This window comes from Chrysemys picta, chromosome 1, assembly GCF_011386835.1.
Source record: "Chrysemys picta bellii isolate R12L10 chromosome 1, ASM1138683v2, whole genome shotgun sequence".
NCBI lineage: Eukaryota > Metazoa > Chordata > Testudines > Emydidae > Chrysemys > Chrysemys picta.
In genome coordinates, this window is record NC_088791.1 from 5,201,569 (window position 1) to 5,272,701 (window position 71,133).

The 71,133-nt window shown below is 50.5% G+C and overlaps 2 protein-coding genes across 2 annotated transcripts; both read left to right on the plus strand.

Moving 5' to 3' along the window:
* Positions 1 to 3,828: 3,828 nt before the first annotated feature.
* Positions 3,829 to 18,310, plus strand: LOC103307029 (C-type lectin domain family 7 member A-like). The gene is made up of 6 exons (XM_008176989.2): positions 3,829 to 4,449; positions 6,367 to 6,462; positions 13,310 to 13,408; positions 14,019 to 14,170; positions 15,640 to 15,782; positions 17,964 to 18,310. The coding sequence occupies exons 1-6, from the start codon at positions 4,227 to 4,229 to the stop codon at positions 18,082 to 18,084; spliced, it is 834 nt and encodes a 277-aa protein (XP_008175211.2). The 5' UTR covers positions 3,829 to 4,226; the 3' UTR covers positions 18,085 to 18,310.
* A 20,439-nt stretch (positions 18,311 to 38,749) lies between these two features.
* On the plus strand, positions 38,750 to 46,208 carry LOC101935798 (interferon-induced protein with tetratricopeptide repeats 5-like). Its single transcript, XM_065551667.1, has 2 exons — positions 38,750 to 38,954; positions 43,671 to 46,208. The coding sequence occupies exons 1-2, from the start codon at positions 38,950 to 38,952 to the stop codon at positions 44,980 to 44,982; spliced, it is 1,317 nt and encodes a 438-aa protein (XP_065407739.1). The 5' UTR covers positions 38,750 to 38,949; the 3' UTR covers positions 44,983 to 46,208.
* Positions 46,209 to 71,133: the final 24,925 nt, after the last annotated feature.

The following is a 71,133-nucleotide window of genomic DNA, read 5'->3' on the forward strand; positions in this document are numbered from 1 at the left end:
AGGGGACTTTGACAGGCCCCTCAGCACCACATACACAAAATGCTTGCGGATGCCCTGGACAAACTTCCAAGCCCCCAGCAGCCTGAGGGCTTGTCTACACTTGAAATGCTACAGTAGTGCGCTGCCCCACTGTAGCGCTTCAGTGTAGCTACTACCTACACTAGCGGAGGGGCTCTCCCATTGCTGTAGTTAATCCACCTTCCCAACAGGCGGTAGCTAGGTCAACAGAAGAATTCTTTTGTCAACCTAGTGCTGTCTACACTGGGGATTAGGTTGGCTTAACTACGCCATTCAGAGGTGGGGATTTTTCACATCCCTGAGTAACAGAGTTAAGCTGACTGAATTTTCTAGTGTAGACTGGGCCTGAGTCCCCATGGGAGTTGCTGCTGTGATGTAAAATCCCCTTGATCTTCACATACTTACTGCCAACGGGGAAGATTGGCTTCTTGGGGGCCGCTTGGCTGGCCCCTCCCTCCTGGGGCATCTCCTGTCTGGCTTCTCCCTTCTTGGGGACCTCCTGCTTAGCTTCTCCCTTCTTGGGGGTCTCTGGGCTGACCTCTCCCTTCTTGGGGGCCTCCTGCCTGGCTTCTTCCTTCTTGAGGGCCTCTGGGCTGGCCTTTCCCTTGGGGGTCTCCTGTCTGGGTTCTCCACTCTTTGGGGGTTCTTGGCTGGCCTCCCCTTTCTTGGGAGCCTCTGGCCCAGCTTCCCCCTCTGGGGCAGCCCCTGGGCTGGCTCCCCCCTCAGCCACTGGGGCAGGTTTGATTTTTGCCTGTTTCGACAGCATTTTCTCCCCGTTCGGCCTCTTAAGTGGCAAGAGTTGAAACCAGAAAAACCCAGCACAGGGGCTTCTCAGAAAGAGATGGGGACAGTGTGGGGAGGGTGGGAACCAGGGGAGTTCAGGCTGTGACCATCTCAGGGGCCACACAAGGTCTCCTCACCTCCCCCCCAAATATCCACCAGGCACCCTTCACCCTGAAACACCCTGTGGGGGCCCTCCACTCTCAGATGCCCCTTGTGACCTAGTTCTCCCCTCACCAGGCCATGCTGCCCCCACTCCCCCCACGGGCTGTGTTGCTCTGAGGATCGGGGCCTGGCGAGGCCGGGCAGGGGCAGTGGGGGGCAGCTGCCCTCGGTTCCCATGGAGACCGAGCTGCCTGGAGCTCTGTCAGGCTGTGCCCAGCCAGGAGCCCACGGGCAGCTGCCAGCCCAGCCTCCCCTTAGCGCCCACAGCCGGCTGGGACAGTCCTGCCCCTGCAGAACTCAGCACTGCCCCTGCGGCTCCGTTACCGAGGCTGCCAGCTGGGGTGGCCCCCCTTCACCTGGCCTGCCACAGCCCATTGCTGAGGGGAGGCAGTGCCAGCCCCAGCTGGGGAACGTTTGCTCCCGGGGGCCCAGAATGGCCCCCACTGGATGCTCCTGGAGCAACGAAGCAGAGACTCGGCCTGAATCTCCGCTCACTCACCCTGGGGAAATCAGGCGCTAGGCCATGGCAGCCGGGGGAGGGAGGGGAGCGGCAGCTCCAGACGCACAGCTGGCTGGCGAGAGTCACCCCAGGGCTCGACCCCCCCACCCCGCGCCTGGCTGGCTGGGGAAGGACCCCACGGCTCCATCCACACACCCTAGTCCTCGGTGGGGATCCCCCGGCCCTTGGGCGCTGAATACACGGAGCCCAGCCACACAGCTGAGCTCAAGGCACCTGGCTCCACCAGCCGTACACCCCTGGTACTGCCTGGGCGAGTGCTACCATAACCCATGGCAGCGAGCGCACCTCTGCCTGCCCCCTGATAGCCATGACGGGCCGCCAGGGTGTGAGCCTGCTGCTGGGGGCTGCCAGGGGATGGCACCAGGTGTGTCTCTACTACAGGCCAAGGAGGCGGGAACCACATATTGACACCTCTCGTGATCCTATTGCACCTCTAGAGCCCTTGTGGGAGGGGGGATTAATCTGTCTGATGAACACAGGATGAAAACTTGGTAATTTTCCCTGATTCAAAATGGCAGTGGCAGTGGAGCTGCCCTAATCAAAGATGGCCGCCATCTGCCATTGTTTTCAATGAGGTTGAAGCCGTGCCCACAGGCAAAATGGCCGCCGCTGTGTGGGTCAGGGGGCTGGACTGGGAGTCAGCAGAGGACTAGACTGTGAGGAGCTTCAGAGAGAGACCCTGGGAAAGGTGGATGGGAAGAGTGAGGGGGCAAGAGGGAGGTTGAGGAGGGCAGGAGGTGTGGGGTATGAGGGTGGCTGAGGGGGTAGGAAGGAGGTTGAGGGGGGAAGGAGGTGTGGCGTAGGAGGGAGGCAAGAGGTGTGGAGTAGGAGGGTGGCTGAGGGGGGCAGGGGTTGTGGGGGTAGAAGGGAGGCTGAGGGGGGCAGGGGATGTGGGGGTAGAAGGGAGGCTGAGGGGGGAAGGAGGTGTGGGGTAGGAGGGTGGCTGAGGGAGGCAGGGGATGTGGGGGTAGGAGGGAGGCTGAAGGGGGCAGGGGATGTGGGGGTAGGAAGGAGGCTGAGGGGGGAAGGAGGTGTGGGGGCAGGAAGGAGACTGAGGGGGAAAGGAGGTGTGGGGTAGGAGGGAGGCAGGTGGTGTGGGGTAGGAAGGTAGCTGAGGGAGGCAGGGGATGTGGGGGTAGGAAGGAAGCTGAGGGGGAAAGGAGGTGTGGGGTAGTGGGAGGCTGAGGGAGGCAGGAGGTGTGGGGATAGGAGGGTGAGAGGGCAGGAGGTGTGGGGTAGGGGGGAGGCTGAGGGAGGCAGCGGATGTGGGGATAGGAGGGAGGCTGAAGGGGGCAGGGGATGTGGGGGTAGGGGGGAGGCTGAGGGATGCAGCAGATGTGGGGGTAGGAGGGAGGCTGAGGGGAGATACGAGGGTTGGGGGGTGGGAGGGAGGCTGAGGGGATGCAAAGGACAGAGATGGGGTGGAAGATGAAGGGATCAGTTACCCCAGTGTGGGGTGGTTGTGGGGTAGGGGAGTCCCCTCCAAGCAGCCAGGGTAAGGCCGTCTTGCAGTGTCGCCATTTCTCATGGATGGATCGCAAGTCACGGGATTTGGGCGCCTGCAGCAGGAACTGCCGCGATGGTGCAAGAGGCTGGATCTCACAAATGTCACGGCTGGGTACACGGGCAGAGCTGTGCAGGAGCCTTGGGGCTGAGGACGCAGACCAGCCCTGCCTTCTTGTATGGTCCTGGAGCAGAGAGAGGGTCCCGGGGCAGCAAGAGGCTGGGGAGCGGGAAGTTGAGAACGTGGTAGTGCTGGGACCCTGTCAGAGGAGAAGCCCTGGGACAGTGGGTGGTACATTAGATTAATAGATTGCAAGGCCAGAAGGGACCATTGTGATCATCTAGTCTGACCCCTGTATAGCACAGGCCCCAGAACTGCCCTACAATAATTCCTAGAGCAGATATTTGAAACAAACATCCAATCAGTGATGGAGAATCCACCACGATTCTTGATAAATTATTCCAGTGGTTAATTATTATGGTAGGTAAATAGCATAATGGCTAAAAGGGGTCAGGATGGAGACTCTTGCCTATATGCTCGGGGTCTTACTGATCGCCATATTTGGGGTCGGGAAGGAATTTTCCTCCAGGGCAGATTGGCTGAGCCTCTGGAGGTTTTTCGCCTTCCTCCGCAGCATGGGGCAGGGATCTCTAGCAGGAGGGTCTCTGCCGATTGAGGTCACTAATAACAGGATTGGGGACTTCAGCAGCAGAGTCCAGGGAAGGGGCGGGGACGGTTTTATGGCCTGCAGCATGCAGGGGGTCAGACCAGATGATCATAATGGTCCCTTCTGACCTTAAAGTCTATGAATCTATGAATCTACTCTCACTGTTAGAAGTTTACCCCTTATTTCCAGTCTGAATTTGTCTAGCTTCAACTTCCAACCATCGGATCATGTTATGCCTTTGTTTGCTCGATTGACGAGCCCATTATTAAATACTTGTTCCCTGTGGAGGTACTTTATAGACTGTGATCAAGTTACCCCTTAACTTTCTCCTGGTTAAGCTAAATAGATTGAGATCCTTGAGTGTTGGTACTGGGTGAAGACAGTAATAGGAAATGGATGGCAGTTCTCCTATCTTAGGGGTGAGGGAAGCTAAGCGGGGTCTCTATCCAATCAGCCAAAGAGAAGTGTGCATTTCTGAGTGCATTAAAGGTTGACTTTTCAACCTGAAATTCTCACATACATTGGCAAAGGAAAAGAAACAGTCTAAAAAACTTTTTTTTTTTTAAGAAAACATGATTTCTTGGGCCAATTTTATGATTCTTGAGGGTCTGATGCATGATTTTTGCTCTCTTGAGGTGAGACCCTCTCCTGCCGGTGGGTTCTCTTACCTGCAGACCCCCATGTCTGTGCAGCAGAGGAAAGTGAAGGGCACTCCATCTGACATAAATGTCATCTACGAGGCCAAGGATGAAGGGAAAGCCAACGCGGAGGCCGGGCCAGCTGCTGTCATTGCAGGTGCAGGGGTCTCCTCCCACAGCAAGGGGAAGGGTGACCCAAACACTCAGCCTCCCTTCCCCCCCCCCTTGCCCCTGAGACGGGTGCCCTGACCTCCACCCTGGTCTGCGCCCAGCCTTGCCAGACCCTTCCTACCAAATTCCTCCCTCTTCTCATGTAACAACAGTGAAGAATCACAGAAAGTATCAGAGGGGTAGCCGTGTTAGTCTGAATCTGTAAAAAGCAACAGAGGGTCCTGTGGCACCTTTGAGACTAACAGAAGTACTGGGAGCATAAGCTTTCGTGGGTAAGAACCTCACTTCTTCAGATGCAAGAAGTGAGGTTCTTACCCACGAAAGCTTATGCTCCCAGTACTTCTGTTAGTCTCAAAGGTGCCACAGGACCCTCTGTTGCTAATCACAGAAAGAGGCTCTATTGCAATAAGGGGAAAAAGGTGATCCCTAAAACTCCTCTGCCTCTCTCTGCTTCACTGCAGAGTGGCTCCCCACAGCCATCCCAGCCCCACTCCTGCCTGGCCCACCCTGATTTCTAGGACCTGTGCTCCTGTCCACACTGCATCCCACCTGCCTCCTTAATCCACTGACCAGGGCCAGAATTGGCAGGGAGGCTGCCTGGAGATGTGACCAAGCAGGATTTCTGCTGGTGAGGAGCTGGGTCGTGGGGGTGCCCCTGTCTGGGGAGATCAGGAAAGGTTTCTGGCAGGAAGTCACCCCCATTTTGCTGGGTTCCATGGCTGCAGGCTGCCTTACCTGGACACAGCACACAAGTATTCCCTGCGCCATCCAAGAGGCAGGTAGCCAGGTGCTGGAAGACCATGAAAAGAGGGCACCTTGGCTGCCAACCTGTTTAACTTAGTTGTGTAGGACAAGGTGGTTATTATTAACGTAGCGCCTAGAGGCCCACCCAAGCTCAGGGCCCCATTGCTGCTGCTGTATGAACGCAGTGAGGGAGAGTCTCTGATCTGATGCGCTTAAATAGACATGTGGGAGAAAGGCAGTATCGTTATCCCTATTTTACAGACAGGGAGCTAAGGCACAGAGAAGAAAGGCCAGGTTCACAAAGGGGCTTAGGGCCTAACTACGTTTTTAGCCACCTAAGTGCAACATTTAGGTGCTCCTGATGTTAAAACCACTGCTCAGCTGCTGCCTAACCCACTAGGTGCTTAAGTTTCCTAGGCACCTACGTTTCTGCTGGTAGTTGCCTTTGCTCATGCCTAGGTCCTGGCACCCCACAGCTAATGAGCTGCTCAGAGCCCTAGCTCAAGCCAAAGCCCTGGGAGCCCTGAAACAAGATTCTCAAACTACATGTTCCTCCATCGGTCTCACCAGCGGGGCCTGATCCTCTCAGTGCATGCCTATGGCTTCGAGCCTGCACAAAAGGTAGCCAGGTGTGTGTGTCCCAGAATACCCAGTAGCCCACTGGATAGGTCACTCGGCTGGAATGTGAGACACTTGAACCCAGATCTGCCACATCCCAGGTGAGAGCTTTAAACACCAGCCTATTGGGGGAAGGGGGGGGTTGCAGCTCTCACTTTCTCTTTCCATTTGTGTCAATAATTAACTATTTATTGGAGCAGGGACCGGAACCTGACTCTCCCCCATCCCATGTGAGTGCCCAAACCGCCAGAGTCAGACTTTCACTTTCTCTCTCTGGCCCAATGAATATTTAGTGATTTGTACACCGTGGAATAGCTCCAACATGCAAGACTGAGAGAGCCTCACCCCAGAATAGCCAACAGCCTGGGATTTGAGGCACTCACCTGGCTTCAAGTCCCTGCTCCAAATCACCCACATCCCAGGTGAGAGCCCCTACCACTAGACTATTGGCTTAGGCACCTAACTCCAGAAGAGGGTTCCCGGCTGAGAATCCCAAGCAGAAGGAGGTGCATGTTCATGTTCTCCATTTCCTTCCTGTTAGCATCTCCCAGTGCATCTCCATGGCGGCTCTCTGCCCTCATCCTTGGGCCCGTCTGCCTGATCTTGCTGATTCTGGTGATCGTGATGGCTCTACAGGGTGAGTGTTTCATAGATTATAAAACCAGAGGGGACCATTCTGATCATCTGATCTGATGTCCTGTGGAACACAGCAGTAACTGAATTAATTATTTTTGAACTACAGCAGATCTTTTAGAAAAAATCCAATCTTGATTTCAAAATTGTCAGTGATTAAAAATCCACCATTGCCCTTGGTAAGTTGTGCCAATGGTGGTTTACCCTCCCTGTCAGAAAATTGAGGTTCTAGTCAGAATTTGTCTAGCTTCCATTTCTTGACATTGGATCTTGTTATACCTTTGCTACATTGAAGAGCCCTCCAGTATTAAATTTCTGTGCCCCATGTAGATATAGACTGTGATCTTGTCCATTAACCTTGTCTTTCTTAAGTTAAATAGACTGAGCTCCTTAAATCTATCACAGTATAATGCAAGTTTTCCAATCCTTTAATAATTCTTCTGGCTTATTTCCTGAGCCCTCCCCAGTTTTCAAAATCCTTTCTGAATTGTGGACACCAGAACGGGGCACAGTATTCCAGTAGCACTCACACCAGTGCCAAATACAGAGATAATAGAACCTCCCCACTCCTACTCAGGATTCCCTTGTTTATACAGTAACTTCTCACTTAACGTTGTAGTTATGTTCCTGAAAAATGCGACTTTAAGCGAAACGATGCTAAGCGAATCCAATTTCCCCATAAGATTTAATGTAAATGAGGGGATTAGGTTCCAGGGAATTTTTTCACACACACACACACACACACACACACACACACACAGAACAGGAGTACTTGTGGCACCTTAGAGACTAACAAATTTATTAGCCCAGTGGGCTGTAGTCCACGAAAGCTTATGCTCTAATAAATTTGTTAGTCTCTAAGGTGCCACAAGTACTCCTGTTCTTTTTGCAGATACAGACTAACACGGCTGCTACTCTGAAACACACTCTCTCTTTCTCTCTCTCTCTCTCTCTCTCTGTTTAATACTGTTACACTGATGATTGTGAAGCTGGGTTGAGGTGGTGAAGTCAGAGGGTGGGATATTTTGCAGGGAATGCCTTACTGCTAAATGATGAACTAGCATTTGGCTGAGCCCTCAAGGGTTAACTGATTGTTAATGTAGCCTCACTCTACAAGGCAGCAGGCATGGAGGGAGGGGAGAGAGCATAGCAGACAGAGGCAGAGACACACACAGTGTGTCTGAGAGCCAGAGATGCACATTTCCCCTTTAAGTAGCTGACCCCAATCTTAAGTACACTGCCTTGTTAATTAGATCAGCTTGCTGAGACCAGCTGCTGCCTGGAAGCTCTCTCCATTCTGAACCCTTTCGTGTGTACCCCCTGCTCTATGGAAATGGGGTAAGCGGGGTGCAGGAGCACGGGGGAGGGGGACACCATGACATTAGCCCCCCACTTCCCCCTCTCCCCCGTACAGCAAGCAGGAGTCTCCAGGAGCAGCTCCAAGGCAGAGAGAAGGAGCAGCACATGGCAGTGTGGGAGGGACAGCTCAATGCCGGCAATTGCTAGCCTGCTGGGCAGCTGCAGCACAGGGAATTTAGGGGAGCAGGGAGCTGATAGGGGGAGCTGATTACAAGCCCCCACCAGCTAGCTCCAACGGGCTGCTCTTCCTGCAAGCAGTGGACAAAGCAGGCAGCTGCCAAACAACATTAGAAGGGAGCATTATAAAACTTTAAACAAGCATGTTCCCTAATTGATCAGCAACGTAACAATGAAATAACATTAACCGGGACGACGTTAAGTGAGGAGTTACTGTACATCTGAGAATCACATTAGCCCCTTTTGGTCACAGTGTCCCACTGGATGCTCATGTTCAGTTGACTATCCACCATGACCCTGAAATCTTTATCAGGGTCACTGCTTCCCAGGATAAAGTCCACCATCCTGGAAATATGGGCTTCTGTGTTCTTAGGTGTATACATTTACATTTGGCAATATTAAAACGCGTATTGTTTGCTTGTGTCCAGCTTACCACATGATCCAAATTGCTCTGTATCAGTGACCTGTCCTCTTATTCATTTACCACTCCCCGATGTCTTTTTGCCTTCTGAAAATTTTATCAGTGGTGATTTTCCATTCTCTTCCAGGTCACTGAGGAAAATGTTAAATAGCGTAGAGCCAAGAACCAGTCCCTGTGGGAACTCACTAGAAACACACCTGCTTGATGATGATTCTCTGTTTACAGTTACATTCTGAGACCTATAATTTAGCCAGTTTTTAATCCATATAATGTGTCCTATGTTAAATTTATATTCTAATTTTTAATTAAAATGTCATGTGATATCAAGTCAAATGCCTTACAAAAGACTGAATATATTATATCAACACTGTTACCTTTATCAGTCAAACTTGTAATCTCATCACAAAAAGATACCAATTAATTTGACAGGATCTGTTTTCTCTAAACCTATGTTGATTGGCATTAATTATATTACCCTCCTTTAATACTTTATTAATGGGGTCCCGTATCAGCTGCTCCATTATGCTGCTTGGAATTGATGTCAGACTGACAGGCCTATAACTACCCAGGCCATCCTGTTTACTCTTTTTAAATATTGGCACAACATTAGCTTTCTTACAGTCTTTGGAAACTTCTCCTATGTTCCAAGAATTATTGAAAATCAACATAAATGGTCCAGCCTGCTCCTCAGCCAGTTGATTTAAAAATGTCTGTCTTTAGTAGCTATTATTTAACATCCTCATGATTTACCACTGGAATGAAAGGAGCGTCATCATCACGATCTGATATGAGTACATCTATATTTTCCCAAATATACAACAGAAATATTTATTAAACACTTCTGCTTTTTCTGCATTATTAATTCTATCATTTCAGTCTAGTAATAGACCATTCCCATTGTTACGATACTTTTTGTTACAAATACATTTGTAACAGTTCTTATTGTCCTTAATTATGCTGACCATTGATGTCTCCTGATGCCCCTTTGCTTCCCTTATCAATTTTCTACAGTTCCTAATTTGTGATTTATATTCATTATTGTTGACTTCCCTTTTCTTCTGCTTATTACGTATTGGAGGTTTTTATAGCTGCCTTCATAACCCCGCTAAAAAGGCTGGTGTTTTAACCAGCATGGCCTTCTTCCCTGATTGCAGCATTGTGATTTTTGGGCATGTAGTAAAGTGTTTTTAAACAGTTCCCTATTATAATTCACATTTTTTTATTAAGTTCTTCCTCCCAGCTGATTTGGCTGATAATTATTTTCATTTTTGTGAAATTGGCCCTTTTAAAGCACTAAGTATCAATATTACTGGGTTTGGACATTATTCTGTTTGCACGTTATAAATTTGATCAAGTCATGATCACTTGTGTGTAATCAACCACTAATTTTTAGTTCTGTGATCAGTTCATCTTTATCTGTCAAGACAAATACAGAATGCTCCTGTATTGGCTGCAACACTTTTTGAATTAGAAAATTGTCATCTCTATGATTTAGAAATTGCAATGACGTTTTAGCAGCATGAGACCTCCAGCATATGTCACTCAAATTGAAGTCCCCAGTGATCACACAGCTCCCCCCCCACACACACATATTATAGTTAGGTATGTGAGGATCCAGTCATCCTCTTCTCCCTAATATGATTTGCTGGTCTGTAGCAGACACCAACGAACACCCATCTTATGCTTTATCCGATAGGACATTGATCCATAACTATTCACTCCTCCATCAGCCATTCTTTTATTATGACCAGGATTGACATCAGGGCTATATAATTACCTGGATCATCCCATTTACCCATTTTAAATATTGGCACAACTTTCATTTTCTTCCAGTTCTCTGGAACTTACCCAGTATTCCAAGACTTATTGAGAATCAATGTTAATGGTCCAGAGCCTGCTCTTCTAAACCCATTTGATCCAAGCAATCCATACCTGCTAATTTTAAAATGTCTGACACGAGTAGCGACTATTTAACATCCTCCTGGATTAGTGTTGGAATGCAAAGTATTTACTCATCATCATCATCAGACTATATTATCTGAATTTTCCCAAATAGAGAACAGAAATATTTGACCACTGTCTTTTTTGCATTTCACCTGTTAAGCTGTAATGTAAAGTGATCATTCAGACCCATCTTTCTTACCGAACCTTCCAGCTGCTGCTTTCCATGGGCTGGGGATTTAACGGTTACCTGTAAGACATGGCTCAAGGCCATCACCTGTACACTTCATGGTCCTCCCCTGCAGGACATTTACAGGTGACAATGAACGATGGACTGAGTTGGTAACAGAGGTGGAGCTGGCAGTTTGTGGGGTCCTCACAGGAGTAACATCTATCACCTCATCTGTGACCCCTCATGCCAATGAGCCCCTCATGCCAATGAGCCCCTCGGGCTCTGGCTAGCTCCATGGCCTCTGATGTCCCCTGTCCATGAACCTAGAAGCCAGGAGTCAGTCCTAGCTCTGTGTTCTAGTTGGTGAGGGGGGTAGGGCTGCTAAGGAATTGACACTTTGGCCCAGCCCTCTAATTGTCCTGTAGAGTGAAACTCAAGGAAGTCAGGGACCAGAACATCCTCATTGGCATTGGGGAGCAGATTAGGCCTGAGTCCTGCCATTTTAATGCCCAGTACAAAATGTGCCTCTTGGAGTGAGACCTCTACCTAAGGTTCTGCCCTGGAAAACATCCACCTAGACTGATCTAACTTGCAGAGGTGACTATAAATAGGGTGCGGAGTGACATCCATCTTCGAACATGTATAATCATGACTCCCTCAATCAGTATAGAGGCTACAGTGATAGGCCCAATGAAGTGCAGGTGGAGAGACACTCAGGACCTCGCATGGGGAATCAGAGCTGGGACATTAGCTGGTGTATTGTGAGGTCCATGGTAGATCAGGGCCCTCTGGATAGACAAAGGCCAAAGGTGCCACCATGGTTGTACAGGCTGACTCTGAACTCCTCCTTCACCATCAGGAGTCAAAGGTTATTGCCATGGCCATGTGAATGGTAACTGTAGGTGCTGTGGTACCATGGGGGTGGATACTAGAGAGAGATTCTTCCTTAGTGTGTGCCCAGAGGCACTCTGGTCCTGTGGTGACACTGGCTGTATAAATACCTGTTTAGGTGCAGATAAGCATAAAAAGGATTTGCCCCGTGACCTCTGGGTTGTGGGATGTTGCTGATCTCGCTCTACAAACGTACAGCCTTGAGTACATTTGCTAGAATATCCTCGACGTAAATGTTGACGGTACTGTTACTGGGAGGGGGAATGGATCCGGTGACCAAATAGGTGTGACAAGTTGGATCACACTTGGGAGCTGCCACCTGATGTGTCAAGACCACTTCTGCCCCTGTTTTCCTGTCCTGTCAGCTTAGGACTTCAGTGCCCTGCCTGGTTTGAGACAGACCCGATAGGCTGCTGCAAACCCAGACCCAGGTCTGAATCACGTCCCCTAACAGCTGCAGGCTTACCTGAAAGCAGCTTACAGAAGTGTTCTTGCCTTTAACACTCAGATGCCCAACTCCCAATGGGGTCCAAACCCCAAATAAATCCATTTTACCCTGTATAAAGCTTATGCAGGGTGAACTCATAAATTGTTCTCCCTCTATAACACTGATAGAGAGATATGCACAGCTGTTTGCCCACCCAGCTATTAACACATACTCCGAGTTAATTAATAAGTAAAAAGTGATTTTATTAAATACAGAAAGTAGGATTTAAGTGGTTCCAAGTAGTAACAGACAGAACAAAGTGAATTACTAAGTAAAATAAAATAGAACCTGCAAATCTATGACTAATACAGTAAGAAACTGAATACAGATAAGATCCTCACCAGTTCCAGAATACTTCCTTTTACAGACTAATCTCCTTTTAGTCTGGGTCCTGCAATCACTCACACCCTTTGCAGTCACTGTCCTAGGTTCCAGTTTCTGTCAGGTATCTTTGGGGGTGGAGAGGCTCTCTCTTTAGCCAGCTGAAGACCAACATGGAGGGGTCTCCCACGGGCTTAAATAAACTTTCTCTTGTGAGTGGAGACCCCCTCCTCTCTCCTATGCAAAGTCCAGCTACAAAATGGAGTTTTGGAGTCACCTGGGCAAGTCACATGTCCATGCGTGACTGAGTTCCTTACCAGCCAAGCCACATTCCTGGGAAAGCCCAGATGTGGATTGGTGTCTCCAAGTTCATTGTTGGCTTAAGTGTTTTCTGATTGGGCACTTACTGAGAATAGTCTTTTCTCAGGAAGCTGACCAACTGCTTCACTACAGCCTACTTAGAATCAAACAAGTATGCAGCAAATATTTATAACTTTGAATACGAAAATGATACATGCCTACAAATAGGATTAATAGATTCAGTAGATCATAACCTTTACAGGGATATGTTACGTTGCATATGTAGCATAAAACACATTCTAGTTATGTTATATATATACAGCCATACGCATATTTCTATAAAGCCTTATGGGTGGCACCGTCACAATAGGTCTCTGTCATCTGTCATGTAATGAGTTAAGGTTTGTCAGCCCCATCTGAAATGTACGACATGCAAGTGCCAAGCATTGTGGTTATTTGTTGATAAAACGCAGGGAGCGCCCATCTCTGATATTTCCTGCAGAAAAGCCAGTTTCAAAACAATGGTGCCGATTTCCCTCTCGCTCACCCTGAGGTGAATAAGGAACGACTCCTCTGATATCAGTGGGATTTGACTAGTGTAAAATTGGTGCAAGCAAGAGGAGACCCATGTCCACATTCCCTGTCAGTCAGTAGGTGGCACTGTACCCACACATGCTCACAGTCCATCTCATGCTGTAAAACACCCCAGGATGATCCAGGCTGGAGCAAGCCACTGGCTCTGGGCACCCCGTTATCTTATGATTTTTCTTGTGTCTTTAAAGTTTACCAGCAGTCCCAGAAATCCGAGCAAGAGCTGGAGGTCATTGAAATGGAAAACATCATCCTCTCGGACACTCTGCAGCAGCTGACAACTGGCAAGGGTAAGGAATCGCAGCTAGCGCCTCTGAGGAAAAGACTCCACCCATCCCTCCCCCCTTACACCCTCAGCTAATCTCTCCTTTACCTATATTCTACCTATCTCTGATCCTTCCCCGCCTCCCTAGAGCCTTCTCTAAGCTCTCACTCTCTCCCTATATCCTTCTCTATCTTTCCTTCCATCCTTAGATCCTTATCTAGTCTCTCTGTTCCAGATCTTTATCGGATCTGTCTTCCTTTTACTGTGTTCATCACCATGGGAACTCAGTGCCTATTAATTCTTGTCTCCATCTTCCTATAACTCCTGTTCTCAGAGATGGGCTATAACTGTCCCTCACTCCCTGACCCGCCCTCCCCACTGAGATGACAACTCATGGTACCAGTTTACTGTGCATCCTACCTATTGCTTGAAGAAAGGAGCTGATGGTCAAAGGCAGTAGGGGAAGCCGGAGTTCTCAGAGTAAGCAGACGTGTGCAGGGATGAGTCAGCGGTTTAGAATTCTAAGTGAGGGGAATTTCCCATCATCCTTCACACCCAGCAGCACGGAGCTGTGGTAACAAAATGATCTCGGAGAACGAGGACTGAAAGTCTGTCTGTTTTCCCTTTTCTTCAAGAGGACAACTGCAGCACGTGTGAGGTGGACTGGGACCAGCAGGCAGCCAGCTGTTACTCCTTTTCCACATCCGCGAAATCCTGGCATAAGAGCTTAGATGCTTGTACTGCGATGTCGGCCAGTCTGGTGAAGATAGACACGAAGAAGGAGCTGGTACAGAGCCTCCTCTGCTTCTCTTCTGTATCGATATTGGTTGCTGCTAAGACAATTACATACACACTGACCCTACTTCTTAGACCAGAGTTTACACTGTGCAGCTTTTAGCAACACGGCTGTGCCGCTACAACTGTGCCACTAAAAGGCGTTCAGTGTAGCCACTGTTTGTCGGCAGGAGAGAGCTCTCTAGCAGACAAAAAACTTCCACCCCCAATGAGTAGCGTTAGTGTTGTCACCAGGAGAGTGCTCCTGCCGACTAGGTGCTGTTCACACCGGCACTTGTCATCTACAAAACTTGTCTTTCGGGGGTGGAGGGTTTAAACACCTCTGAACGACAAAAGTTTGTCTTTCACTTGCCAGGGTAGACAAAGCCTTGGAATCTGTGGCGTTCGGGGGAGGAGCAAAGCGGGGCACTGACTGGCTATAGGGTAGTGTAATGGGACATGAGGCCTGTCATCGCTAATGCACAGTTCCAGCCCAGACCCAAGTTAGTAGTGACACCTTCCATTGAGTTCCCAGTGGGGCAGGTGATAACTGGCCTCCTTGTTGTCACCCTCGTTAGAGTCCAAGGATGGAACGGCCTATGGGAGCTAACACCTCTTCCTCTATAGAAGTCATCATGCAGAGCACGAGGAGGAGGGAGCGTGCCCTCTGAGTCCAGGCTCTATTTCTGTCATTGCAGATCCTTTCAAGAGCACAACGTGCATTTAAAGAATAGTTAGGTCTTATTAGTTAGCATTAGTGACTGGGAGACCCATTGCAAATGACTGAACTTTGTGAATTAGCAAGCAAGTGAAAAAGTCAAGATAACTATCTATGGAACTCACTTCTGCAGGATACTGAGGCAAATAATTTAGGGAGATTTAGGCAAGGATCGGATTTCTGCCTGAATGAGAAGAGCATTTAGCAATGTGAGCTAGGATACGAGAAGCAGGGCCATTGATTCTTGTGCTTCAGGTCATAAACAGATCAGCTAAGTGAGGAGTCATGGAGGAATGACCTCTATGCTGCTGTATTGCACAGTGGGCAAGATGCATGATGGGTCTTTTCCCACCTGATGGTGAAGCATCCAGCACTGGCCCCTCTCATGGCGGTGAGCTACTGATTTGGCAGTTCCTGGGCCCTTGGTTCCTGCTTTTATTCCTCCTTGCCAAGAATAATCTCTGAGGAAGTCTTGTTTGGGAACAGCATGAGTGGTAGGATACTTTGGGGGGTTAAGTCAGGAACTAGGAGCCAGGAAATCTGGGGTGTGTTCCATTGATTCAGTACGTGTCCCTGGGAGGGTCACAGGCCAATTTATCAAACACGGAGGCCTACAGAATCAGACACCTCTACCCATAGTTTAGACAATTAAATTGTTGGCCTGATTTCCAGAGGGACTCAGCCCCTGTTCTCACCCAGATGCCTTCAAAGGGGAAAAACCAGTTATTCGGGGATTGATTGTTGTCCTTTGCTGTTTGGAGCAGGAGTTCTTGAAACATGAGATGTCCAAGCGCTTGTACGTGCGCCAGGGACAGCAATTCCACTTCAATTTCTGGACAGGGCTGAACTACGACAACGACATCGGGAACTGGACGTGGGCTGACGGCTCCCCTTTCTCCTTCCAGCTGTACGTCTCTCCTCGCTGCCTGTGCCCATCCAAGGGCACTGATCCAGTTCAATGTTGGCTCTGAACAGGGTAGCTCCTCCATAAATGGGGATAATGGTTAGAACCAGCCAATCATTTTTCATCGGAACATTTTTTCCGGTGACAAATGGCTTTTCATATACAATTTTCATTTTTTTCAAAGTTTTCCAATGTAAACTGAAAAGTTTTTGGTAAAAATTTCCACTTTTCAGTAACAAGGTTTTGGTTTTGATTGACTATTTAGGGGGAAATTTTTAAAAAAAAAAGGGCCAGGTGGAAAATAAGCAGTTTCTGAGAAGCTCTGACCACTTTGGGACTTTTGGCTGTAAAGTAACAAGTATCACAGCATACCAGATTTAGAGGTAAATCTCAGGAAAAACTTCCTAACTGTAAGACCAGTAGGACAGTGGAGCAGACGCCTAGGGAAGTCGTGGAATCTCCTTCACTGGAGGTTTTCAAAAAGAGGCTGGATAGCCAGCTGTCTTGGGTGGTTTAGACGCAACAAATCCTGCATCTAGGCAGGGGATTAGACTAGATGACCCTTGTGGTCCCTTCTAAGATAACTGGGGTCCCCAGGCTGTCCCTATTCAGGAGGTGGCTTTGTGCAGAGTCCACCTCCTACTGGATAGCTGTTCACAAGCCACCACCCATGGAGCTCAGTCTCCTACTCTATGGCTACGGTGGCTAGGAGGCTTTCATTGGCTCATGGCTATGGTGGCAAAGGCTCCAGGGAATGAACGAGCCACACAGACTGAGCTCCCCTAGGGATGAGGCCCATCAGCAATGAGGGGAGTGGGAAAAAAACATGCACCTGCAGGGAGATGGGAGAAAACTTGCACTTCTGCGGGCGTTCAAACAACCCCCCAGGCCTCTCCAAGCCCATCATAAGAAGGAAGCGCCCCACAGACCAGGACACACTGACACCAAGTGGCACCAGACTCTGTCAGAACAACAGATGCAAAACCTGCAGACGTAGCTCCACTGCTGATCAGCATCCCTCACGACACCCCTTTCAAGATCCCTGGGTCCTATGTGGTGTACCTCATCTAGTGTACTACGCGCCCAGTAATAACTATGGGGGTGAAACCAGACAATCACTACACGCTCAAATGAACGCACACAGGGAAACGAGAAAGGGCAAAAACACCCTAATTCGTGTGGGCGAACACTTTGCACAAAGCAATCACTGTATATCCGACTCTCGGTCTCAAAGGAAATCTGCACAACACCTCCAAAGGACGAGCCTGGGAACTTAAATTCATAACTTTGCTAGACACTAAAAATCATGGACTGAACAGAGACAATCTATGACTCACTAACAATCCTCCCTCCCCCCCCCTCCCCCCCGCTGCCTTTTTTCCTCCCTTTCTTTATTGCCTAGCACTGGAGGGTTGTTAAAAGGCCACTTCACCTTGAACCTTGAAATATGTATATAGTGTAGTTGTAGCTGTGTCGGTCTCGGCATATTAGAGAAGCAAGGGAGGGGAAGGTAATTGCTTTTATTGGACCAACTTCTGTGGGTGAGAGAGACAAGCTTTGAGCCACCAGAGGTCTGTGCTTCGAAAGCCTGTCTCTCTCTCTCCAACAGAAGTAAGTCTAATACCAAATAGTAGCTCGGCCACCTTGTCTCCCTTGAAATATTTTTTAACTACTTATGCTAAACAATCTGCTCCACCTTGCATTTAGCTGAGACACTGGGAGTACCTTTCCCACACCTGGAGAAGAGCTCTGTGTGGCCCGAAAGCTCGTCTCTCTCACCAACAGAAGTTGGTCCAATAAAAGATTTTACCTCACTCACCTTGTCCCTGCTGGACACAGAGATGCGCAGGGTGATGGGAGCCACATAAGAACCTACCATTAGCAAACTGGCAACATGGGCCTGACTCTTCAGTGCCTGGCCCTGTGTGTCAGGCAAAGCAGGTGTTAAATACCAGCATTCGGATTTGATTTTCCTCCCACTTTGCAGAGGTGTCAGTGATGACCCAGATGTCAGGCAGGGGAGACTCACCCAGGGTTGTCAATCTGACCCCCTCTCATTTATGCACTACGGTGAATGCACTTTGAAGACTATTCTTACCAGTGCAGCTGAGAAGGGCTAAACGCCCCAGCCTGTGGCTGCCCCCGCCCCATGGCTGGCAGTGAGACGGGGCTTGTGCTTGGCAGGTTCCAGGTCCCGGGAGCTGACGGCTGCGTGTACATGCAGAAGGGGGACATCCGCACGCAGAGCTGCGCCAAATGGGAGGTTTATATCTGCGAGAAGCCAGCCAAGTTTGGGGGGAACTGAGAAGCGGGGCAGGAGCAGCAGAAAGACTGGCCTCAGGGCCTCTGCAGATCTATCCCCATCCTGGCACCATGTGGGTGTCATGCGCCGCCTGTTCATCACAACCGCACTGAGCCCAGTGGGGACACAGGGCCAGGAGCCTGCAGCCAAGTTCTCCCTGTTACCGTTCGTTAAAGGTGTGTTGACAACAGTTGCTCAGTTATTGACTGTTTTTGAGGCAGTAAATAAAATGCTGGTTTTAAAAGGCCAAAGACATCCTTGTGCTTTCGTCTGTGTTTCCTCATAAATTGCTCTGGCTGGGGCTTCTTCTATGGCCCATTCTGAGAATGAATTTCCTCGAATGGGTGATCAAGCTGGAATAGTCCACAACGGACTGGCCAGACTGGATGATAAACTAAACAGTAAGAAGTCACCAGGACCAGATGGTATCACCCCAGAGTTCTGAAGGAACTCAGGTGTGAAATTGCAGGACTACTAACTGGTATGTAAGCGATCATTGAAATCAGCTGCTGCCCCAGGTGAATGGAGGATAGTTAAGGTGACGCCAGTTTTTATAAAAGGCTTCAGAGGGGATCCCACATGATATACTTTGAACAAGACTTGTGGCAATTGTCTAACAGTGGCAATATCAGTGATCTCCGGGGTCCTATTTCAATCCTACAGCATCTGACTCCGCTCCAAGTTTCATTTCTCAGCATGGGGCAGGACCCCAGCTGGTGGCACGCCGAGCAGGACGTTGCGCTAGCATTTCCTCGGTGCAGTAAATAGCTGGTGATCGGGACCGCAGCCCCATGGGCAGGGTGATTTCCCACCGTGCAATCTGCAGACGTGTCCCAGCCTGATGACTCCTGTGGTTATTGACATCCACCCGCTTCCCCAAGGCTCCATTTGTGGCTTCTGCTTCTACCCCTAATATTGGAGTTTTGTCACATCATATAATCTGGGGCTGCAGGCTCAGTGGGTAGAAACAGGGGGAGTGGGAAAGCCAGCCCTCAAGGCTCTGGTTAGAATAGCTACCAATGGTCCCTGGATAGTGGCTGGAACAGCAATTACCCAGGGTGGGATGTTAAAGACCAGATTGTCCCAGGCAAACCAGGGCCATTGGCACTTTCTGACGTAAGAGCCAGGTCCAGACAGCTCAGGTCTGTATGACTCCATACACAGATAACTCCCTACTTCCAGTGGGCAACTGATTTCTCAGCCCATCAAATGAGACTGACGTCAGTATAGCTTATCCTTAGGTGAATATTAATGAAGAAAAGAGAATTTAAAAGTATTTTTACCAGTTCTCCTCAGGGTTCTATCTTAGTGAGTCTGGCTCCCTCCTTCTTGCCGTATTTGACACACTCTGCCCCAGCTTTCTGGTGAGAAGAGACCAGGGAGCAGAACTCACCACGTGACACCTAGTTGTCCAGACCCAGGCTGCATTTGCTGCCTTAGAAGACAAAGCAGCTGGTGGATTTCCCCCTCTCTGGGGGGGTGGGTGCGCTAGTGTATTAGGTGGTGTGTGAATGTGATTTACCGGCAGAACCCATCCTAAGCTGCCTGGTTACACATGGGGTGCAGGCCCCATCACTGCAATCATCACCCACCCTAACCTGCTGTCAGCTGCCTCACGGACTCCAGTTTCTTGGCCTGCCTTCGGAGAATTCCCATCACTCTCCTTGTTGTGCGGGTAGCATGGAAATCTGAAATTCACATGAACAGTTAATGCAAAATGCGCCAGGTTGGTTAGAATGAATTTATTTTGTCCTTTGCACTTTTACAGCCACGTGGTGAGCTGGGTCTTTGAATAGCTCGCCTTCTTCTAATAACTGTCAAGAAAGAAAAAATGTGCTTTTCTGAACTTCCTTTGCTGTCTGCTTATTTTAGGGTAATGAAAGCAGAAAGACAGCATGAGGGGTGATGAATGGATCCAGTGGGATCTGAGAAACAAAAACTAAAAGTTGATATACATCACACTTTGTACATGGCTGCCCCTGCCCATCTGGAATAGGGGGGTAACTGCTTTCATGGATTCCCAGGGGGCTTCCGGCCAGGAGACATCTGGATCTCACTCACCTGAGCAGCTGCGGAGGCTTCGGTGAGTGTCCGACCCTGTGATCCTGCTGGGCAAGGGGCAGCCCCATCCCCCGTGAGGCTATGGTGAGGGGCAGCAACAGGGGAGGAGGCCACACGTGATGGCAGCCCCCCCGGCACCCACCGCAGGGCAGGCGAGGGGGCTTCCTGGACCTGAGAGGGGCCCTAGGAGCACGTGCAGTGACAGTGGTGCAGGGTGAGTGTGCTGCCGGGGAGGGGGGAGGGGGGGAACGGGGGTCCCTCCCCCGGAGCTTGCTGCTGCCAGAGGAGAGAGGGTTGGGGGGAGCACTCCTCTCTGGCCCTAGCCCCAGGGCAGCCTGTCTGCACCCCAAGCCCCTCATCCCTGCACCCCAACCCTCAGCCCAGACCCTGCACCCCAACTCCCTCCCCGAGCCTGCCCCCTGCATCCTAACTCCCTGCCCCAGCCCAGAGCCCGCACCCAAATGCCCTCCCAGATCCCGACCCTTTCCCTCTCCTGCACCCAAACTCCCTCCCAGAGCCCGTCCCCTGCACCCCAACTGCCTGCCCCAGCCCAGACCCAGCACCCCAACTCCCTCCCAGAGCCCCCCATCCCTCTCCTGCACAACAACCCCCTGCCCCAGCCTGCACCCCAACTCCCTTCCAGAGCCTGCCCCCACAACCCCATCCTCCTGTCCCAGCCCAGACACTACACCCCAACTCCCTCCCAGAGCCCGTCCCCTGCACCCCAACTGCCTGCCCCAGCCTAGAGCCAGCACCCAAATGCCCTCCCAAAGCCTGACCCTTCCCCTCTCCTGCATCCAAACTTCCTCCTAGACCCTTGGGGAGGGGAAGCTGGGGAAGGGGGAGAGAGGTGACTTGGACCCGTTCTGGGCACCACCAAAAATGATACAAACCTGCTGTCCCTGTCCACACCGTCCCTGATCTTTTTTTTTTTGTCTGATATTTTTAAGACCCCGTTCTTCTTGTCTCTAACATTTCTTGCCAGTTGTAACTCATCCCTGGCCTTGGCTTTCCTGATTTCGTCCCTACACGCTCCTGCTATTCCCATCCTTGGTGCCGGGCCCCTCCTTCCCCAGACAATGAGTGTGAGCGGAGACCACATCTCTCTGCACCCGGCTTGTCTCATCCCCCTGTTACATCTGGTCTGCTTTGACCGTGGGCTCTTGGGGGCTGACACTGTCACTTCCTGGGTCTGTGCAGAGCAGAGCACCATGCGGTCCCAGCCTGGGGAGGGTCTCTAGGCACTGCCTCCCCTAACGTAATGAGCGGTAGTTAATAACAGGAATGGGGGCAGGGTGGCTAACAAGACTGTGGGGACACGGCTCCCTCCTAGCTGGTAGGTACCTCAGAGACTCAACCCTGCAGGGAGCCTGCGCAGAGACCAGGACATGAGATGGGAAGATGCAGCCCCCGCCCTACATGCCCTGCAGAGTTGCCTGGACCCACAATCAGCCCTGGCACAGCGGAGGGCGGCAGGGGAAGGGCATTCTCAGGGAGAGAGGGAGTGATGTCTCTCCTGCTGCTCCTCCTCCCCGTCCTGGGCGCCTGCCAGCTCTTCTTGCAATGGGTCAGGAAGCTGAAACTTAGAAAAATGAAACCTAAAGGGACTGTGAGGAAACAGAAAGAGCCCGGACAGGAAATGCAGCAGGCCGTGGTGAGCCTCCACCCCCTGCCAGCCTGCCCCACTCTGGGGCGAATGCACTCTGCTGGCAGCCCCCACCCCCTGCCAGCCTGCCCCACTCTGGGGCGAATGCACTCGGCTGGCAGCGCCCACCCCCCTGCCAGCCTGCCCCACTCTGGGGCGAATGCACTCGGCTGGCAGCCCCCACCCCCTGCCAGCCTGCCCCACTCTGGGGCGAATGCACTCTGCTGGCAGCCCCCACCCCCCTGCCAGCCTGTCCCACTCTGGGGCGAATGCACTCGGCTGGCAGCCCCCACCCCCTGCCAGCCTGCCCCACTCTGGGGTGAATGTGCCCAGCCAGCAAGGTCTCAGGCTGCTCTGAGAGCCTTGCATGACCGGGGCTGGGGAGCACAGGGGACATGATGGGATTTGTGCCTTTAAGGATCCTTTTGTGCATCTCCAGCAAGGGACTCTCAGCTGGGAGCTGGTCAGGGCCCGTTAACCCTCGCACGTCCAGGTCTCAGGCACCGACACCCCCCCAACAAAAAGCAACAACAGTTTTGCACCCCCTTTAAATAAAATGCTCTAGGTGTGGCTGTAGGATGTTGGCTGTTCCCTCCTTGCCCCTCAATGATGGGAGAGTCCCCCCAAAACAACTGAGGCAAAGGACGTAGGCAAAAGATTCCCTGAGTTGGCTGAAGTTGGCTTTTTTAAGCCTATTGTCTTTATGCTGCTGCTTCCCCTCCTTCCTTCCCTTCGGATAATGACAGAGATGTTCCTCACCCTGTGCTGTTACTCAGGTTCTTTGAGATGTGTGTCCGACAGGCGCTCCACTTCTCATCCACTTACACCTCACACACCTTTGACTGGAGATTTTCGGTGGTAGTGCCTATTCAACCTGCTCATGCACCCTACATCTCCTCATGCCCCCCACCAGGCTACATAGCCCTTGTCACTGAGCTTGGGGGAGACAAGGCCCTGCACCCCCGGCTTCCTGCGATTCACCATGACTCTCAGCCAGCCAGTAAAACAGAAGGTTTATTTAGACGACAGGAACACAGTCCAAGACAGGTCTTGCAGGTACAGACAACGGAACCCCCTCAGTTAGGTCCATCTTGGGGGGCCCCAGACAGGCCAGAGCCCCATCTGGGCTCCCCTCCATTTTCTCAGCCAGCTCCAAACTGACTCACTCTCCAGCCCCTCCTCTCCCTTCGTCCCTTTCCCGGGCCAGGAGGTCACGTGATCCCTTTGTTCTCCAACACCTTCAGCTGGCACCTTGGTAGAGGAGGGGCCCGGGTCATTAGTTGCCAGGAGACAGAGTGTCGGCCATTTTCTGTCCAGACAGCATCACATCTGCCCTCTAGGGCTCTGCAACAATCACACCCCCTTCTCCCACCACCTAGATACTTAAGAACTGCATAGGGGAAACTGAGGCACCCACACAGTATTCAGAGAAAACATTAAAAACAGTCCCACTTCGTCACAGCCCTACGTGGGCAAACTACCCTCAGGGCCTTCTCCACCACAAAGTCCCGCAGGGGCACTCTGAAACAGCGGGGAAGGAGGGCAAGTAGTGGAGCAGCCAGGGACACACATCTCGAAGAACTCCAGCTATTGCGCCGGGGGGAGTTTGTTCTCCTCCCTCTTCAAGTAGTGTCCCTACATGTGCCTCACTTCAGGGGACTCCTGAGCAGAACCCCCAGCTGAGGAAGGGGCTTCAGCGCAAAGTCCAAGACTGAGGACAAAACTGCATTTCCAAGGGCAGCATCTGCTCACGAAGCCTGCGCCACCACACAATGCTTGGAAAGGGTGTGTACAGAAGCCAAGATGCAGCCATGCAAATCTCCACAACAGGAACTTCTCTGAGTGACACGGCAGAGGTATAAAGGGATCTTGTGGAGAGGGCCAGCACCCTAGAGAGAGGTTGTACTTTGGCACATTCAGAGCATGATATAATACAACCAGAAATCCCCCTGGAGAGTCCCTGAGTGGCGACTGTTGACCCTTTAGATATACAGCAATAGATACTGTGGAGGAAAGGACCCCCCCTCCCCCTCCAATTGCCTAGGCCTCTGTTTGCTGGCCTGGGCCTGCTTTGTAGCTAACAGACCTAAACCTCAACCAAACTAAGGCCTAGTCTACACTACAAGTTTAGGTCGAATTTAGCAGCGTTAAATCAAATTAAGCCTGGACACGTCCACACGACAAAGCCGGTTTTTTTTACTTAAAGGGCCCTTTAAACCGGTTTCTTTACTCCACCTCCGATGAGGGGATTAGTGCTGAAATCGGCCTTTCCAGATCGGATTTGGGGTAGTGTGGACGGAATTCGACGGTATTGGCCTCCGGGAGCTATCCCAAAGTGCTTCATTGTGACCGCTCTGGACAGCACTCTCAACTCAGATGCACTGACCAGGTAGGCAGGAAAAGCCCTGCGAACTTTTGAATTTCATTTCCTGTTTGCCCAGCGTGGAGAGCACAGGTGACCACACAGAGCTCATCGGCACAGATAACCACGGAGTCCCAGGATCACAAAAGAGCTCCAGCATGGACCGAACGGAGGTACGGGATCTGCTCGCCATATGGGGAGACGAATCAGTGCTAGCTGAACTCCATAGCAGTAAATGAAATGGCAAAATATTAGAAAAAGTCTCAAAGGCCATGAAGGACAGAGGCCATAACAGGGACGCACAGCAGTGCCGTGTGAAAATTAAGGAGCTAAGGCAAGCCTACCACAAAGCCAGAGAGGCAAACGGAAGGTCCAGGGCAGAGCCGCAGACATGCCGCTTCTACACAGAGCTGCATGCGATCCTAGGGGGTGCAGCCACCACTACCCCAACTGTGTGCTTTGACTCCGTCAATGGAGAAGCACGCAACAGGGAAGCGGGTTCGGGGTACGAGGAAGATGATGATGAAGACAATGAAGATAGCTCACAGCAAGGAAGCGGAAAAACCGGTTTCCCCAACAGCCAGGATATGTTTATCACCCTGGACCTGGACCAGTAACCCCCGAACTCACCCAAGGCATGCTCCCAGACCCTGAGGGTGCACAAGGGACCTCTGGTGAGTGTACCTTTGTAAATATTACACATGATTTAAAAGCAAGCGTGTTTAATGATTAATGATTAATCTCTCCTGTCAATCGCGGCCAGTACAGCTACTGGAAAAGTCTGTTAACGTGTATGGGGATGGAGTGGAAATCCTCCAGGGACATCTCCAGAAAGCTCTCCTTGATGTACTCCCAAAGCCTTTGCAAAAGGTTTCTGGGGAGGGCTGCCTTATCCCGTCCGCCATGGTAGGACACTTTACCACGCCAGGCCAGTAGCAAGTAGTCTGGAATCATTGCATAACAAAGCATGGCAGCGTATGGTCCCGGTGTTTGCTGGCATGCAGACAACATCCATTCCTTATCTCTCTTTTTTATCCTCAGGAGAGTGATATCATTCATGGTCACCTGGTTGAAATGGGGTGATTTTATTAAGGGGACATTCAGAGATGCCCGTTCCTGCTCGGCTGAACAGAAATATTCCCCGCTGTTAGCCACGCTGTGGGGGGGAGGGGTGAAGTGATCATCCCAGAGAATTGGCTGTGGGCAGGGAAGGGGGTTAGTTGGGTTTGTGGTGCATGTTAACCCGGAAACTGCAGCCCCTCCTTTTACATTGCAAACCCATTTTAAATGGCCAACCCAATGGGTGCTTGGTATGGGAAATAAGGGCACTGCTGTTTGAAACCATTCCCACATGTTATGAAGGTTAAAAAAGCCAAAAGACTGTGGCTTACCATGGCTGCCTGCAAGCCGAATTCTGTTGCCTGGCACTGCGTGAGTGATCTCTCACACCAAACCGGCAGGCCCTCAATATAAGAGGAAAAATGCGACCTTGTAATGAAAGCACATGTGCTGTGTAATGTGAACAGCAAAATTTAACGTGAAAGAGTGTACCCATTGTTCTCTAAAATGTGTCTTTTTTAACCACCTCTCCCTTCTCCTCCACCAGCTGCAAATGTTTCTCCTTCACAGAGGCTAGTGAAGATTAGAAGGGGAAAACAGCAGACTCGGGATGATATGTTCTCGGAGCTCCAGATGTCCTCCCATGCTGACAGAGCACAGCAGAATGCGTGGAGGCAGTCAATGTCAGAGTGCAGAAAAGCACAATATGAACGAGAGGAGAGGTGGCGGGCTGAATCGCGGGATGAACAGAGCAAGTGGTGGGCTGAAGAGGATAGGTGACGTCAGCTTGCTGGCAGAAGGCAAGAGTCGATCATCCGGCTGCTGGAGCATCAAACTGATATGCTCCAGCGTATGGTTGAGCTGCAGGAAAGGCAGCAGGAGCAGAGACCGCCACTACAGCCCCTGTGTAACCAACAGCCCTCCTCCCCAAATCCCATTGCCTCCTCACCCAGATGCCCAAGAACGCGGTGGGGGGGCCTCCGGCCACCAAGCCACTCCACCCCAGATGATTGCCCAAGCATCAGAAGGCTGGCTTTCAATAAGAGTTAAAGTTTTAAAGTTTTAAACTGCAGTGTGTCCTTTTCCTTCCCTCCTCCCCCACCCCTCTCGGGCTACTTTGGCAATTATCCCCCTAGTTGTGTGATGAATTAATAAAGAATGTATGAATGTGAAGTAACAATGACTTTATTGCCTCTGCAAGCGGTGCTCGAAGTGGGGAGGGGAGGGTGGTTAGTTTACAGGGAAGTAGAGTGAACTGAGGGGGGGGCGTCGGTACATCAAGGAGAAACAAACAGAAGTTTCACACCGTAGCCTGGCCAGTCACAAAACTGATTTTCAAAGCTTCTCTGATGCGCACCGCGCCCTGCTGTACTCTTCTAACCGCCCTGGTGTCTGGGTGCGCATAATCAGCGGCCAGGCGATTTGCCTCAACCTCCCACCCCGCCATAAATGTCTCCCCCTTACTCTCACAGATATTGTGGAGCGCACAGCAAGCAGCAATAACAATGGAGATATTGGTTTCGCTGAGGTCTGAGCGAGTCAGTAAGCTGCGCCAGCACGCTTTTAAACATCCAAATGCACATTCCACCACCATTTGGCACTTGCTCAGCCTGTAGTTGAACAGGTCCTGACTACTGTCCAGGCTGCCTGTGTACGGCTTCATGAGCCATGGCATTAAGGAGTAGGCTGAGTCCCCAAGGATAACTATAGGCATTTCAACATCCCCAACGGTTATTTTCTGGTCCAGGAAGAAAGTCCCTTCCTCCAGCTTTTGAAACAGACCAGAGTTCCTGAAGACGCGAGCATCATGTATCTTTCCTGGCCATCCCACGTTGATGTTAGTGAAACATCCCTTGTGATCCACCAGGGCTTGCAGCAGCTTTGAAAAGTACCCTTTTCGGTTTATGTACTCGGTGGCTTGGTGCTCCGGTGACAAGATAGGGATATGGGTTCTGTCTATTGCCCCACCACAGTTTGGGAATCCCATTGCAGCAAAGCCATCCACTATGACCTGCACGTTTCCCAGAGTCACTACCCTTGATATCAGCAGGTCTTTGATTGCGTTGGCTACTTGGATCACAGCAGCCCCCACAGTAGATTTGCCGACTCCAAATTGATTCCCGACTGACCGGTAGCTGTCTGGCGTTGCAAGCTTCCACAGGGTTATCGCCACTCGCTTCTCAACTGTGAGGGCTGCTCTCATCCTGGTATTCTGGTGCTTCAAGACAGGGGAAAGCAAGTCACAAAGTTCCATGAAAGTGCCCTTATGCATGCGAAAGTTTCGCAGCCACTGGGAATTGTTCCACACCTGCTACACGATGCGGTCCCACCAGTCTGTGTTTGTTTCCCGGGCCCAGAATCAGCGTTCCACGGCATGAACCTGCCCCAGTAACACCATGATTTGCACATTGCTGGGGCCCGTACTTTGTGAGAGGTCTATGTCCATGTTAATTTCTTCATTACTCTCGTCGCCGCGATGCAATCGCTGCAATCGCCTCCTTGTCTGGTTTTGCTTTGGCATGTTCTGGCTCTGCATATACTCCAGGACAATGCGCGTGGTGTTCATAGTGCTCATAATTGCCGCGGTGATCTGAGCGGGCTCCATGATTCCAGTGCTATGGTGTCTGGGCTGAAAAAAGGCGCGAAACTATTGTCTGACGGAGGGAGGGAGGGGCGAGTGATGACATGGCTTACAGGGAATTAAAATCAACAAAGGTGGCTGTGCATCAGGGAGAAACACAAACAACTGTCACACAGAATGCCCCCCCCCCAAAGATTGAACTCAAAACCATGGGTTTAGCACGCCATTGATTTCACGGACGGAGGGGGAAGCAAATGAATACAGAACAAATCTGGTCTATCTATCTTTTACATCTTAGGCTGGCAGCAGACGGTGCAGCATGACTGATAGCCATCGGCATCTTCTGGGTGCTTGGCAGAAGATGCTGCATTACGATTGCTAGCCATCATCGTCAAGACAGTGCAATAGGACTGCTGGCAGGACTGAGTCTCCAGGAGACAAAACATGTCTGCCCAGGAGCCTCTGACTGAACTCACTGAGTAGTACGACGATGATGGATACCAATCGTAATAAACCATCTACTGCCAAAAGGCAAGGGGCTGCGGCTGTGTAGCAATGCAGCCCCACGTCTACCAGCACCCAGATAACCGATGACGGCTACCCGTCATACTGCACCGTCTACTGCCAAAAGGCAATTAGCTGCTGATGTGTAGCAATGCAGTACCATGTCTGCCGGCACCAGAGGACATATGGTGACGGTGAGCTGAGCTGAGCTGAGCGGGCTCCGTGCTTGCCGTGGTATGTCGTCTGCACAGGTAACCCAGGGAAAAAAGGCGCAAAATGATTGTCTGTCGTTGCTCTGACGACATGTACCCAGAATCCCCCACGACACTGTTTTTGCCTCATCAGGCATTGAGATCTCAACCCAGAATTCCAATGGGCGGCGGAGACTGCGGGAACTGTGCGATAGCTACCCACAGTGCAACGCTCTGGAAGTCGACGCGAGCCTCGGTACTGTGGATGCAGTCCGCCGACTTAATGCACTTAGAGCATTTTATGTGGGGACACACACAATCGACTGTATAAAAACGATTTCTATAAAACCGGTTTCTATAAACTCGACCTAATTTCGTAGTGTAGACATACCCTAAGATAGTGTTCCATGACTGCGGCAGAGGGCGGGGGGGTAGAAAAAGCCCCAAAAGCAGGAACTATTTGCAATATGTGCCTTATGCTTAAGAAATGTGCTAACTGCTTGAGGAAGATAAGATTATAATCAAATAGGCGTGAAGCTTTGTAACGGTAATCTATAGGCCTAAAACATGTGCAACTGTAACCCATGCCCTCCCTTATACCAGTTAAGTAACTACCCCTTGAGATCATTGTACCCCGTGACAAGCATGGTGTAATGGTACCCCATAAAAGGTATGGTTGCTAAACACTGGAAAGTACCAGTGGAGACCCTAACCCATATTACATCCACATTGGAAAGTACCAAAAAGACCCAAGAAGACCCTGTGACGTTATTGATATAATCTGGGACCATATAGATCATTGTTGCAACCAAGGTCCTGTAGTGGCACCCAAATCTTGTATAAAGGGGGTCAAATGGGGTGTCTAAGACAAGGTTATGGTTTGCTGGTTATGATTATGCTGTCTATATGTGTGTATCACTTTTGTAGTTGAAGTTATGAATATTGGCTCTATACTGTCTGTATTTCAAACTTATGCTATGCTTCTGGGTGACATCCCAGACAAACTGGTGTTAGCTCTGCCTAGCCTGCTTGATGGCCCATTAAGGACCATCAGCTATACAATGGACCCATTGAGAGAAGGCAGATACGCCTTGTAACTCAGCAAAGTATGCAGGGACTGGCCCATGTGACTCCAGACTCCATTTTGCTGTAATTTTCCACAGTAAGAACAAGGAGGTGTTCTTACACCTGGAAAAGACTATATAAGGCTGATGCCTCATCTCCATCTTGTCTTCAATCCTGCTTCATACCTCTGGAGGAACTTTGCTACAAGCTGAAGCTTTGAACAAAGGACTGAGGACCCATCCCAGCGGGGGATGTATTCCAGAGACTTGATTTGAACCTGCAGTTTATTCCATCGCTGCTGCAAGCCTGAACCAAGAACTTTGCCATTACTGTATGTAATTGATTCCATTTAACCAATTCTAACTCTCATCTCTATCTTTTTCCTTTTATGAATAAACCTTTAGATTTTAGATTCTAAAGGATTGGCAACAGCGTGATTTGTGGGTAAGATCTGATTTGTATATTGACCTGGGTCTGGGGCTTGATCCTTTGGGATCAGGAGAACCTTTTTCTTTTACTGGGGTATTGGTTTTCATAACCATTTGTCCCCATAACGAGTGGCACTGGTGGTAATACTGGGAAACTGGAGTGTCTAAGGAGATTGCTTGTGAGACTTGCGATTAGCCAGTGGGGTGAGACCGAAGTCCTCTTAGTCTGGCTGGTTTGGTTTGCCTTAGAGGTGGAAAAAACCCCAGCCTTGGGCTGTAACTGCCCTATTTGAGCAATTTGTCCTGAGTTGGCACTCTCAGTTGGGTTCCGCCAGAACCGCATTGTCACAGACCCTAACCCCTGTCATGTGTTAATTCCAAATAAGGGCAATTATTACTTAAATGTATGATGTATTTGCGGTTTTCAGCTTTATATACTCGGGTGATGCTTTGTATCGGGGGGCGCAGTATCCAATCTGCTACTCCCCAGTGCGTTGGTGTGTGTTCAATAAACGGGCCTCAGGCTTGAGTCTCTGATCAAATTACTGCCCGGGTGGTCATTTCCAAGACAACACAAATAATCTAGATGACTTTCTGAGGACTTGGTGCTGTCTAGATAGAAGGCTAGTGCCCTGCCAAAATCCCGGGTGTGTAGAACAGCATCTTCCTCTTTGGACTGATGTGGTTCAGGAAACATAGTGGGAGATGGATAACTTGGTTGATATGAAACCTTGAGTAAAAATTGAGGATGTAGACATAGAGAAACCTTATCCTTGAAGAACACTGTAAATGGAGCGTCTGCCATTCGAGCCCCTATTTCCCCTACCCTTTGCCCAGAGATGCTAGCCACCAGGAAGGCCAGCTTCATAGATAGGTTAACAAGGGAACAGGTAGCCATTGGCTCAAGATACGTTTCATCGGGCGTCTAAGAACTAAATTCAGATACCAAACTGGGGTGGTTTCTCAACGTGAGGGAAAATGTTTCCCAAACCCTTGAGGATCCTTACAGTAGTGGGATGAGCAAACAGCAAGAATCCCTCAGTCAGGGAGTGGAATGCTGTTATAGCCACCAGGAAGACCCTGGTGGAACTGAGAGATAATCCTGTCATTTTCTATTGTAGTAGGCAGTCCTGAACAGCTGAAAGAGAAGAATGAGCAAGTGGAAAATTTCACTGGTCACACCAAATGCTAAATCTCTTCCACTTTTCAAGGTAGGTATAACTCGTGGTATGTTTTCTGCTGTTCACAATACCTATTGTACCTCCAAAGAACAGGAAGTCCCTATTGCCATGAACTGTTGAGGAACCAGACTTTGAGGTGAAGAATTCTTAGTTTGGAGAGAAGAGTTTGACTGGTATCCTGAGACAGAAGATAAGGGATGGCTGGAAGGCTGATTGCCTGACAAATGACCAGGTCAATCAGGTAAGGGTACCGTGTTGGAACTGTTAAAATGATTTTGGTATTGTCTTGTTTGATTTTGTTTATCAACCTGGGAATGAGTAGCATTGGAGGAAATGCATACAGAAGATCCCTTGGCCACAGAACGAGGAAAGCATTGCCCAGTGAGTGAGGATCTAACCCCTCTCTTGAGCAAAACTGTCTGGACTTTTTGATGGTAGTGATGGCAAAGAGGTCTACATCGGGAAATCCCCAGATCCAAAATGTTCCACTCGGTGTCCGAGAAGCCAACTCCCATTTGTAGTACTGGGGGAAGTGCCTGCTGAGATCGTCAGCCATTGTATTGTGTATGCCCGGAAGGTAAGCTGCAGAACTTGGGATGCCATTAGCTATGTACCAGTTCCACAGCTTTACTGCTTCGGCACAAAGAGAAGGGGATCTTGCCCATCCTTGCCCGTGGATATAGAACATACAGGCGATGTTCTCTGTCATGATTTTTATAGATCTGCTGCTGATTACCGGCAGTAAGTGGATATAGGGATTCCTGACTGCCCTCAGCTCCAGGAGGTTGATATGCAACCGTGTCTCCTGAGCAGACCATTTGCCCTGAGTAGTGTGGGTCCCCTAAGTGCACTCCTTAACCCATCAAAGATGCATCTGTCCTTATAGTAATGGAAGGAGGTGGTTCGACTAATGGGATACCCGTACAAAGGTTTTTAGGGTCTTTCCGCCAACTGACAGAATCTCCTACCAGATGGCTAACACTAGTTTGTTCAGACTGAGTATAAATAGTCCCAAGCCAGCCCTGCAAACATCAGAGATGTAGCCTGGCGTGCTGCATTACAAATGTACACGCTGCCATGTGTCTGAGTAGCAAAAGGCAATTTGTGGTTAATATCTGTGAGCTGATCTGTATCATTGAGATGAGGTTTTTTAATGTCATGAATCTGTCTATAGGAAGGTAAGATCTGGTTGATACTGTTTCTACAGAAGTTCCTATGATCTTTATCCTTTGCACAGGGCTCAGAGTGGATTTTCTGAAGTTGAGGTGTAGATCCAACCTCAGGAAGAGGGACATTAGTGTCTTTGTTTCACGGAGAACTTCATTTAAAGATTTACCCTTCAGAAGCCACTTGAGATATGGAAATACAGTTATTCCCTGAGGAGGAAGATATGCTGCCACCACTGCTGGTACTTTTGAGAATACCATCTGGGCAGAGGAAAGGATGAAAGGACGTACCCAATACTGAAAGTGATCCAGGCATAGTGAAAACGGAAGAAAGCTCTTGTGGGATGAGTGAATTGTGTCATGAAAATAGGCGCCCTGAAGGGTGACGTCTGAAAACCAATCCCCTGGTTCCAATGCTAGAATTGTGGCTGTGAGAATCATCATCCTGGTTTTTCTTTTTTGTGATTTCACAAAGTAGCTTACAAGTCTTATATCTGAAATTGGTTTCCTCCTCCTCCTCCCCCCCCCATTCTTTTTTAGGGCAGGAAATCATTGGAGTAAAACCCATTTCCTCTGAGTTGGTCTGGAACTGATCATATGACCCCATACACAGAAGGGAGTTGATCTCTTGTTTCAGCAGATGTTTGTGGCCCCTGAAGGTTGACGGGAAAGGAGGTGGGGGGTGGAGGGATGTAAAATGGGTGGAGTACCCTGATCTTATAACTTCCAACACCCATTTATCTGATGTAATCTGCTCCATGGGTATTGAAAATGAGAGTGGAAGTCTCTGCAGGGATGGAGGAGAGTAGGATGGTGTAGATGCAGCTCTGTTATGATGTGGGGTAGTTACGAGTTGTCAAGCCTGTCAAAAAACTGTCATATAGAAGACATCCAAGGCTGAGTAGCAGAAGTAGAAGAAGTGGATGCTCTCTTCCTCTGAGCCTTGATTTCTTTCTGGTGGTTCGAAGGGTCTCTGGAAACCTGAAACTAGAGGCGGGGAGACCTCTGTGCTGTTTGAGATCTGCTAAACTTTTACTTGTTTGGAATTCTTTAAGGTTTGCAAAGATTCATCCATGGATGCAGCAAACAGTTTGAGACCATCAAAGGGGAGGTCCTCAAACACGTTTCGGACCTCCCTTGGAAACTCAGACAACTGGAGCCATGCAGATCTACACATGACTACTTCTGTAAAGGTGGTATAAGCCACAATGTGAGCTATCCAAAGAGGCCTGCAGGAACGTTTTAGCTAGCAGCTGGCCCTCATTAATAATGGTCTGAAATTGTTCACACTGTTCTGTTGGCAGATGCTCAATAAAGGTGGTACATTTGGCTTAATTTGGGTGGGGCTGTACTTTGCCATGAGAGCCTGATAGTTTGAAGTCCTAACATGTCCTGAAGTGTCACAGATGGGGAAGTCTAACGGCTGAATACATCCAGACACTTCAAGCCCCTATCTTATGGAGGTGCCTTCCTGTGGTGGTGTCTGCCCCATGCATTCACCACCTCCACAACCAGAGCGTTGGGTGCAGGATGAGTAAACAAAAATTCAGACTCCTTAGCTGGGACATAGTGTTTTTTAGTGGCTCTTTTGCATGTGGTGGTATTGTTACCGGGGTCTGCCAGATGGTTTTGGCAAGGTCCAGCAAGGCCTCATTGATAGGTAATGGAACTTGGGCGGGGGGAGGGGAGATTGGAATTATTAATAATAGTAGAAAGTATTAATACAGGAGACCACCAGCCGCTAATTTAACCATATACCCCTTTATTTAGTCCAAAGGCCAAATGGTATTTTATACAATTGCTCTAAATACGCATGACAGCCTGAAACTAAGCAGTCATTACACCCAATACAGTAACTCAGTATTCATAAGCATGTGTTCAGTATACTTACAAATAGGCCAGACCTGGGGATGGCTTTCTCATTCTGGCATGCCCCAGCGTGATCAGATAGAGTCTCACAAAGAACCTTCCAATTCATAACTGTTTTTATACCACTAACAAACAACGTAATTGTCGTTGCCAATTACTGACTTTGGCTTCAAACCAATTTGAGACAATTCACCCTTATTTCCAGTCTTAATCCAGATACATTTTATAACCTCCTTTTCTCCCAAGGTCTTTCCACCCCTCTTCCTTGCCGATCAACAGATTTTCCATTCCACCTGGGCTCACAATGCCCTAATTGTTAGATAACACTAGTATGTGTGGTGGGAAAGTTTGTGTTGCCTCTTTTTAAGACAGTTTCTTTTTGTCTTATTTGAAACCGTTTACAGCCACCCCCTATCAGTCAGAGGCCTTATTTTTAGAAACATCCCCTTATCTCAGTGGCTCTCAACCTTTACAGATGACTGTACCCCTTTCAGGAGACTGATTTGTCTTGCATACCCTAAGTTTCACTTCACTTAAAAACTACTTGCTTACAAAATCAGGCATAAAAATACTAAAGCATCTCAACAGACTATTCCTGGCAAATTGCTGACTTTCTCGTTTTTACCATAGAATTATCAAATAAATCAATTGGAATATAAATATTGTACTTTGTAGCGAGGCGGTGGGATACCCCACAGCCCCGCTGACGGCCGAACCTCCAACGTGGGCAGAGCCACCGGGTCCGGCGCCCGCCCCTCCGAGGTCACGGCCCCGACCCGGAGGTATAAAAGCTCGCCTGCAGAGCTAAGTGGAGCCCAGGCCGGCGGAGAGAGCAGACGTCCATGGCCGAGCTCCCGCTTGGGAAACAGCCGCAGGCCGCGACCGGCCTGCTGACGCACCGGGGCAGTCGAGCCTACCTCTCGCCCGGTACCCCGAGGAGGACTGGCCAAGCCTGCCCCGTGCCAGCTACCCCGAGGAGGAGCCGAGCCTGCCCTTCGCTACCAACCCCGAGGAGCCCATGCTGGTGGAGAGCACCGACGACACTAAGACGGCCCAGGTACCATACGAGGGGGAGTGTGGAAGTAGCCCGGGGGCAGCCGACCCCAGTCTGGCTGCTGCACTGCCAGAGCCGATGTCAGTGTGTTGCACCAGGATCCCCACTGACAGCAGCAAGTTTCCGTCACTGCTAGGGCCCCGGGCTGGGACGCCGTGGAGTGGGCGGGTCTGCGTCCCCCCAGCCACCCACTCCTTGAGTGGCAGACTCCCCCTGTTTCCCCTGGCCTAGAGAGGCTGGGGGCTGCTACAAACCCTGACCCAGCCCTTGCTTAAGGCCTGGGTTACTGACTGACTATTTGCTTGCTGCCCCGCCCTGACCTAGGGCCTGGGCTGCTACAAACTGACCCAGCCCCTGCTTAAGGGCCTGGGCCTCTGACTGACTATTTGCTGGCTGCCCCACCCTGACCTAGGGCCCGACTATTATTTCCTCACTTCAGAGGGTTTCATTTTTATGTGGGCAGATAGCTGGAACTATAGGAGAAGTTGACCTTTACTAGAAGCAATTTCTTCATATAGGCGGTTATTATGTTTTATAAACAAGTGGTTATCATGTTCTTACAGACAGGCAGTTATCATGTATTTCATAAACAAGCGGTTATTCTGTTGCTAAGGCCTACTGCATTGCTTCCTTCCCCTCCCTCCTCTGGTGAAAGTCCATGACCGTATTTGGCAGGGAATTGTACAGCATGAGGCCGGGCTGCCCACTGCCCTGTGCAGGTACCTTGAAGTGAATGAGGGAGAGCTCCTCTGTGCTATGGGCCCCATCCTCTGCACACAAGCACAGCCCCTGTGCTCAGGGCAGTGCAGGCTGTTCCCACCCGGGTGACACGAACACCCCAAGGTGGTGAGGAAGGGCTGGCCGGAGGCTGGGACACGGCCAACCTGGTCACTGCACGGGGCTGTGGAGTTGATTGGGAGCGTAACAGGGAGCGCACTGCGGTGTGGTAATGGTGAGTGACCCTGTCTGTGTGCGGGGAAACCCCCTTGGATCTAAAAACAAGGGGAAAAAATCAATCAGGTATTAAGAAAAAGGCTTTTAATTAAAGAAAAGAAAGGTAAAAGAAAACCCTCTGGGAGAGATTAGCATACCAGCTACTCTCACAGACAACAGATTCCAGACTCAGAGAATGTTCCCCTGGGCAAAAACTTACACAAAAAATACCCAAATACCCAATTTGACTAAGGGGGTTGGATCTGGATCCACCAGGAGTTGGTGGGAGAAAGGAGGGGGGATGGTTAATTTCTCCTTGTTTTAAGATCCAAGGGATTTGGATCTCTATTCACAAGGGAATTGGTGAAGAGTCTCCCAAGGCTACCCAGGGAAGGGAATTAGCACATTGGGAGTGGTGGCAGCGGACCAGATCTAAGTTGGTAGTTAAGCTTAGAAGTTTTCATGCAGGCCCCCAAATCTGTACCCTAAAGTTCAGAGTGGGGAAGGAGCCTTGACAACACACATTTCTTTAACCAAACTTAAGGTAACTTTAATTTTATATTTATTCTACAATGTCCCCACAGCACAGTGAACCAGGCAGGGCCCCACAGAGATAGAACCCGATCGTGTAATTAAAGAGTGTACCACTGTGGGGAAAAAGAACTAGGTGGCCTTCTTTATGACAGCCGAAGTAACACCGAAGGCCCAAATTCAGGCCCTCTGACAGAAGCTGACTATACAGACGGCCTTTACATAGAACAGTACAGGCCAGGGCCTGAACAAAACTAAGCCAAACATATATCATCTTTGGGCGTCCTGTAACAAACCCCCATGCCCTTAACCATAGAATCTCAGAAAAAACAGTATGTACCCTGACGAGAACAACACGCCAACTAGTGCCAAGTACCACCCATGTCAGAAACCACCAAGAAACCCCCCCACACACCCAATAGGCACCCAATTCTCGTAAATAATGACGGAGCTACTGGGAAAAAGGGACAGACCCCTACTCTTATTTTCGCATAAATGACGTATTATTTGTACTATGCTTGCGGTTTGACGGAATAAAGGCAGCCTGCGTGCTGTGCTAGGGGTGGTAGTTTTCGGACTGCTACCCCAACGCGTTGGTATGTATTGCAATAAACTGGCCTCAGGCTTGAGTCTGTGAACTAAAATCAATGCGTGGGTGACTTTTTCCACAACACCACCATGTGGCAGTGCAAAGGGCAGAGCTGAGGCTGCACAGGGAACCTGACTATTATTTCCTCACTTCAGAGGGTTTGATTTTTATGTGGGGGAGACATTTTCAAAAGCACTGAAGTGATTGAGGGTCATGGATCATGCTGGCAGCCAATGGGGCCTGGGCGTCTAAATCAGGGGGGCACTTTTGAAGATTGCCCCCTGCACGGATAAAGCTGGGGAGGGTTCGGGGAGGAGGAGGAGACCTGGGGGAGCAGGTACAAAGTGCTCACATTTTGCTAATCGCCCTGCCGCAGTCATTTCCCTCTGCTCCTCACTGCTAAGTGCCCCGTGCCGGGGGAGGGGACAGGCTGCCAACTGTGCCGCACAGTCCCCGTGTGTAGCACACACACACACACACCTTGTAACTAGTCCCATGTCACCCACGGAGCTGCAGATGGCAATTCAGGCAGAGTGGAAGCTAGGGTTACCATATCTATTAAATAAAAAAAGAGGACCCCCCACGGGCCCTGGCCCCGCCCATTTCCCCAGCCCCCAGCCCCGCCCCAACTCCGCCCCTTCCCCACCCTAACTCCGCCCCCTCCTCCCTCCCGCTCCCAGCCACGGGGAAAGGGCTGCCCCAGCGCTACCAGCTTCACGGTTTGCCGGGCAGCCCCCAGACCCTGCGCCCCCGGCCGGCGCTTCCCCAGCGCAGCTGGAGCCCGGGAGGGGAAGCACCCAGCCGGGGGCGCAGGGTCTGGCGGCTGCCCGGCAAACCGTGAAGCCGGTAGCGCTTGGGCTTCGGGCAGCCCCCATGCCTCCGGACCCTGTGCCCCCAGCCGGGCACTTCCCCTCCCGGGCTCCGGTGGCGCAGGGTCCGGAGGTATGGGGGCTGCCCAAAGCCCGTAGCGCTCGGCTCTTAAACAGAGCCGAAGAGTCGAGGAGGAGCAGAGCCGCCGCGGCCGGAGGCTCTGCTCCTCCCCTGACTCTTCGGCTCTGTTTAAGAGCCGAGCTGCCCCAGCGCTACCGGCTTTGGGCAGCCCCCGTGCCTCCGGACCCTGCGCCGCCGGAGCTCGGGAGGGGAAGTGCCCGGCCGGCGGCTGGGGTCCGGAGGCAAGGGGGCTGCCTGAAGCCCATAGCGCTCGGGCAGCCCGGCTCTTAAACAGAGCCGAAGAGTCAGGGGAGGAGCAGAGCCGCCATTTTCCCAGACATGTTCGGCTTTTTGGCAATTCCCCCCGGACGGGGGTTTGAGTGCCGAAAAGCCGGACATGTCCGGGAAAAAGAGGACGTATGGTAACCCTATGGAAGCTGAAGATGACAAGTGGAACTGAAAGTTAAGTTTCAGTTTCCTTTTCTCCAGCTGACTCTCCCTTTCTGTTGAAATTCATCTGACGGACAAGTGAGATCACCAGCTAGCAGCCTAGCCTGCATATAAAGGTGAGCATCGTCTTAGCAGACACAGCCCATTCTGGCCCCAGACAGAACTCGGGTCTCTCCCAGAACCGGGCACTTCTCCAGCTCGGGAAGAAACCCAGTGCAGTGACAGGAGCCGTCACCTCCCTGGCTGGGCTGGGGACTCAGCGGATCGCAATGAGGTAGGAGCATTGGGGTCGCTGGGCGGGGCGGGGGGGGGGGGCGCATTTCCAGCAAGGACTAAACAGACACCTTCCCACCCCTCTGTGCATTTCCCGGGCTGTCAATCTCCGACTTTTATATCTCTGGGCCTGGGGGTGGGGGTCAATGTCATATAATTTTGCATCCGTGTTGAATCTCCCAGGCTGGTGACTCACTGGGCTAAAGTGCGATCTCGGTCATTTAACACGAGTGAGCTGTTCACATCCTTCTCCTGCAAGCTCACCTTGCTGTAACCGTCTGGAGAGCAGCCCCTTGTCGCCAGCTGTCAGTTCCATTTCCCTTACATCCCGCAGCAGCATCCCGCGTGGTGCCAATGACACTGAGCATTTCCACAGCCACCCCTGTCGGCCCAACGCTTTCAAACACTCATTCAGCAGGTACATAGCTGCACACTGGGAGACCCGTTGCCCTCTCCCCCCGTCAGCTGGGGCTTGGGAGAGCTCTGGGCCAGAGGAAGAACAGGGACCGCCCTGGTATAGAACAGCTAGTTTCGGTCACTTTTAGAGCATCCCCTAATGTATATGAGGGTTGATTGGGCCTGTTTCCCCCCCAGTGTACATACAGGCGGGTTCACGGTGCAAAGGAGCCTGGTTGGTGAAAAACAGCAATTTTCAGAACATTGATAGCAGCTCCAGTGACCAGTGCTGCAGCTTACAAGAGCCAGGTGACGGGAGAGACCTCAGGTCCATCTAGCCCAGTAGCCTGTCTTCCCACAGTGGCCAATGCCAGGATCCCCAGAGGGAATGAACAGAACAGGGAATCACCAAGTGATCCATCCGCTGTTGCCCATTCCCAGCTTCTGGCAAACAGAGGCTAGGACAACGTTTCTCAAATGCGGACATTGTGGCCGCATGCATCCACCAGGGGCTTTTTGTGCAGCCAGGACAGCTTCTGGGACGGGGGGGGCAAAGCATCGGCCCCTCCCTCTCCCTCCTTGTTGCTCCTGGATGCACCTCCCTGCACGGCCTCTGGAGAGAAGTGGGGCACAACGCTGCAGGAGCAAGGCGAGTTCTTGACCCACCTTGGGGGTGGGGGGTTGGGCTGCAGGCTTCAGCAGCGGGACTTCAGGAACCTGGTTGTGCTGCCCCAGACTCCGACCGCAGGGCAGCGGGTACTGACCCCACACACACCAGCTGCGGGGTTTCAGCCTCTGGCCCCAGGTTCCAGCTCGTAGCAACAGGTGCTGGCTCCTGGCTCCAGTCCTGGGCTTCAACCGCACAGTGGCAGGGGCTGGCCACAGGCATCAACCCCCAGCCCCAGCCGCCCGGCAGCAGGCTCCAACCGCAGGGCTTCGGGCACCAACCCCGGCTCTGGCCATGGGGCAGCAGATGCTGTCCCCCGGGTCTGATGGCAGAGCTTCAGTCTGCCTCTGGCCCCCAGTTCCGGCCATGCGGTGGCGGGCGCTGGCCCTGGGCTCCAGCCACGCAGCCCCAGTCCCTGGTGCTGATCCCCTGCCCCAGCTGCAGGGCATCAGGCGCCAAACCACAGCTCTGTTCCCGGGCTCCAGCCACACACCCCTGGGTCAGCAGGCACTGATCCCCGGCCCCACAGCAGCGAGCGCCGGCTGCAGCCACTCAATGGCAGGCGCTGACTCCTGGATGCAACCACACACCCCTGGCCTCCAGCCCCCCGCTCCGAGCTCTGGCCATGCGGCAGCAGGCAATAGCCCTGGGCGCTGACCCACAGCTCCGGCTGCACTGCAGCAGGTTCCGATCCCTGGCTCCGGCCACGCAGTTCCTGTCCCCAGCTCCGGGTTCGGACACTGAGCCTTGGCTGCATGGCAGCAGACACCAGGCCCTGGCTCTGGCCACGCAACAGTGGGGCTCATCTCTGACCCCCATTGCCCCGGCCTGGGCTGCCTCCCACAGCCCTGTATCCATCCTCTCCTCCCCGCCCCCCCAGGACCCTGCAGCCTCCTCCGGCCCCGCATCCATCCCACCATCGCCCTGCCCCCTTCTGCCTCCCACAGCCCTGTATCCATTCCCACCCATTGCCTCTGGACCCCACTGCCTTTCTGGCTTCGCATCCACCCCCACACCCATTACCACGGGCGCCCACTGCCTCCCCCAGCCCTGCATCCACCACCCCCCATTGCCCCAGGCCCCCACTGCCTCCCACAGCCCTGTATCCATTCCCATCCATTGCCCCTGGACCCCACTGCCTCCCCCACTCCCTGCATTTATCCCCCACATTGCCCCAGGCCCCCACTGCCTCAAACAGCCCCGAGTCCACCCCCCTCCATCGCCCCGGGCCCCCACTGCCTCCCACAGCCCCAAATCCATCTTCTCCCCTCCCCCGGCCAGGACCCTGCAGCCTCCCCCGGCCCAGCATCCATCCCACCATCGCCCTGGCCCCTTCTGCCTCCCACAGCCCTGTATCCATTCCCACCCATTGCCCCAGGCCCCCACTGCCTCCCACAGCCCCAAATCCATCTTCTCCCCTCCCCCGGCCAGGACCCTGCAGCCTCCCCCGGCCCAGCATCCATCCCACCATCGCCCTGGCCCCTTCTGCCTCCCACAGCCCTGTATCCATTCCCACCCATTGCCCCAGGCCCCCACTGCCTCCCACAGCCCTGCATCCATTCTCTCCTGCCCGCCCCCCGCAGGACCCTGCAGTCTCCCCCAGTCCTGCATCCATCCCACCATCACCTCTGGCCCCTGCTGCCTCCCTTTTACAGCGCCCCCATCCAGGGCTTAATGGGTCCTGGGGCTTGCTGAGAAAAGTGATATTAACAAACATGCAAGTATCACTTTTCACAGCAGACTTACTAGCTGTCTATGAAAAGTGATACGTGTATGTTTGTTAATATCACTTATCACTTTTCATAGCCTCCCAGGGAGCAACTAAGTGTGCTGTGATATTAACAAATATACAACTATCACCTTTCACAGCAAGCCCCAGGACTCATTAAGCCCTGCGTGGTGGGGAGGCGAAGGGGGATGCAGCATTATTTTTGTTATTGACTCTGCCAAAAAAACCCTACAAATATAAATTACGACGATTTGGATGTAAATCTCTGCCTATTTAATTGTTTTTCCTCAAATTAATTAAGTATTTTAGGAAAAAAGTGTCAGTGCGGCCACCAGTGAGAGTTGGTGTCTGCACTCTGAGGCCACCAAAAAATTGTTGTGAGAACCCCTGGGCTAGGGATACGATCCCTGCCCATCCTGGCTGATAGCCATTGATGGACTGATCCTCCATGAATTTATCTAGTTCTTTTTTGAACCCTGTTATAATCTTGGCCTTCACAACATCCTCTGGCAAAGAGTTCCACAGGTTGACTGTGCATTGTATGAAGAAATAACATAAGAATGGCCCTACTGGGTCACACCAAAGGTCCATCTAGCCCAGTATCCTGTCTTCCGACAGTGGCCAATGCCAGGTGCCCCAGAGGGATGAACAGAACAGGTCATCATCAAGTGATCCATCCCGTCGCTCGTTCCCAGCTTCTGGCAAACAGAGGCTAGGGACACCATCCCTGCCCATCCTGGCTAATAGCTATTGATGGATCTATCCTCCATGAATTTAGCTAGTTCTTTTTTGGAACCTGTTATAGTCTTGGCCTTCACAACATCCTCTGGCAAGGAGTTCCACAGGTTGGCTGTGCGTTGTGTGAAGAACTACTTCCTTTTGTTTCCTTTGCCAGAAGCTGGGATTGAGTTACAGGACATTGATCACTTGACGATAACCTGTCTGTTCATTCCTTTTGGGGCACCTGCCATTGGCCACTGTTAGAGGACAGGATACTGGGCTAGATGGACCTTTGGTCTGACCCAGTCTGGCTGTTCTTATGTTTTAAACCTGCTGCATATTAATTTCATTTGATGACCCCTAGTTCTTGTGTTATGAGAAGGAGTAAATAACACTTCCTTATTTATTTTCTCCACTCCAGTCATGATTGTATAGACCTCAGTCATATCCCCCCTTAGTCATCGCTTTTCCAAGCTGAAAAGTCCCAGTCTTCTTAATCTCTCCTCACACGGAAGCCATTCCAGATCCTTAATCATTATGTTTTTCTGAACCTTTTCCAATTCCAATATATCTTTTTTGAGATGGAGCGACCACATCTGCACACAGGATGCACTGCCGGGGCAGGGGTGTAACAGGTCTCGATCGCCTCAATTAAATGTCCAGAGAAAGAATATTTATATTTTGCCATTCCTCAGAAGTTCCCCATTACATTTCTCTCCTGCCTGCTGACTAGAGTGGACCCTGTTCCCATGGATACTAAGGGTAGGCTACACTGCAGTCACAGGTGTGTCTAGCTCAGGGAGGCATACCCGTGCTAGCTTTAACCTAGCTAGTGGGACTAAACCGAGCAGTGACGCTGCAGAGACACAGCCCCGGATGTGGGCTAGAAACATGAGTATGTACCCAGGGGGCCAGACGGGCTCGCGGATCCCACGCCGCCACGCGTCACTGCTGTTTTTAGCTGCGGGAGCTAGGTTACAGCTAGTGCGGGGAGGGCAGCCCATGTTGCGATCACACCTCTCACTGCAGGGGGGGGGACACACCCTGCAGCCATTCACAGCACCCTGGCTGTGTGAAGGGGCCTTTCCATTTACACTCGCTTTATTCTGACAGAGTGTTGTGAAATAAACTTTGTAGGAATGATTTTAGATGCAGTGGAAATTCATTCAGCCCAGACGGAGTCTCATTTCCCCCTCTCTTTGCAGCCCCCTGCGTCTGAAGGAGAAGCTGCAGGCCCTCCAGTGCCACTTCACTTGGAACTTTGAAATCAGAGACAAGGTAGATGCAGCTCACATCCTCCAAACTCTGGCTCTCAGGATTGCCCACACTCACTACCAGAACCAGCCCACGTTCCTTGCCATGCAGGCTTATCTCTACCACCTGCAAGGGCAATATGAAGACGCTCTGCAAAGCCTTAGAGAAGCCGAGGAGATTCTGCAAAGAGATCACCCAGATAACTTCCCCCGGCAGGTCCTGGTCATTTACGGAAACTACGCCTGGCTCTATTATCACTTGGCCCACTATGATTTGGTTGAGCTTTACCTGGACAAGGTTAGAAAGATCTGCAGCTCCCTGAAGAGCCGCTCTCCACATGCAGCTCAGATCCCTGAGATACATGCACAGAAAGGCTGGTCTCTCCTGGCAGCAGGCTTCCGCAATGGCAGAGAAGCCACAAAGTGTTTCCAAATGGCATTGAGAGAAGACGAAGCAAATGGGGAGTTTCTTGGTGGGTTGGCAATCGCAGCCTTTGCATCATGGACTCACTCACACGATTCTGCAACTTGGAATGCTGCCAGAGAGAAGTTGGGCACCATTATCGGTGAACAGCAGCAAAACTATGAAGCTAAGGTGTATTTAGCCCAGATCCTTAAGAGGGCGGATAGACAGCAAGCAGAAGCCCTCTTAGAAGATGTTGTTCAGAATAGCCTGGACCCTGAGGTTCTGAGAAATGCAGCCAAATTCTTTCAACAAGAATTCCCACAAAAAGCAATTGCTATCCTACAGCGAGCAATATTGCTGAATTCCACCTACCATCTCCTTCAGTATGACCTTGGCGTCTGCTACAAGAAACAACTGAAGGAGGCCAAGTCAGGCAGAGGAGAAATATTGGCAGCAGCTATTGAAGCCTTCAAAAAGGCTGTGCAAAAAGATCCAACCTCTGTGTTTGCAAAGCTGGCTTTAGCTGAAATGTATGGAGAAAATACACCTCACTACCAAGAAGAGATTTATCTCAATGTCATGAGTGAAATGCCCAGCCTCAGCAAGAGGTGTCAGCAGGCCGTCTACCTTCACTGGGGGGATTTCCTCTTCTACAAGCAGAAGTCACTGTGGGAGGCAGCTAAGACGTACAAAGCAGGTTTCGCCATTCCAGACAAGTACCTGGAGAGGCAACAACTGAAAACCAGGTTGGAAGAGGTGGCAGGAGAATTCCAGCAGAGCTCCCAAACCGCTGAGGCTGGGGCCATATATGACTTCATTCAAGAGAATGAAAGTCCGAGACACTATAAAGTTCACTGATGGCAACAATAGAGCAGGAGACTGGAGATGTGGAGACAATGCAGGATCCCTTTCCCTTCCCTGGACACACCCAGACCTCCTTCTGAAGCAAGTCACTTTCCCCACCTGTGTAACAATGACATTCGTGTTGCAAGTGATTCTGGGTCCCCTGAATAGTTCAGACCACGGCACATCCTGCTGCTGCTTCTTATAATTATTATTAGCTACCTGTACTGTAAAGAACGAGGCCCCTTAGTTAAATTGTGCATGTTTGGGACACATCCATGTATGTAATTAATAAGGGCTATGTGTACGTTTTTCTTATGTGATGGTTGTCATATGTTTATGGGTCCTGAGATTGTCCATGAACATAGGTTTTGTGAAGTTTCAGTTCCCTGCAAAAGGCACAGGGCGGGAAGCAAAGAAAGGAGTTGCCTAGGGAACTAGGGTATATAGGGAAGCCGGTGGGGTAGGGAGGAGACTCTTTCTCAGGAGAGTGAGAAGGTTGCTGCCTGCTGAGCTGTGACTTTAAATACAGCAGCAGTCAGGATCTCTCTCCCTGACAGCAGGGACGAGCTGTCAGCCCGTGACAGCTACTGACACCAGTGAGTGCGTTGTTGTTGGGGTTTGTTGTTCTGATGGGGAGCACACTCGCAGACACACACAGAGCTAGGTTCTTACTTGCAGCCATGACGGCGCAAAGGGGTTAGGGTGGGAAACAAGTGTCAGGGACACTCACCTGATCTCCGTGGTCAGGTCCTTGTTGTCGGAGGAGGCCTCTGATCCACCTCAGCTGGGAATCAATCCTCGGGCAGCCTCACCTGTAGAGAAGTTAAGGTAGAAGGCTTCCAATTACCACCTGTTAGGTGAATCATAGAATCATAGAATATCAGAGTTGGAAGGGACCTCAAGAGGTCATCTAGTCCAACCCCCTGCTCAAAGCAGGACCAATTCCCAGCTAAATCATCCCAGCCAGGCTCTATTGTTATTCCCCTCCCTTCCCTTCCTCCTTTTACATCCTCCCGTTGTAATTAAAGGAACGTTTACATTCAAACAGCAGTGTGGGTGGCGTTCTTCCTGGGCAAACTCGGACAGACTGGTGCGGAGGGGGTCTGCAAGGGATTAGAAACCTCCTGTCAATCTCTGATTCAGAGCCTTCGGGAAGGGTTGCTGCTCAGAAACAGAACCCTTGGGGTGTTTGGGTTACAGTAGTGTGGTAGCGCCTAGGAGCCCAGACATGGACCAGGACCCCATTGCGTCTGGCCCCAAAGAGTCTACAGTCTGCGACCAGAGACAACAGGAGGGAACCAGCAGACAGACGGGGGAGCACAGGCAGACGATACTGGTCAGCAAAATGGACAGTGGTCTCAGCCCACCAGCTACCCAGCCACTGTCCAGTGTTTTGTAAGCATCACCGCAGAGGAGAGTTTAGCTTCTGATCCTGAGCAGCTGTTTCTACCCAGAGGGGACGGTGCGACCATCCTTGTCTCTAAGCAAACCTACCTGCCAGCTCTGCTGCCTTCTAACATCCACACAGCAGATAGGTGTGGAGTTTCTTCGAACAGCGTTGAGTTCTTGTATCTGCATAGCTGAGGGCCTGTCGTGTGTCTATATCATGAGTCCCATCTTTGCTTTCTGCACCTCTCACTGACAATAACTCCCATTTACATGGCACCTTCACCCCCAGCTTGTCAGGGATCTGCTATGTTTTTATTTCATTTACAATAAAAGTAACTGAGAAAACAGAAATAAATCAATTCCACCATCTTGGAACGTTCCTTTCCCTGCCCTTCGGTTGCATCGGGGTGAGCAGCACACGGGCACGTCCAGCTCACAGTAAAGCACCGGGACAGTCACTGATAGCGCAGGAGCCAAGGCTGGAGTTTCAGAAGTTGACTTGGTGGAAATGAGTGTCCAGATTGACCCAATAGCTCAGCACCCAGCAGCTCCCGTCGTTCTCAGCTGGGGTCTGAGAACCCTGCATTGTTCTCAATGGGAGTGGGCTGGGGTGGAATCCTCTATTGTTCTCAGTGGGGGTGGGGTGAGGACGATTCTCCATTGTTCTCAGTGGACACTGCTAGCACTTTTGAAAAGCGGCCATAGAAGCTTAGGCAGCTAACGGGGTATCTTTGAGGTCTGCTGGGCACTCAAGGGATTACCATAAAGGACCCTAAGCTCCCAGGTGGGTGAGGTGGACAAAGGGGTGGGGCAGGGGTGTGAGTAAAGGCTCCTTACCTGGCACGTTCAAAAGCCCTCCCGGGTCCTGTGTGCTCCAACCCCTCAGGGACAGGGACCCCATCAGGTGCAGGGGAACAGGCTCGCCCCAGCGCTGCCGACTGGCCAGGCGCGTCCAAACACCATGGACCCCTTTGCGCTGCGATGAAGGGATCAGCAGACAGCCAGGGCAGGCTGGGTGCGAGTGAGGGGGGGGTGGGAACTGGCAGGTTTCCCCTGTCGGGGGGTGCTGGAAGGGACAGGGCATAGATCCACAGGAAGGGGGCAAAACACAGGAAGGTTCTTATCTGGTTGGGGGCTACTGCACCACAGAGCAGGTGCCCTGCTTCCAGCCCCGATCCTTTTCCACAGCAAACCTGGGCAGTCAACAGGTACCTGCCCCGGGGCTGTTTGTGGGTGGATGGATCGCCATTGAGAGCTGGAAAGGAGCCGTGTGCAGCCAGATAGGGGGGTTCAGTCACTTTTACTTGGGACGAGAGTGAGCGTTTCCTTGGCAAGGTTGAGAGCTGAGACGGCTTCAATAAACCCCTTTTGCGGATGAGAACAATAGTTGTTCGGGGACAGTCCTGGCCGACTTTAGAAGACTCTACATGGCACACAGAGCCCCTGGTATAGCAGAAGGGAGGGGGGCACCCAGCGACTCTGCCATGCAAGAAAAGGGAGTTGCCCCTTCCTCAACCACAGTCTATGGGCCTGATCCTGCTGAAATCAGTGGAAGGTTGCACTGGCTACAGCGGGAGGAGAAAGGCCCCGTGTCAGACACACTCAATCCATCGGCCGAGGGTCCCAGCTCAAGGAGGAGCTGAGCTCTCGCTGCGAAAGGAATGGATGCAGCAAGGCTTCCTGGAGGTCGGGGTGAGGGATTTGCAGGAGGAAAGGGAGGGCACTCAGCATGTAGGGAGGGGCAGCAGTTGGAATCCTCCTGTCTGCTCTCCTGTAGGAGCAGCATAGGCTGACCGTACGTCCTGTTTTGACCGGGACAGTCCCTTTTTTAAGCCCCACCATGGCCCTCCCGATTTTTTTGACAAAAGTGGGCATTTGTCCCATTTTCTCTTGCTAACTGATCGAGTTGGCAAGAGCAAACGGGACAAATGCCCACTTTTGTCACAAAGTGGTGTAAGGTACGGAGGAACGTGCAGGGGGGACAAGTGGAGATGCCAGCCCCGTGCAGGGGGGAGGCTGGACTGGGGGGGGAGGAATGGTTCCAGTGTGTGCGGGGCAGGCAGGGATCCTGTGCCCAGCGACAGCCTCAAGCGGGGGGGTCAGCAGGGTTTGAGTGTCCAGTGACAGTTTGTGGGGGGCGCTTTGGGAGAAAGGCTGGGGCCCGCCCCATGGGGAGGGGGGGACTGCACTTGTGCTGCTGGAGATTTGAGAGCTGGAGGCTCATGGGACTGGATAACAATCACGTGATGTCTTGTTTCCCTAAAGCTGGGCTGCCCCCATCTTTATCTCAGGCTCTGCATTGGTACAGCCAGCCTGGCATGCTGCACTGGTACTTTTGTACCTAGGGAAAGAAACAAGGCTTCCCCCTCCTGACCCAGGGTTTGGGGCCGGATTTTTGTGGGAGGAGCGATTCTATAGGCCTTTCTGCTGAACTTTGTGACAGAGGGCTATTGGCTTTCTCGGGGTTCAACTTCACAGCCCCAAACCCTCTCCACGCTGGATAGTCTCATAGTGATCCCTTAAAGCTTCACAGTCAGCACACAGCTTAGCCCCTGAGCCTTGGACACTCGCTGACGGGTACCAGTCACTGAGCTCTCATCTGGGAATAGCCCCAAAGGGCTTTCCCTGAGCTGGGCTGCAGAAGGGGGACTGCTAGGGACAGGCCATAGGAAGGAGGCAAATCCCTGACAGTTTCTTTGAGTGTGAAGATGGAAATTCCCCATATTACCCATCATGTACTGCCCCACCTACCCGCTAAGGGGTATAACCCTTCATCTCTCTTCTGTACCACCCACCTCTCCCCTATGATGGGATTTGCACCTTTAAGGAGCCCTTTGTGCATCTCCAGCACGACTCTGTAAGCTGGGAGCTGGTCAGGGCCCATTCACCCTCGCAAGCCCAGGCCTCAGGCACCGACAAAAAGCAACCACAGCTTTGCATCCTCTTTAAATAAATTGCTCTAGGGGTGGCCCTAGGGTGCTGACTGTTCCCCCCTCACCCCTCAATTATGGGAGAGTCCCCCACACACACACACAGATTGAGGGCAGAGAACCAGGCAAATGAGTCCCATGGAGCTGCAGATGGCAATACAAAACAACTGGCTTGAGCCCCCACCCCAGTCATCTGGGAAAACTAAACCCATCCCTGGGCATCTCTAAGAGGTATTTCCCCATTCGCAAGCACTGAGTCTGTGTGTAACAAAAGAAAACCTCAGGGGTAGCCGTGTTAGTCTGTATCCACAAAAACAACTAGGAGTCCGGTGGCACCTTAAAGACGAACAGATTTATTTGGGCATAAGCTTTCGTGGGTAAAAAACCACTTCTTCAGATGCATCTGAAGAAGTGGTTTGTTACCCATGAAAGCTTATGCCCAAATACATCTAAAAGAAAACCTGTATTAGAAAGGGAAAGGGAACCCAGCATTAATTTGGGAAAACACCACAACCACATTCAAAAGCATGTAACCAAACGTAAACACCCACCCCACACTGTGATGGGCAGTGTCCTTTGCCTCAGTTTCCAACCTCGCGATGTGAAAGTCCAACAAATGAATGTCCCTTTAACACACCAACCCCCTTTCCCTCTGCTGCACCCCTCTCACAGTGGGTTGACCTTGGTCAGCGAAGCCCCAGAGTTCAGCGTTGCATTCACACGGGTTCACCTCCCACTCCGGAAAAGGGGGGCGATATTGAGCAGTGCCTCCGTGCCTGCCCCGGCCTCTGCAATTGGCTCATGGCTGCGGCTGCTATCTCTGCCATCACATGCCACTGTCCTCTGCTGAGCACCGCTGTTATCTCTGCTGCCGCTTGCTACCCTATCGGCTACCACCGCCACTGCTTGCCACTCACTGCCATGTCCTGAGGTCCCCCCACCAGTCCCAGCCCTCAGTGATTTCACTGCCACACCCAGTGGGGGAAGATATGACCTCGTCCTCCCCTCACCAGGCCATGCTGCCCCCACTCCCCCCGACGGGCTGTGTTGCTCTGAGGATCGGGGCCTGGCGAGGCCGGGCAGGGGCAGTGGGGGGCAGCTGCCCTCGGTTCCCATGGAGACCGAGCTGTCTGGAGCTCTCCCAGGCTGTGCCCAGCCAGGAGCCCACGGGCAACTGCCAGCCCAGCCTCCCCTTAGCGCCCACAGCCGGCTGGGACAGTCCTGCCCCTGCAGAACTCAGCACTGCCCCTGCGGCTCCGTTACCGAGGCTGCCAGCTGGGGTGGCCCCCTTCACCTGGCCTGCCACAGCCCATTGCCGAGGGGCGGCAGTGCCAGCCCGGGCTGGGGAACGTTTGCTCCCGGGGGCCCAGAATGGCCCCCACTGGATGCTCCTGGAGCAACGAAGCAGAGACTCGGCCTGAATCTCCGCTCACTCACCCGGGCAAATCAGGCGCTAGGCCATGGCAGCCGGGGGAGGGAGGGCAGCGGCAGCTCCAGACGCACAGCTGGCTGGCGAGAGTCACCCCAGGGCTCGACCCCCCACCCCGCGCCTCACTGGCTGGGGAAGGACCCCACGGCTCCATCCACACACCCTAGTCCTCGGTGGAGATCCCCCGGCCCTTGGGCACTGAATACACGGAGCCCAGCCACACAGCTGAGCTCAAGGCACCTGGCTCCACCAGCCGTACACCCCCGGTACCGCCTGGGCGAGTTCTACCATAACCCACAGCAGCGAGCGCACCTCTGCCTGCCCCCTGATAGCCATGGGGGGCCACCAGGGTGTGAGCCCGCTGCTGGGGGCTGCTAAGGGCTGGCACCAAGTGTGTCCCTGCTCTGAGGCCCTGGGCTAAGGGCCGTGGTTCTAGCGGTTGCCATGGAGGCCAGGAACTCCCTCCTGTCGCTGGGTTCTCCTGCCCTGCAGGCCCCATGTCTGTGAGCAGGGGAACATCAAGGGTTCCCTGCCCGACATGAACGTTGTCTATGAGGCCAAGGATGAAGGGAAAGCCAAAGCGCAGGTCGGGCCGGCTGCTGTCTTTGCAGGTGCAGGGGCGTCCTCCCACAGCAAGGGGAAGGGTGACCCAAACACTCAGCCTCCCTTCCCCCGCCCCTTGCCCCTGAGACGGGTGCCCTGACCCCCTCCCTGGTCTGTGCCCAGCCTTGCCAGACCCTTCCTGCCAAACGCCTCCCTCTTCTCATGTGACAACAGTGAAGAATCACAGGAAGAGGCGCTTTTTTCCCACACTGAACAAGAGGCTCTATCGCAATAAGGGAAAGAGCGTGATCCCTAAATCTCCTCTGCAGAGCGGCTCCCTACAGCCTTCCCAGCCCCACTCCTGCCTGGCCCACCCTGATCTCTAGGAGCCGTGCTCCTGTCCACACCGCATCCCACCTGCCTCCTTAATCCACTGACCAGGGCCAGAATTGGCAGGGAGGCTGTCTGGAGATGTGACCAAGCAAGATTTCTGCTGGGGGGGAGCTGGGTCGTGGGGGTGCCCCTGTCTGGGGAGATCAGGAAAGGTTTCTGGTAGGAAGTCACCCCCATTTTGCTGGGTTCCATGGCTGCAGGAGCTGTGGTAAAAAAATGCTCTTTGAGAACAAGGATTGAAAGCCTGTCTGTTTTCCCCTTTATTACAGGGTACAACTGCAGTGAGATCGACTGGGTCCAGTGGGCAGCCAGCCGTTACTTGTCTGAGAAAGAGAAGACCTGGCAGGAGAGCATACACGCTTGTGCTGCGATGTCGGCCCGTCTGGTGAAGAGAGACACCCAGGAGGAGCTGATCCAGAGCCACCTCCGGTTCTCTTCTTTATTGATATTGGTGCCGATAGCAAAATGACGTACACACTGAGTATCTGTGGCGATCTGGGGAGGAGCAAAGGGGGGGATTGACTGACTCGGGGATGTGGAATGGGACATGAGGCCTTTCAGCTCTAGAGCACCAATTCCAGCCCAGACCCAGACCCAGGTCAGTAATGACACCTTCCATTGAGTTCCCAGTGGGGCAGGTGTTAACTGGCCTCCTTGTTATCACCCTTGTTAGAGTCCATGGGTGGAACGGGCTATGGGAGCTAACACCCTTCCCCTCTAGAAGTCACCATGCAGGGCACAAGGATGAGGGAGCTTGCCCTCGCCCTCAGAGTCCAGTCTCTGCTTCTGTCATTGCAGATCCTTTCAGGAGCAAAAAGTGCATTTAAAGACCAGTTAGGCCTTGTTAGATAGAACTAGTGTTTGGGAAACCCATTGCGAATGACAGAGCTTTGTGAGCTGACAATCAAGTGAAAAAGACAAGATAATTATCTATGGAACTCACTTCTGCAGGATACTGAGGCAAATAATTTAGGGAGATCAGATTCCTGCCTTCATGGAAAGAGCATTAGCTAGTGTAGCAACAAGCGCTAGGATCAGAGGCCCAGGGCCATTGATCCTTGTGTTTCAGAGCACAAACAGATCAGCTGCCTGGGTGGTCAGGGAGGAGTGATCTTCATGCTGCTAAAAGAACAGGAGTACTTGTGGCACCTTAGAGACTAACAAATTTATTAGAGCATAAGCTTTCATGGGCTACAGCCCACTTCTTCGGATGCTCACGAAAGCTTATGCTCTAATAAATTTGTTAGTCTCTAAGGTGCCACAAGTACTCCTGTTCTTTTTGTGGATACAGACTAACACTTCATGCTGCTGTATTTCACAATGGGCAAGATGCATTATGGGTCTTTTGCCCCTCATTATGAGGCACCCAGCACTGGCCCCTCATGGCGGTGAGCTACTGCATGAGATGGACCATCACTGCGCTCTTATTTGGCAGTTCCTGTGTTTTCAGCCCTTGCTTTTATTCCTGCCTCCAGCCAAGAATGGTCTGTGGGGATCTTGTTTGGGGGCAGCTCAGAGTGCGAGGACGGTGTAAAGGTGTGGGCTGCCCCTACAAGCCACCTTGTGGCGTAGGGTGGTGCTGCAGGTGAGCCCCACCTGAATTCCCCAGGTTTGCTTCAACAGCCCGGGGCAAGCAGAGACCAACACAATGATGGATGGAACAATTCATTTTTTATTTTGTGTTAAAATTAACTTTTATTGCTTTTGTGGCTGTATGCCCAGAATGGGCAAATGTGAAAACAATGTGAAAACAAAAATCCGTTTTGCTGCTTTACACAGTTCAAGCTTTGCATTTACATAAACGGTGAATGTTTGGTACATTAGTGGTTAAGCCTGCTTACTTGGAGAAAAACTTAAGCTCTGACGGCATTTTTCCCCAAGTGTGTTATCTCTTTTGAAAAAAAATAACAAAATAAATGGTTTTTGGAACCCCTTTTACATTTCATAGACATTTGAAACACCCAAAGGTGGTAAAAATAAGAAGAAAACGAAAAAACAAAGAAAAAATTACAAAATAAAACAAGGAAAAATCATTTTAAAAATGAATCAACAAGAAAAATATTGCAGAAACAAAATAATTTGACAAATCACCAAAAAGTTTGGTGTTGCAGAACTCTTAGTTTTGGTGGTTTGAGATTTTCCATTTCACGCAGTAGCAGCTCTGAATTAAGCTGGTATTTTGTTAACAAGGGAGAGTTGCCCAAGATGTTATTTCAGTAAAAGTCTGCTTTAGCAATTTAACTTTGAACAATTTCAAATCGTTTATTTTAACCATTTTTGCTTTTTTTTTTTAAAAATTTTTAATTAAACATTTAAAATGATTAGTAAATACATGCTTTGCATGAAGCGACAAAGAGTCCTGTGGCACCTTATGGACTAACAGACGTATTGGAGCATGAGCTTTCGTGGGTGAATACCCACTTCGTCAGATGCATATTCACCCACGAAAGCTTATGCTCCAATATGTCTGTTAGTCTATAAGGTGCCACAGGACTCTGTCGCTTTTTACAGATCCAGACTAACATGGCTACCCCTCTGATGCTTTGCACGCTTATTTAAAAGAAGCTTAACACATTTAAGGATTTTTAAATAAACGTTTGTTTTAAATCAGCTTTGAAAATGCCTGTTTGCCAAGGTGCCAGCTTCTGACTGAGTATTAACCCTTTAAGCCCCACATTGGCCTACTAAACATATATTAATTTAAATGGAACATATGAGACAAAGATGTTAAAATAATTTAGTTACTGTTTAGCATTAAACAGTGTTAAACAAGGTTTGCAGTGTGGTATACTGAGGCTTCTGCCTGCTCAGTACCATGAAAACACGCTATTAATTTTTTTAAAAGCTTTTCATTAAAGATACAGAAAAGAAGAAAAAAAATTAAAAATCAGTTAAAAAATCTGAAATGTAAAGTAGTAAGTGAGGCTTTTATTTTAACAACATGCTTTGTTTTTGTTTTAGCTGGAGAAAGTTTTAAAAAGAAATCACCCTTGTTGGACACTTTTTAGAATGGTATTACGGGTGGTAAAACTGCATGTTGGGGAGGAAGTTAGTTGGGATGCGCTAGAGGAAAGAGGACGGATGTTAGTTGGGACGGGCTGGAGCTGTTGTTGTTACTGCTGTTGTTAAAGTTTGATTCGAGTGTATTTGATTGTAGGTGGTGTTTGGGTTTAGCTGGTGCCAGCAGAGGTGGTAATGTCACTTGGGGTATTTTTTTAGACCCAGTCTGGTCAGGACATTTTTTAGCATTATGATGAGGTAGGCCTGAGGTTCTAAGAGATGATGGGGGTAATAGCTATGATGGTAAGAACATGAGAATGGCCATACTGGGTCAGACCAAAGATCCATCTAGCCCAGTATCCTGTCGTCCAACAGTGGCCAATGCCAGGTGCCCCAGAGGGAATGAACAGAACAGGTAATCAAGTGCGCCACCCCTGTTGCCCATTCCCAGTTCCTGACAAACAGAGGCTAGGGACACCATTCCTGCCCATCCTGGCTAATAGCCATTGATGGACCTGTCCTGGATGAACTTATCTAGTTCTGTTTTGAACCCTGTTATAGTCTTGGCCTTCACAACATCCTCTGGCAAGGAGTTCCACCAGTTGACTGTGCGTTGTGTGAAAAAATACTTCCTTTTGTTTGTTTTAAATCTCCTGCCTATTAATTTCATTTAGTGACCCTTAGTTCTTCTGTTATCAGAAGGAGTAAATAACACTTCCTTATTTACTTTCTCCACACTAGTCATGATTTTATAGACCTCAATCATATCCCCGCTTAGTCATTTCTTTTCCGAGCTGAAAAGCCCCAGTCTAATTAATCTCTCCTCATACAGCAGCCGTTCCAGACCCCTAATCATTTTTGTTGCCGTTCTCTGAACCTTTTCCAATTCCAATATATCTTTTTTGAGATGGAGCAACCACATCTGCACGCAGTATTCAAGGTGTGTGCATAACATGGATTTATATAGAGGCAACATGATATTTTCTGTCTTATTATCTATCCCTTTCTTGATGATTCCCAGTATTCTGTTCACTGTTCTGACTGCCGCTGCACACTGAGTGGATGTTTTCAGAGAACTTTCCACAATGACTCCAAGATCTTTTTTTCTTTTTTTGAGTGGTAACAGCTAATTTAGACCCCATTATTTTTATGTATAGTTAGGATTATGTTTTCCAATGTGCAGTACTTTGCATTTATCAACATTGAATTTCATCTGACATTTTGTTGCCCGGTCACCCAGTTTTGTGAGATCCTCTTGAAGCTCTTCGCTGTCTGCCTGGGACTTAACAATCTTGAGTAGTTTCGTATCATCTGCAGATTTTCCCACCTCACTGTTTACTCCTTTTGCCAGATAATTTATGAATACGTTGAATAGGACTGGTCCCAGTACAGACCCCTGGGGGACAACACTATTTACTTCCCTCCATTCTGAAAACTGACCATGTATTCCTACTCTTTGTTTCCTATCTTTTAACCAGTTACTGACCGATGAGAGTACCTTCCCTCTTATCCCATGACAGCTTACTTTGCTTAAGTTCCATTGGTGAGGGACGTTATCAAAGACTTTCTGAAAATCTAAATACACTGTATCCACTGGATCCCCCTTGTCCACATGCTTGTTGACCCCCTCAAAGAATTCTAGTCGATTGGTGAGGCATGATTTCCCATTACAAAAACCATGTTGACTCTTCCCCAACAAATTATGTTCATCTATGTGTCTGACAATTTTGTTCTTTACTATAGTTTCAACCAGTTTGCCCAGGCTTACCGGCCTGTAATTGCCGGGATCACATTAGCTATCCTCCAGTCAGTTGCTACAGAAGCTTATTTAAATGATAGGTTACGGTCAGATGACAGTTAGTAGTCCTGCAATTTCACATTTGAGTTCATTCTGAACTCTTGGGTGAGAACATCTGGTCCTGGTGACTTATTACTGTTTAGTGTATCAATTTGTTCCAAAACCTCCTCTAATGACACCTCAATCTGGGGCAGTTCCTCAGATTTGTCACCTAAAAAGTACGTCTCAGGTTTGAGAATCTCCCTCACATCCTCAACCGTGAAGACCAATGCAAAGAATTCATTTAATTTCTCCACAATGGCCTTATCATCCTTGAGTGCTCCTTTAGCACCTCGATCGTCCAGTGGCCCCACTGGTTGGTTAGCAGGCTCCCTGCTTCTGATGTACTTAACAAATAATGCTGTTACTTTTTTAGTCTTTGGCTAACTCTTCCTCAAATTCTTTTTTGGCCTTCCTAATTATATTTTTACACTTCATTTGCCAGAGTTTATGCTCCTTTCTATTTTCTTTATTAGGATTTAACTTCCACTTTTTAAAGGATGCCTTTTTGTCTCTCACTGCTTCTTTTACTTTGTTGTTTAACCACGGTGGCTCTTTTTTGGTTCTCTTACTATGTTTTTTAATGTGGGGTATACATTTATGTTGAGCCTTTATTATGGTGTCTTTAAAAAGTTTCCACGCAGCTTGCAGGGATTTTACTTTTGGCACCGTACCCTTTAATTTCTGTTTCACTAACCTCCTCATTTTTGTGTCGTTCTGAAATTACATGCTACAGTGTTGGGCTACTGTGGAGTTTTCCCCACCACAGGGATGTTAAATTTGATTATATTATGGTCACTATTACCAAGCGGCCCAGCAATATTCACCTCTTGGACCTGATCCTGTGCTCCACATAAGACTAAATCAAGAATTGCCTCTCCTCTGGTGGGTTCCAGGACCAGCTGCTCCAAGAAGCAGTCATTTAAGGTATCAAGGAACTTTATCTCAGCATCCCTTCCTGAGGAGATAGGTACCCACTCAATATGGGGATAATTGAAATCCTCCATTATTATTATTGAGCTTCTATTTTAATAGCCTCTCTGATCTCCCTGAGCATTTCACAGTCACTATCGCCATGCTGGTCAGGTGGTCTGTAATATAGCCCTACTGCAATATTCTTATTATTCAAGCATGGAATTACTATCCATGGAGATTCTATGGTACAGTGTGGCTCTTTTAAGATTTTTACTTCATTTGATTCTACGCTTTCTTTCACATCTAGTGCCGCTCCCCCACCAGGACGACCTGTTCTGTCCTTCCAATATGTTTTGTACCCTGGTATTACTGTGCCCCATTGATTACCCTCATTCCACCAGGTTTCTGTGATGCCTATTATATCAATATCCTCATTTAATACTAGGCACTCTAGTTCACCCATCTTATTATTTAGACTTCCAGCATTGGTATATAAGCACTTTAAAAACTTGTCGCTTTTTAGCTGTCTGCCCAGACATCGTGTAATTGAATGGGACTCTCTTTCTTTTGACAGTTTCTCATCAGATCCTACCTGTATTTTATCATCTTCCATCCTCTCCTCTTTATAGATCCTCCCCTAAGGGATGTCTCTGTCCAAACCACATGCTCCTCCGCACCTGTTGGCTTTCCCCCAGCCCTTAGTTTAAAAACTGCTCTACAACCTTTTTAATGTTAAGTGCCAGCAATCTGGTTTCATTTTAGTTTAGGTGGAGCCCATCCTTCTGTATAGGCTCCCCCTTTCCCAAAAGTTTCCCCAGTTCCTAATAAATCTAAACCCCTCCTCTCTATACCATCGTCTCATCCACACATTGAGACCCTGTCTAACTGGCCCTGTGCGTGGAACTGAAAGCATTTCAGAGAATGCTACCATGGAGGTCCTGGACTTCAATCTCTTACCTAGCAGCCTAAATTTGACCTCCAGGACCTCTCTCCTATCCTTCCTTATGTCATTGGTACCTCCATTTACCACGACCACCGGCTCCACCCCAGCACTACACATAAGTCTATCTAGATGTCTCGAGAGATCCACAACCTTCGCACCAGGCAGGCAAGTCACCATGTGGTTCTCCCGGTCGTCGCTATCTATGTTTCTAATGATTGAATTGCCCATTATTAATACCTGGCTCTTCCTGATAACTGAAGTTTCCTCCCCCAGAGAAGTATCCTCAGTGCGAGAGGATACCACAACATCATCTGAAAGGAGGGTCCCAACTATGGGATTGTTTCCCTCGGCTCCAGTTGGATGTTCTCCTTCCCTGAGGCTTTCATCCGCCTTCTAATGGGAGTAGAAACCTGTCCCTTGATGTTGTGTCTCTGTCTCCCTTAGCTCCTCCAGCTCAGCCACCCTGTTCTCCAAAGCCGTACATGGTCTCTGAGGACCAGGAGCTCCTTGCACCGAATGCAGACATACGCCACCTGTGCATAGGGCAGGTAATCAGACATGCTGCAGTGGGTGCAATAAACTGGGTAGCCCCCACTCTGTTGCTGGACTTCTGCCTGCATTCTCTTTTTACTCCTGAAGCTCGTTCCTTTGTTGTTGTTGTTTTTAATTAGGGGGTGTTTTGGGCTTTAAGTTTAAAGAAGTTTAAGGAATGGTAAGTGTATGTAGCCCCCCTCACACTCCCCCTGTAAACTCCCTCGCAAAACGCCCCGGTTACCAGCTCTTGTTCGCTAGCTCATGGTGAAGCTTGTCTCAGTACCTTTGTCTGTTTTCCCCTGTTTTTTCCCCTAAAGTTTCTTTTTGGATACCAGAGTCATTGGGTGGGTCTACGCTGCATTTTAAACCTGTGATAGCACATCTCAGAGCCCAGGTCTACAAACAAAGGCTTGCAGTATGGCGCTAAAAACAGCTGTGTAGACATTTGGGCTCAGGCTCCGAAGCCCAGGAAGGGGAGTGGGCTTGAAAGCCTGAGCTCCAGCCCAAGCCACACCATCTACACTGTTGTTTTAGTGCTGTAGCACAAGCCCGAGTCTGTAGTTTCAGGCTCTGAGACGCACTGGCTTTAGACCAGTGTAGACGTACCCATTGTGGTTGGTTGGAACAGCCCTAATTACAGTTTAGCCCACAATGCTGCGTGCATGAAGAGTGAAGCAGAGATTTGGAATCAGGACATCTCATGCCAGGTTTCCATACATCCATGTTTTTATTGTTAGTCACTACACAGTGCTGTCCATATTTTCAGTCACCCTTCCTGCTGCTCTTCGCCACTTGACGAGCCTTCTTGGGCAAGAGACTAAGTAGAGGCTAATTCATCTGTCTCATTGGTCTGCATCAGGCTGGCATGACCACAGACCAGAATTGCAATGTCAGCGATGTCACATCTACAAATGTACCGATACCCCTGTACAGAGCAGCTGGCTGAATGTGGTGCCAGCCAGGTCTTTGTCATTGGATGAAACGCCAGTAGCTGTGGTAGATCCAGTTGTTCCCTGTAAATGTTGTTTTCTAGGTAACCTACTGAATGAACAGCTGCCAGATTATTATGTATAGCAGTATCAGAACATAAGAACGGCCATACTGGGCCAGATCAATGGTCCATCTAGCCCACTATCCTGTCGTCTGGTGATGGCCAATGGCAGGTGCTACAGAGGGAATGATAAGAACAGGCAGTCAGTGAATGATTCATCTCCTGTCGTCCACTCCCAGCTTCTGGCAAACAGAAGCTAGGGATACTCAGAGCATTGGGTTGCATCCCTGATCATCTGGGCTAATCACCATCGATAAACCTGTCCTCCATGAACTTATCTAGATTGTTTTTTTTAACCCTGTTATAGCTTTGGCTGTCACAACATCCTCTGGCAATGAGTTCCACAGGTTAACTGTGCGTTGTGTGAAGAAGTCCATAAAGGAAACATACATGGAACCCGACACTGAACAGGGCCGTTTTAAATAACAAGCACCTGTGTTAGGATGTGGTGTTACACACTCCAAATTGCTAATTGTGTTGTATGGAACTTGTTTCCATGAGCTGACACATTACGAATTTACAAGTGTCTTTGATGCACATTTTGGACAATACTATTTAGATAATTATTCATCACTGATTAAATCAGGCAATTTACCTGGATCAATGTTCCTTAACAAATTGGTTATGCCAGTAGCACATAGCTACCGTAGGCTGCACAGATAATCTTCTTACCTTTGTGGTGCTCTTGTACATCATTATTATTTTCTGTAATCAATTCATTAATTTTTACGGGTGTCTGGTTAAACGATTTAGCAGTTTCACACATAATAACTACCGAACATCTTCCTTCAGTAGCCAGGCAGTACAAGGGTTTGCCAGGGTTCGACCCTCTCCGGGGCGGCGGGGAGCCACACCGGCTCACTACGTACAGTTGTCGTTTGGGGGAATTAGTCTGTCCGCGGGGGTCTCCCTTGGCAGCCCTTGCGGTAGCTGAAATAAACACCGTGAGCCCAGGCCCTGGGTCAGGGCTGAGCAGTGACAGTACAAGCAAGAGGAAGCCCAGGCCCAGGTCCGGGTGGGGCAACAATGAGTCAGGGGCTCAGGCCCTCAGGCAGGGCTGAGCAGTGACCGTAGGCCCAAGCCTCGAAAGGCCTGGGGAGGGGGAGATGGCCACCCACAGGTTGGGTGGCAGGGGGGACGCAGGCCCGTCCACTCCATGGCGTCCCAGCCCGGGGCCCTAGCAGCAGCAGAAGACCCGCTGCGGTGTCAGTGGGGATCCCGGCCGCAACACACTGACATGGGCTCCGGTAGTGCTGCAGCCAGACTGGGGTCGGCTGCCCCCGGGCTACTTCCACACTCCCCCTCGGGTCGTACCTGGGTCATGGTGTTGTCCTCCGGGGGGGTCCAGGACCATGGGTTCTTCGGGGCAGTTGGCGATCGGCAGGCCCGGCACCTCCTCCAGGTAGCAAGCGCAGGGCAGGGCCGGCCAGTCCTGGCGGGCACCTTGGGCCGCGGAGTTTTCCCCGCCCCGAGCCAGGCTGGAGGCATCTGGCCTCCCCGGCGGCTGGAGTCCTACTGAGCTCTGAGGGCGAGCCTTTATACTTCCGGGTGGCCGCTGACCCTCTGAGGGGCGGGCTCAGAGCTCCCTAGCTCCGCCCACTCCAGCCAGGCTCTTCCCTCTCCAGGGCAGCGGGGAGCCACACCGCCTCGCTACACAGACCGTCAGCATCATGTACATCGGTTTAGTAACCTGATGCTCAAAATATTTAACATATCTTTCAATGTTTTCCATATCTGCCCTGTAGCAAATAGACATTCCTGATCCAAATACCCTGAAATGGAACCAACAATTCCATCTAAATCCAGGAGATGACTGATCTGAAGATGCCAGATGCCGGACAGATTCTTGTCCTGCTATCGGATCTCATATCCTTTCCTGATAAAAGACTATGGTATCTAGTAACAAAAGAGCATACCACACCAATTTTTTTACATGATGACCAAATTCTGCCATATTCTAATGAGAAAGATTGAAAACAAAAGGTATATGCATAACTCTCTTTGCTTCTATCATAAACATACAGCTAAGGGTAGCTCTTTAAAATCCCTCTTTACCCTGTAAAGGGTTAATTCCTCTTTTACCTGTAAAGGGTTAAGAAGCTCAGATAACCTGGTTGGCACCTGACCAAAAGGACCAATAAGGGGAGAAAATACTTTCAAATCGGGGGCGGGGGGGGGGCGAGGTTTTTGTTTGTGTCTTTGTTTTGTTCTCTTTGAGTCAGTAAGGAACCAGGGCAGGAAAAATACATCTCCTTAATGTAAGGGGACTGTTGCCCCCCTACTAACACTCAGTGGGGTGTTTTGGTGACTAGCTCCCAGCACTAAAAGGGGCGGGGTCGATGGCAAATCAGGAACCTGAGACTGACAGTCCTCAGGGGCAATGGGGAGAGGCCAATGCTCCAGATCAGCCTGATTGACAGGGAGGGCAGCTAATCAGGGAGTCAGGAGGCTTGGGGGGTCCCGTCCTCCCTGTGAACTGGAATGGCCTCAGTCAGACTGAGTGGGGCCGAGCTAAGGAGAGAGCAGGGGCCCGAGCTGAGCTGGGGGCAGAGCTGCAGCCCCAAAGTCAGAGCACAGCCCAGAGAGAGCAGAGCTGCCCTGGGAGCAGAGCTGCAGCAACCAGAGCCAGAGGGGCCAGACAAGCAGGCCAGGGGCTGGAGGCAGAGCAGGAGCAGCAGCCGTGCTGAGGCCGAGTGGGGCTGGAGCTGGAGCTGGGGCTGGAGCCGTCCGGAGCCGGGTGCGGGGAGCAGCTGGGGAGAGTGAGGGGGACCCTGGGCAGTGAGCCCAGCACAGGGAGACGCCTCAGCCAACAGGCTCTGCAGGCCAGACTTGGAGGGGGATCATAACCCCGACCGGGCAGGGGCGACGCTGAGAAGAAGGGTCCTGCCACCTAGAGCCTGAGAGCGTGTGGCCACCACCAGAGCGAGTGTCCGACCCGCAGCGTCTCTGCAGCACGGCCAGGGCCTGAGAAGGAGGCCTGGGACCTACAAGGAACAGACTGTGACCTGCCCTGACATTCCAGAGACACTGGTTGTGATGTTCCCTGCCACAGAGTGGGGTGATGTGTTTTCCTTTAACCTTTCCCATTTTTCCTTATTCTTTTTTAAAATTAATTGTTAATGAAACAACTTGTATTTACTTTAAATTGTATGAAATGATCAGTGGGTCAGGGAGGTGCCCAGTGCAAAGAGAGTATCATAGAATATCAGGGTTGGAAGGGACCTCAGGAGGTCATCTAGTCCAACCCCCTGCTCAAAGCAGGACCAATTCCCAACTAATTCATGCCAGCCAGGGGTTTGTCAAGCCGGGCCTTAAAAACCTCCAAGGAAGGAGACTCCACCACCTCCCTAGGTAACGCATTCCAGTGCTTCACCACCCTCCTAGTGAAATAGTGTTTCCGAATATCCAACCTGGACCTCCCCTACTGCAACTTGAGACCATTGCTCCTTGTTCTGTCACCTGCCACCACTGAGAACAGCCGAGCTCCATCCTCTTTGGAACCCCCCTTCAGGTAGTTGAAGGCTGCTATCAAATCCCCCCTCATTCTTCTCTTCTGGAGACTAAACAATCCCAGTTCCCTCAGCTTCTCCTCGTAAGTCATGTGCTTCAGACCCCTAATCATTTTTGTTGCCCTCCGCTGAACTCTTCCCAATTTTTCCACATCCTTCTTGTAGTGTGGGGCCTAAAACTGGACACAGTACTCCAGATGAGGCCTCACCAATGTCGAATAAAGGGGAACGATCACGTTCCTCGATCTGCTGGCAATGCCCCTACTTATACAGCCGAAAATGCCGTTAGCCTTCTTGGCAACAAGAGCACACTGTTGACTCATATCCAGCTTCTCGTCCACTGTGACCCCTAGGTCCTTTTCTGCAGAACTGCTGCATAGCCACTCGGTCCCTAGTCTGTAGCAGTGCACGGGATTCTTCCGTCCTAAGTGCAGGACTCTGCACTTGTCCTTGTTGAACCTCATCAGGTTTTTTTTTGGCCCAGTCCTCTAATTTGTCTAGGTCCCTCTGTATCCGATCCCTACCCTCTAGTGTATCTACCACGCCTCCTAGTTTAGTGTCATCTGCAAACTTGCTGAGAGTGCAGTCCACACCATCCTCCAGATCATTAATAAAGATATTAAACAAAACCGGCCCCAGGACCGACCTTTGGGGCACTCCGCTTGAAACCGGCTGCCAACTAGACATGGAGCCATTAATCACTACCCGTTGAGCCCGACGATCTAGCCAGCTTTCTATCCACCTTACTGTCCATTCATCCAGCCCATACTTCTTTAACTTGTTGGAAGAATACTGTGGGAGACTGTATCAAAAGCTTTGCTAAAGTCAAGGAATAACACATCCACTGCTTTCCCCTCATCCACAGAGCCAGTTATCTCATCATAGAAGGCAATTAGGTTAGTCAGGCACGACTTGCCTTTGGTGAATCCATGCTGACTGTTCCTGATCACTTTCCTCTCCTCTAAGTGTTTCATAATTGATTCCTTGAGGACCTGCTCCATGATTTTTCCAGGGACTGAGGTGAGGCTGACTGGACTGTAGTTCCCCGGATCCTCCTCCTTCCCATTTTTAAAGATGGGCACTACATTAGCCTTTTTCCAGTCATCTGGGACCTCCCCCGATCGCCATGAGTTTTCAAAAATAATGGCTAATGGCTCTGCAATCTCATCCGCCAACTCCTTTAGCACCCTCGGATGCAGCGCATCCGGCCCCATGGACTTGGGCACGTCCAGTTTTTCTAAATAGTCCCGAACCACTTCTTTGTCCACAGAGGGCTGGTCACCTTCTCCCCATATTGTGCTGCCCAGTGCAGCAGTCTGGGAGCTGACCTTGTTCTTGAAGACAGAGGCAAAAAAAGCATTGAGTACATTAGCTTTTTCCACATCCTCGGTCACTAGGTTGCCTCCCTCATTCAGTAAGGAGCCCACACTTTCCTTGACTTTCTTCTTGTTGCTAACATATCTGAAGAAATCCTTCTTGTCACTCTTAACATCTCTTGCTAGCTGCCAACTCCAAGTGTGATTTGGCCTTCCTGATTTCACTCCTGCATGCCTGAGCAATATTTTTATACTCCTCCCTGGTCATTTGTCCAATTTTCCACTTCTTGTAAGCTTCTTTTTTGCGTTTAAAATCAGCAAGGATTTCACTGTTTAACCAAGCTGTTCGCCTGCCATATTTACTATTCTTTCTACACATCGGGATGGTTTGTTCCTGCAACCGCAATAAGGATTCTTTAAAATACAGCCTGCTCTCCTGGACCCCTTTGCCCTTCATGTTATTCTCCCAAGGGATCCTGCCCATCAGTTCCCTGGGGGAGTCAAAGTCTGCTTTTCTGAAGTCCAGGGTCCGTATTCTGCTGCTCTCCTTTCTTCCTTGTGTCAGGATCCTGAACTCGACCATCTCATGGTCACTGCCTCCCAGGTTCCCATCCACTTTTGCTTCCCCTACTAATTCTTCCTGGTTTGTGAGCAGCAGGTCAAGAAAAGCTCTGCCCCTAGTTGGTTCCTCCAGCACTTGCACTTGTCCCCTACACTTTCCAAAAACTTCCTGGATTGTCTGTGCACCGCTGTATTGCTCTCCCAGCAGATATCAGGGTGATTAAAGTCTCCCATGAGAACCAGGGCCTGCGATCTAGCAACTTCTGCTAGTTGCCAGAAGAAAGTCTCGTCCACCTCATCCCCCTGGTCTGGTGGTCTATAGCAGACTCCAACCACAACATCACCCTTGTTGCTCACACTTCTCAACTTTATCCAGAGACTCTCAGGTTTTTCTGCCGTTTCATTCCAGAGCTCTGAGCAGTCATACTCCTCTCTTACATACAACGCAACTCCCCCACCTTTTCTGCCCTGCCTGTCCTTCCTGAACAGTTTATATCCATCCATGACAGTACTCCAGTCATGTGAGTTATCCCACCAAGTCTCTGTTATTCCAATCGCATCATAGTTCCCTGACTGTGCCAGGACTTCCGGTTCTCCCTGCTTGTTTTCCAGGCTTCTTGCATTTGTGTATAGGCACTTGAGATAACTCATCGATCGTCCCTCTTTCTCAGCATGAGACAGGAGTCCTCCCCTCTTGCACTCTCCTGCTTGTGCTTCCTCCCAGGATCCCATTTCCCCACTTACCTCAGGGCTTTGGTCTCCTTCCTCCGGTGCACCTAGTTTAAAGTCCTCCTCACTAGGTTAGCCAGCCTGCTGGCGAAGATGCTCTTCCCTCTCTTCGTTAGGTGGAGGCCGTCTCTGCCTAGCACTCCTCCTTCTTGGAACACCATCCCATGGTCGAAGAATCCAAAGCCTTCTCTCCGACACCACCTGCATAGCCATTCGTTGACTTCCACGATTCGACGGTCTCTACCCCAGCCTTTTGCTTGCACAGGGAGGATGGACGAGAACACCACTTGCGCCTCAAACTCCTTTATCCTTCTTCCCAGAGCCACGTAGTCTGCAGTGATCCGCTCAAGGTCATTCTTGGCAGTATCATTGGTGCCCACGTGGAGAAGCAGGAAGGGGTAGCGATCCGAGGGCTTGATGAGTCTCGGCAGTCTCTCCGTCACATCGTGTATCCTAGCTCCTGGCAAGCTGCAGACCTCTCGGTTTTCCCGGTCGGGGCGGCAGATAGATGACTCAGTCCCCTGAGGAGGGAGTCCCCGACCACCACCACCCTCCTCCTCTTCTTGGGAGTGGTGGTCGTGGAACCCCCATCCCTAGGACAGTGCATCTTTTGCCTTCCAATCGGTGGAGTCTCCTTCTGCTCCCTTCCCTCAGATGGGTCATCTAGTCCACTCTCCGCATTAGTACCTGTAGAGAGAACATGGAAACGATTGTTCACCTGTATCTCCATTGCTGATGCATGGACGCTCCTCTTTCTCCTTCTGGAGGTCACATGCTGCCAAACCTCCTCACAATCCTTCTGTCCCTGCTGCGCCTGCTCTGAATCTTCAGAACATTGCGGCCGTAGAAGCATCTCCTGACGTCTGTCCAGGAAATCTTCATTTTCCCTTATGCAACGCAGAGTCGATACTCGTTTCTCCAGCCCTCGAACCTTCTCTTCCAATATGGAGACCAGCTTGCACTTTGTACAGACAAAGTCACTTCTGTCCTGTGGAAGAAAGACAAACATGGCACAACCTGTGCAGGTTACAACAGCTGATCGCTCACCAGGAAGCTCAAGTGTTGCAGGAACTACTCAGAGAAACCTGCAGATGAAAGCCTCAGTGCGCTCTCCCCAGGCAAACTCCCGCTGTTAGCCTCTGCTGTTCGCCGCTCAGCTGGTTCGCTGCTGACTGCCCTTATATACCAGTCAGGCCCACTCAAGGCCCACCTGGAACAAAGCACTCCCAATTCACACTTTTCAAACAAACAAGCAAGCAATCAAGCACACGGTCAAACTGACCAACTGTCCCAGCAGTTTGGGATTGACTACAGTTTATCAACAGGCTCATGTGATGACATGGACACGCACCCACCTCTTCTCCCAGGAAGTGGCTGATGTATATGGATCATTCCAATTTGCCAATTAAAAAGTTTTTATGGCAAATTCAAATTTCCAAATCATTTAATTGGACAACAGAAATTTTACTTGCTTCTTTTAGCCAATAATCAACTGTATAGAAACTTGTGAGAAACGTGCTGTTTTCCATTTCAACTAGTAAGTCTAGTTGCTGTAGATTAACATTACCGTTTGCTTTGAGGAGTTTTGTCTGGATGTACCAGCGGCATTTGTTTTGTTTTTGTTTTTTAACCAACACCTGGTTCTGGAACTTAACATGGCAACTAGTTTCCTTAAAACGCTGACCTGCTTCCTTAAATTCTCCTGAGCTTGGTATGAACTAGAGAGGGACTTTGCTTTGCCCCACGAACAGTGCATTTGCTGTGCACTTGCCTCAGGGACAGTGAGAGACAGATTTGTCTGAAGTTTTTAGCTGTTGTGACACAAACTGATGAGAATAATTCCTAACCTCATTATCTGTCATAGCCAGCATTGGGCCAAAATATATTTCCTTTACATAAGACTCCAAGGTCATCTTATTGTCAGCTGACATTTGTATTTTTTTACAGCTCTGACATTTTGCCTTTGTTCGCTTTTGTGCTATATATTTCTAGTGCATGCCAAGTGCAGGAGGAAACAGGAGAATTAAAAAAAAAAGAGGTTAGTGTCTTAAGAAACAAGTGGCCACGTTAAGTTGCAGAATCAGGTATTCATTACAAAAGAGAAAAAAATAAAAGCCTAGTGGTATGTGTTAACTGCCAGGACCTATTTAACAGGAAATTCAGAAGCCTCCATCGTTGAAACTGTCCCGTCTGGCTGTGAAAGAAACAAAAAAAGGTCCCGGGAACCATTATCGACCAAAGTCCAACCCCTGTGTCGCAACTGTCCTGTTACCGATTACCAGGTAGAGATCCTGTATTCAAAACAGTTTTGATAGAACCCTGATTATTGACGCTCATCAGGGCACCAGTTGTTACTTGAGGGTTTGGTTCTATTATCAATAAGACATTAAAGAATCAGTCAGCAAAATTTGTTATCCAGTTAGTGTGAGTGAATGATTAACCAGCACAAATATAAACAGATAAGGATTAAATACCTTACCACTCCATTAATCTGGAGATGCAGCCAGCATCCTGGATGGTTCCGGAAATGAGTACATATACCTTAGGCTGTTCCCATGGGCACGAAACTCCCTAAAACTGGTTTGCACCCTCCTTACCCTAATATTTCTATTCCCATGCAGTCTGCACTTCCTATCAAGTTATATCAGTTGCTGGATATTTTCACAACCCCACAGCAACCCTTTATCTCCGTGTACGCCAAGAACAAAAGCTACACACAGTTTTTAGTGTATTTCAGAACAGAGAGTGCTGGGGAAAGTGAGTCACTTTAGCACGAATACGGATTCTCCTCACACACTACTGGCTAAATAACTCTGGTAAGAGCTGGAGGAGGCTCCTGCTCCACTGAGAGCTGGCACGGATGCACAGACTTAGGATGACGGTAAATGCTCCTGACTCTGCTCTGAGTGTCATTTCCCCGGGCGGGGCAGGGCCCCAGCTGGTGGCAGCTGAACACACCCCAGGACGTTGCTCTAGCGTTTCCTCTGCGTAACAAACAGCTGGGGATCGGGATCGCAGCCCCATGGGCAGGGTGATTCTCCACCGGGCAATCTGCAAAGACATGCCCCAGCCTGAGGCCCCTGCTACAGCTTTTCCCCAGCATCTCTAAGGCGCCATTTGCGGCTGGTGCGTCTACCCGTGACATTGGCGCTTTATCACATCATAGAACCTGGGGCTGCAGGACGGGGAGCACAGCGGGGCAGCTGGCGTCTCAGCAGGTAGCAAGAGGACAAGTGGGGAGGCTGGTCCTCAAGGCCAGGGTTAGAATAGCTGCCAGTGGTCTCTGGATGTTGGCTGGCACAGCAGTCACCAGGGTGGGCGTTAGAAACCCACATGGCCCCAGCCAAACCAGGGCTGTTGGCAGCGCTGCACTTTCTGCTTGGGTTTGTAAAGAGAACGGGCCCCACTGAGGCCAGGGGTAAGCAGTGCCCTGCCCCTCCATTCACGTGGCCCCTGCTCGCCCCAGCTCTGAATCCAGCTCAGAATTAGAGTCTCCTGGTGACCTGACATTTCCCTTCGAATCCTAGCACCTGATTCACCCCCTTCCCGAGCCAGTCACCCCAATGCACTCCCTTTGCACTGGTGTGAATGGCTGCCAAGGGGCAGGACAGCAGGGAGTCTGGCCCAGAGAGGAGTCAAAGACAATGCTGGGGTTGGGAGTGTCAAGCTGCCCTGCAGGGACTCAGGGACTGAGTCTCAACTTCAGCGCAGACTGTTAGTCACCGGGGCACAAATCCCAAACTGGCTGTGAGTTCTACACTTCGATTTCAACAATCAATTATCAAGTGTAAACTCCTCAGGCACCGTAACACCTTACCACGGAGTCCCAGCCAGTCCGGGACGCTGTCTGTCTTGCTACCTGCGTGAGCTTACCTGTCTGAGAGATGGTCCCTTATACCAAGGAGCAGAGCACTATGCAGCTACTCCTAGTCCCAAAAGACCAGTCACTGACCCCAGGTCAACTGACTTTCGATCTCACACCAAAGACAATGCATGTAGGCCATCCTAGGATAAACTAGCTAAAGATTTAGTATATAAGAAAAGGAAGCAAGAGAGTTACTGACAAGGTTAAAGCGGGGAAAATATAGATACACACAAATGAGTTCCAATCTTAAGTTTCAAAAAGTAATAAAACCTTCTATACTGAGCACGCTCTGTATGGCCTTTAGGGCTAACCCAGGCTAAGCACTGGGATCTTTTGCTTATGCCTAGTAATCCTTGACCCCTAGTGTTCAAGGGGTATACAAATCCAGTTCCTCCGAGTTAGGGGGTTTTATTCCCTCCTCCCTTCGGCTTTGAGTTGCAAACTCAGCTGATGGGAGGGATTCACTTGCAAGTCTCCTCTTCATGGTGTGTGTGGGGAGAGTAAACAACCAAGTCTTTGCTTCCTTTTAATCATAGAATCATAGAAGATTAGGGTTGGAAGAGACCTCAGGAGGTCATCTAGTCCAATCCCCTGCTCAAAGCAGGACCAATGCCAACTAAATCATCCCAGCCAGGGCTTTGTCATGCTGGGCCTTAAAAACCTTTACCATCTCCGTAGGGAACCCATTCTAGTGCTTCACCACCCTCCTAGTGAAATAGTTTTTCCTAATATCCAACCTAGACCTCCCCCACTGCAACTTGAGACCATTGCTCCTTGTTGTGTCATCTGCCACCACTGAGAACAGCTGAGCTCCATCCTCTTTAGAACCCCCCTTCAGGTAGTTGAAAGCAGCTATCAAATCCCCCCTCATTCTTCTCTTCTGCAGACTAAAGGAGCCCAGTTCCCTCAGTCTCTCCTCAAAAGTCATATGCCCCAGTCCCCTAATAATTTTTGTTGCCCTCTGCTGGACTCTCTCCAATCTGTCCACATCCCTTCTGTAGCGCGGGGGGGCCAAAACTGGACGCAATACTCCAGATGCGGCCTCACCAGTGCCAAATAGAGGGGAATAATCACTTCTCTCGATCTGCTGGCAATGCCCCTACTAATGCAGCCTAATATGCCATTAGCCTTCTTGGCAACAAGAACACACTGCTGACTCATATCCAGCTTCTCGTCCACTGTAACCCCCAGGTCCTTTTCTGTAGAACTGCTGCTTAGC

What these genes read in the sequence shown, in the direction of transcription:
- LOC103307029 (XM_008176989.2), top strand. Translation starts at nt 4,227, where the DNA reads ATGATTTCTTGGGCCAATTTTATGATTCTTGAGGGTCTGATGCATGAT. An exon ending in GCAGCTGACAACTGGCAAGG is followed by an intron (nt 13,409 to 14,018) that starts GTAAGGAATCGC and finishes CTTTTCTTCAAG; the next exon opens with AGGACAACTGCAGCACGTGT. An exon ending in TCCCCTTTCTCCTTCCAGCT is followed by an intron (nt 15,783 to 17,963) that starts GTACGTCTCTCC and finishes TGTGCTTGGCAG; the next exon opens with GTTCCAGGTCCCGGGAGCTG.